This window comes from Pinus tabuliformis, chromosome X (genome assembly GCF_031772625.1).
Source record: "Pinus tabuliformis cultivar Carrire ecotype Pingquan chromosome X, CPIR1, whole genome shotgun sequence".
Taxonomy (NCBI): Eukaryota; Viridiplantae; Streptophyta; class Pinopsida; order Pinales; family Pinaceae; genus Pinus; species Pinus tabuliformis.
In genome coordinates this window covers 1,677,912,320-1,677,984,408 of record NC_142308.1, presented here as the reverse complement: position 1 = coordinate 1,677,984,408, position 72,089 = coordinate 1,677,912,320, and the positions used below count along the sequence as shown (strand labels likewise).

At 37.7% G+C, this 72,089-nt stretch overlaps 2 protein-coding genes across 3 annotated transcripts; both read right to left on the bottom strand.

The window, feature by feature from the left end:
* Positions 1 to 1,611: 1,611 nt before the first annotated feature.
* On the bottom strand, positions 1,612 to 3,543 carry LOC149146457 (scopoletin glucosyltransferase-like). The gene has a single exon (XM_089449031.1). The coding sequence runs from the start codon at positions 3,442 to 3,444 to the stop codon at positions 1,900 to 1,902; it is 1,545 nt and encodes a 514-aa protein (XP_089305157.1). The 5' UTR covers positions 3,445 to 3,543; the 3' UTR covers positions 1,612 to 1,899.
* Positions 3,544 to 32,464: 28,921 nt separating this feature from the next.
* LOC149146456 (large ribosomal subunit protein eL43) lies at positions 32,465 to 40,749 on the bottom strand. 2 transcript variants are annotated; one of them, XM_089446527.1, is made up of 5 exons: positions 40,634 to 40,749; positions 33,571 to 33,610; positions 33,381 to 33,469; positions 32,960 to 33,042; positions 32,465 to 32,815 (listed from the first exon to the last, which is right to left on the bottom strand). In XM_089446527.1, the coding sequence occupies exons 1-5, from the start codon at positions 40,634 to 40,636 to the stop codon at positions 32,752 to 32,754; spliced, it is 279 nt and encodes a 92-aa protein (XP_089302653.1). In that variant the 5' UTR covers positions 40,637 to 40,749; the 3' UTR covers positions 32,465 to 32,751. The 2 variants fall into 2 exon arrangements, with proteins under 2 accessions (XP_089302653.1, XP_089302652.1); XM_089446526.1 differs by lacking the exon at positions 40,634 to 40,749 and having other exon boundaries at positions 33,571 to 33,619.
* Positions 40,750 to 72,089: the final 31,340 nt, after the last annotated feature.

The window sequence follows — 72,089 nt, the reverse complement described above, 5'->3', positions numbered from 1 at the left end:
AACCCCTAATACTTAAACTCAAAAAGAGTGAAGGGATCTCTACTTGAATCATGATGCACAATACTTGCTAAGGTTTTGCAAATGGGGTAGCAAGCTAAGTGGGCTTGATTGTGAGGAAATCTCCACAGTTAAGCGCGCTAGAGCCAGAGGAGATCTGGGATGGGTGACCTCCCGGGAAGTCCTAGTTACCGAGTGCAAGCCCTGGAAGTGACGATTGGTGCTATGTGATTCATTTCACTAGTTGGGTGACCTCCCGGGAAGTCCTAGTTACCGGGGTGCAAGCCCTGGAATTGACGATTGGTGCTATGTGATTCATTTCACTAGTTTCAATCCCACTTCTTCACCCCTGTGAGCATCACCCGATGTAATGAGTGCTAAGTGAACAATTCAAAAATCATGAAGTGACGATTGGTGCTATGTGATTCATTTCACTAGTTTCAATCCCACTTCTTCACCCCTGTGAGCATCAAGCCCTGGAAGTGACAATTGGTGCTAGGTGATTCATTTCACTAGTTGGGTGACCTCCCGGGAAGTCCTAGTTACCGGGTGCAAGCCCTGGAAGTGACAATTGGTGCTATGTGATTCATTTCACTAGTTTCAATCCCACTTCTTCACCCCTGTGAGCATCACCCGATGTAATGAGTGCTAAGTGAACAATTCAAAAATCATGAAGTGACGATTGGTGCTATGTGATTCATTTCACTAGTTTCAATCCCACTTCTTCACCCCTGTGAGCATCACTCGATGCAATGAGTGCTAAGTGAACAATTCAAAAATCATGAGAAATTAGTCAGTGACGACTACCTCTCATGGAAATGGTCATACATTAATCCCAAAACCAATATCTAATATAATGCATTGCGTAAATCCCTAATACTTAAATTATAATATAATATAGCATAAATTACTTTATGATTTAGATCGAAGCAAAAATATAGATTTATTTATAAATAGGATTCACTTGATTTAAACCTACTGAAAAGAATTAAATCCCTGGATCAATACGATATCACAAAAAAAATTAGGATACGTTACATCAATTGATGAGATGGAAAAAAGAAAGATTCATTTCCAAAAAATTAGGATACGTTACATCAATTGATGAGATGGGAAAAAAGAAAGATTCATTTCCTTTGAACCAAGGGTTACAAAGTAAAAAAAAAAATAACTAAATAATAAATACACAACAACAGATTGGAACAAACCAGACATTTCAAAAGGAGGCAAACCAGATACTCCTTTAAAAAACATATTAATTATCTTTTCAATTTCCAGCTGTATTTTATTTCTATAAACTCAAGGGTAGCTTGGTCCGCCTAGTCCAAACGAGGCATTTCAAAAGGAGGCAAACCAGATACTCCTTAAAAAACATATTAATTATCTTTTCAATTTCCAGCTGTATTTTATTTCTATAAACTCAAGGTTTTTAATAAGGTCGATTATTGATGTCTTTTCTGTCCATAAAATTAATAAGGTCGATTATTGATGTCCTTTCTATTCATAAAATTCCAGAATATTAGGAAAAATTCCCTTAAAGATAAATTCAAGTGGTTGAACTCAGTATCAGTCAGCATCAGAAATCAGTGTCAGTTAAAAAATAGTTTGGAAGACTTACTTAAAAAAGCAGCTATGAATTGAAACCATGTTATTATTATGTACTCGGTCACACTTACAAAAAGTAGTTTGTTGGTAAAATAGCCAGATGATGAAATAATTCACATAGAGGTGAAATGTGTATTTATGGCCAATACACCTAAAGGTAGCTATCCAATTACATATTGCAGGCCCACGAAAAATTTAGAGAACGGCGGTAAAAGAGACACATGAATATTTTATTTAGTTCATTACATCTGGCAGATGTTGGAGCTCTCATGTCGCTGTTGCTACATCTCAAACTGTTCACGTTTTCTGCAGTGACATGATTTCAGACACAAAGAGATCGAAGTTCTTGAAGGAAGATCCTCCCTCGGCGACCGCTGATCTGGCAGCCTCCTTCAGTTCTGTCACTCGTTTTTTTAACTCCCTTCCTTTTTGTTCCACCATTAACAATTTAACAATCTTTTCCACGTCGTCTCTAGTAACCAGCCAGTTCTGATCAACTCTCTGGGGCGCCTCCAGAGCGATCTGGATTTCATCCACCACAAACTTTGAGTTAAAGTGCTGCTCCGCGTAGAGAGGCCAAGCGATCATAGGAACGCCCATCGTCGTCGTCTCCAGCACTGCGTTCCATCCACAGTGGGACAGAAAGCCACCGGTGGAAGGATGTGCCAGGATGCTCAACTGCGGCGCCCACCCCAGAATAATAATCCCCTGCTTCTTCTCCATAATACGATCATGGAAACCCTCGGGGAGAAAATCCAGAGCCGAGGAGAATGCTTTCGACCCGGCGTCCGATGGCGTCCGCAGAACCCACAAGAACTTCACCCCGCTCGCCTCCACTCCCATCGCCAGCTCCTCCATCTGTGCGATCGATATGGAGTTCTCGCTGCCGAAAGAAATGTAAAGCACGGACGCCTCCGCCTGCGGGTCTAGCCACTGCAAGCACTTGTCTTCCTCCGTATTGACCCCCATCTCGACCGCGGGGCCGATCCTTCGGGGTCGGACGTCTTCAAAGGCCTCCGGAGGCAGCAGGGGGCCGATTGTTCGCAGAGTACAGTTGACCCTCTGAAAATGTTCCACGAACTCCGCCTCCAGCTCGTAGAAGGTGTTGCTGATCATCCTCCAGCTCTGCTTGTTGCCCGGCCTACGTTGGAGCCAGTACTGGTGCGTGTCGTTGTCGGCCGTTGCCTCAGGAAGTTCCGGCAACATCTGAAGGCGAGTGAGACGAACTTCCTTGGGAAGCCCCGGTACAACATATCGACCGGAATCGGTGCGCGGCAGATTGCGAGGCAGAATCTCCCACACGATCTGGTGGACTGACTCTCCGAACATGCCGCAGGTGTCGAAGCACACTCTCGGGATGTCGAATTTTTTGGCGACAGCGGAGGCCCAGCCGAGGAGCATGTCAGCGATGAGGCAATTGAGGCGCGGAGCGATGAGGGAACCGCTAGTGCTCCTTATTTCTCCTCCCAGAAACCGGTGGAGGAAGCGATGGAAGGGCTCTTGCAGGCGCTCGTTTGCAGCGAGTAAAGGAGGCAGGCGATGCCACTGAACGCTGTTGCTGTTGACCTTGCCCAGCGTCAATTCGTCTTTGGTGACCTCCAATTCCACCAAGTGGATGTCTAGCCCGCTCTCCCGCGCGGCATCGACCTTCTTCTGCAGAGAAGAGATGTGATGGAAAGTGACAACGAAGGTAACAGTAAGGCCCTTGGCAGCGAGTTTCTTGGCGAGCTGCATGAAGGGAATGAGATGGCCGTGACCCAGAGACGGCAGCATCATCACATGATGATTGTGAGCCGTCCTTCCATTCTCCTTCCCCTGCATGCTAGACGCCATAGATTCCATCCAGAAGTCTCTTCTTGCTGAATAATGAAACGAAAATGAGAAAATTGAATCAGAGGAATGCGAAAAAGCAGAGAAGCCTAAAACACCATTTGAGGTGAGTAGTACGGCATAGGTTTATGGAATATGGAATAAATAGCATTGCCCTGCGCCTTGAATATGACGTGGTGTAGCATCTTCACACCCACTAACCAATACCGTGACATAGCATAGACATCAGCATTTGCGTCAGTGTTTTGTGTTGCCCGCCTGGCTCTTGGAATCTTTTTCCGGCCCCAATTCCGTGACATAATTCCATCCATACCAAAAGTTCGATTCAACCAATCGTTCCTCCTCCTGTAAGCTAAAACGTCAAGGACCAGTGTGAACCAACCAATCCTGATTCTGTAAGCACAAAAAGAGGGTCAAGGTGCAGTTTGAACCAAACAATCTTCTTTCTCCAAGGTAAGAAAAGGTCACTGTGCGGTATGGTATAGCCATTTTTATCTCGATTGTGGGAATATTTTGAAATGGGAAAGATGGGAGTGAAACTGTTTTTTCTCACGTAATTTAATTTTGAGTTCAGCATAATATGCGAATAGATTGTGTGTTAAGGTTAAAAAAAAATTTAAGGTTATTTGATAAAGTATGATATAATTAAGTTGATAGGCGTGTTTATTCTGAAATAAAGTTTTTAGAATTTTTATTTAATTATAATAATTATTAGATGTAGATTTATTTTGTAGAATTACTTTAGAATAATAGTTATTTTTTATTTTTTAATTAAATTGATTAATTAAAAAAATTGTTATATAATTGAATTATGATTATTGTGATGGCTTACAATATTGTAATAAAATTTATTTACAAATTAAGAATAGAATCTCTATAATAAAGTGTAAATAAATCTTTGTGATTCAAAATTTTGTTACATATTTTTAAAATATAAATATGTTTATTTGTTTTTTTTGCCTGAGCTATCTCTTCGGGGTAATATGTTTAAGTTATATATTAATTCTTCTTATAATTAATAATAATTGAAATAAAATTATAATTTAGTTAACTTTTATGAAAATCTCCATAATAAAATATAAGTGAATCTCCATGATCAAAAATCTTGTTATACGTTTTTTTATATAAATAGATTTAAGATAAATATTAATTTTGGTTATAATTAATAATAATTGAAATAAAATTATAATTTAGTTAATTTTTATGATTTTTTTTATTGGCAATGTGACATATATTATGAGGTAAGCTTTTTGATGTTTATCATAAACTATAAACTTCCATTAACCATTTAATTTATATGATTACATTGTTATTAAAAAATATTTTATACCAAATTATTTTTATTACCTAACTTCTTTTATAATAATCATTTAATTTATATGCTTATTAAAAAATATTTTGTACTGAACTATTTTTATACCAAATTATTTTTATTACTTAACTTCTTTTATAATAATCATTTAATTTATATGCTTATTAAAAAATATTTTGTATTAAACTATTTTTATTACCTAATTTTTTTATAATAACAGGATTTTTAAATTTTTTCATAAATTTTATTATAATTTCATTATTAAATACTAAAAACTAATTTATTAGAATTATATAAAGCAAACCATCAATAAATTCTAATAATAAAACACGATTCCATTCCATAATCATAAATTCTATCAGTATGTTTGGTAGGAAAGGAAGAGTCTTTTGGTGAAGTGTTAATTTGCCCCACGCGCCCATATATAAAAAGTTGCTGTGCTATTTGCATAGTGTTGCTTTGAACCATATATCAATTTGCGGGCACACACATACAGATCGAAAGTTCGTGTGTCGTATCCATGGGGACGCAATAACCCTAAACCATAATCATTGTAATTAAGAGTCTGAACCAAATTCACCAAACTAAGAGTCTAACCAAATTCACTTAACCATGAATCAGACAGTGACAAAGTGCAAACATGTCTTCTTTGCGGCTCTCCACTATGTTGCCCGTACTGCGATAAAAATATTTCATATAACAGCGATACATCATGGGTTATTAGCTGGGATGTCACTGCTTCCATTAAACACCCAAAATTGAGATTTCCTTTTCATGTAAGAAATCTGTTGATTGAAACTGACAGCTTTACACTGCCCGTATCATGCACTAAAGTTAATCATTGTTTTATTGTTTTTTATTTTGTTGAGTCTTTTATAGATATAATGAAAACCACTTAACCAATTATTATCATGCACTAAAGTTAATCATTGTTTTATTGTTTTTTATTTTGTTGTGTCTTTTATAGATATAATGAAAACCACTTAACCAATTATTATCCTGCACTAAAGTTAATCAGTGTTTGTTGTATCTTTTATAGATATAATGAAAAACTACTTAACCAATTATTAATTTAATATAATGAAAACCCACTTAACCAATTATTAATTTAATATATAGTGCTTTATTAATTTAATATAATGAAAACCCACTTAACCAATTATTAATTTAATATATAGTGCTTAATAATTACCATAACAAATTTCCCTAAATTAACCTCTTGAAAAAAATATTTACTATTTAAATCTCAATACTTCACTCAATGCTTAATAACATTTGTATACATGTTGTGAGGTTTACTTAATCATAAATTTATATAGTTTAATTGAATTTTACAGAATTCTGATAACACTATTTTATAATTGGATATATGATTTTCTAACCCTTCATTGCATATATAAATTGACTCTTATGTTCTGATTTTCATCTAACATATTGGTTAACCCTTATTTAAACTCAACCCATAACTTTAAAAGACAACCCTTATTTAAACTCAACCCATAACTTTAAAAAACAAGAACCTCGTAAGACATAAAACCAAAATATAAATTCACTTCTAAACTAATTAAGAAAAGCAAAATATCTTTATAAAATAAAAGTGTAAGATGATTACAGTATGTGTAACTGCTAGAAGTCATAAAAAAGGCGTGAGTTCACTTATGAACCAATTAATTAGGTGCCTTTGGTACTTGATTGCAGTATACTAGAAGTCACAAACAAGGCGTGAGTTCACTTATGAACCAAATAAGGCAAAGGAAAGCATGGTGCTCTTGGTTAAGTGCCAACTTCAAGGCCAAAGGGAAGAGTATGTCTTTGGGATTGCAGCATACTTAAATTTCAATTTAAAAAGGAAAATTTAAAAAAGGAGTGCGTATGGAATTTTTAATTTGTTTATTGATTTTAAGAGTGCAAAGTATTTGTTTATATATATATATATGTGGAAAAATACGAATAAATGAATAATTTGTTTATTAATTTTAAGAATGCAAAGTAGTTGTTTAATTATTTTTTATATATAAAAGAAATATGAATAAATAAAATTTCTTAATTATGTATTTGTTTGAGATAATTTTGTTTTTAAATTTTGCATTTTACATTATAGTTGTTCAAGGTTAAGAGTTTTGTTTGAGAGTTTTTATTAAATTTAAATGATTTATGGCAAAGGTGTTTATATTTAGTAGAAGATTTGAGGTTACAGAAAAACAATTAAAAAATCTTGAAAAGTGTCAATGAAGATGGATAATAAGAAGTTTAATGATTACAATTTTACCATATGGATATAAATATGTGGATATAAATATGGAAGATTCTTAATTTTTCTGAAACTTTATTAACAAAGGGAGGTAGAAGTTAAAAGCTTTATTAACTATATGGATAGGTTTATATGAAACACATCTACAACCACATTTACCAATGTGGTTGATATACATTTCTAGGCGTATATCTCCACCCACCACATTAATAAGTGTTAGTTGTATTTTGTTAAAGACTAACTATTTCTCATTATTAATAACTATATAAATAATAATAGCCATATTATTTTTTATTTATATAATTATATTTATTATATTAACATTATTTTGTATATTGATACAATATCAGTTATTACATAAAATATTCCTAATATATTAATAATTATATTTAAAACTAAAATATTAATAACATTTAGTTATTATTAATAATATGTATTTATCTCTCACCATTATGTTATCCTCAATAATTATTATATATTTATTAATATAATGGTAAATATATTTTATTATATATTTGTTAATCACATCCATCTTAACACCAGATCTATCAAGCCCCGAGAGGGATCAAATCTCTGGAGGTGCAAACCTATTTTTTTAGTTCAAAACTTGTGGAAAGGTTTACACCTTGAGAGATTTGATGTCTGGTGTTAATATGGATCTAGGCTGGTTTTAATAGTGTGTGGTCATACAAAATTTGTTGAACATCTAATTATTTTGATCATTTTAAATATGCTAAGTATGTCTAAGATTAATTTGGTCAATTTAAGCCCCGAGAGGGATCAAATCTCTAGAGGTGCAAACCTATTTTTTTAGTTCAAAACTTGTGGAAAGGTTTACACCTTGAGAGATTTGATGTCTGGTGTTAATATGGATCTAGGCTGGTTTTAATAGTGTGTGGTCATACAAAATTTGTTGAACATCTAATTATTTTGATCATTTTAAATATGCTAAGTATGTCTAAGATTAATTTGGTCAATTTAATTTAAAATTTTCTTAGTTACCTCAGTTTGTTGAGATGATAGAGACTCTTAGTAACTTGAATGATGAAATACAAATTTTGAGTGCAAAGTGTCAATATAACAATTTTGATTGATAGAAAAAGTGAATAATAAGAATATAGTCAATTACAAACAATCTTCATTGCTATCAGTTTGAAACTATTTTATTCTATTGTTATTAGTTTTTCCATTTTATAGTTGAATTATTGTAACACATAATTCAATTCAGGTCATGAATAATTTTTATGTGCTTACACTGAGAGAGAATGTGTATGTTTTGGGGGTGAGAAGGAGAGACAAGGGTAGATAGAGATATAGATATGGAGAGAGAAATGTTAGAGCGAGAGAGCAGGGGAATAGAGACAAATGGAAGGGAAAGCGGGGGAGGGAAAGAGAGATAGATACTAGATATGGAGAGATATTGTGTATGTTTAGGGGGTGAGATAGAGAGATAGAGAAGGAGAGACAATGGGATATAAAGATATAAATGAAGGAGGTAGATATGTGCTTAGACTGAAATCAATGCATGCTATTAATTTAATTACTTTGAAATTAATGTACATCATACATCTAGTTGTATCAAATCATAAATCAACATCTACACTAAAATCAATGCATCTAGTGCAAACAATCAAATAGGATTAGAAATCAACATCTATACTGAAATCAATGCATCTAGTGCAAACAATCAAATAGGATTAGAAATCAATATCTACACTGAAACCAATGCATCTAATGAAAGAAATCAAATATGAGCGGAATTCAACATCTATGTTGAAATCAATGCATCTAGTCTAAAGTATTAAATAAGATTAGAAATCGACGTCTACACTGAAATCAATGCAGCTAGTGCAAGCGATCAAACAGGATTAGGAATCATTATCTACACTAAAACCAGTGCATCCTGTGTAAGCAATCAAATAGGAGTAGAAATCAACATCGACACTGAAATCAATGCATCTAATGTAAGGTATTAAATAGTACTAAAAAATTGACATCTACGCTGAAATCAATGCATATAGTGCATGTGATCAAATAGGATTAGAAATCAACAACTACATTGAAATCAATACATCTATTTTAGTGAAAATCCAAAATATTCATGACTTTTTATATCTAACTTCTATGTGTGTATTTGTCTATGTGCATCTCTTTCTTCTTCCCTCTCTCTCCACCTTCCATTTTGTGTCTATCTCCCTCCCTCACTCCTCTCTCTTCCCCTCCCTCTCTTCCCCATCTCTCTCTATCTACCTCTCCCTCCCTTTCTCTATCTTTCTCTTTTTTTTCTCCCCCTGCCACCTATATCTATACCTCCCTCCATCTCTCTTTATTTGTCACGCTATCTCATTCCCCTAAACACATGTCACTCTCTCTCTCTCTCTCTCTCTCTCTCTCTCTCTCTCTCTCCATCGATATCTTTATCTCCTGTCTATCTCTCTTCCTCCCTCCATCTCTTTGCCTCTCTCTTCTACCCTCTCCCCCGCCCCATCTATATCTCTATCTCCCCTTATCTCTCCTTCTCACCCCCAAAACACACACACACACTCTCCATATTTCTCTCTCTCTCTCTCTCACTCTTCTCTCTCCCTCACTGACTCTCCATCTCTCCCTTGCCACTCCCTCACCACCTTTATCTCTCTATGTCTTTATTCCCCTTCCAACTCCATATCTATCTCTCCCTCTCTCTCTCCTCTCTCTCAAGTCCTCTCTCTTTTTCCTTCCTCTCTCTCCACTTCTCCCCCACCTCCCTCCATTTCTCCCCCCATCATACACACTCTCTCTCTCTCCACCCTTCAACTCTGTCACTATCTCCCTCCCTCTCTCCTTCTCTCTCTCCCCCCTCCATATCTATGTCTCCTTGTCTCTCGCTTCGCCTTATTTCTCTATCTTTATCCTCTCATTTTCTCTCTCTTCCCTCATATCCTCTCTCCCTCATTCCATCTTCATCTCCCCCTTGTCACTCCCTCTCTTTCTTCACCTCTATCTCTCAATGCCCTTGTTCTTCACTCCTTCTCTTTCCCCCTCGAAATCCTTCTCTCTCCCTCCCTCTCTCCCCCTCCTCTCTCTCTTCATTTCTCTCTCTCGGTGTCTCTCCCACCTCTATGTCTCTCTCCCCCACTCTATTCCCCCTTCCATCTCACTCTCTTTCTTCAATATGATCTCATTGTATTGTATTTAAGAAAGTATCTAAAAAACCAAACAAACAAAAAACATAATTGGTTGTAACATATTAAACCTATATTTTGGATCAATCATGTTAAAGAAAATACAATAATAAAAAACTTAAAAGAATCATTCATTATCTTTCTTCTATCATTGTTAATCACTTTGATTTCTCACTTCGCTTGGATCCTTGGTTAAGATGCATCTATCATGGTTTTTTGTAATACTATTTATATTATATAAATTTCACATATGTATATAAAAGTATTCTCATTTTTTAATTTATTAAAACCTCTATTTAATCTCTATGGGAATATCGTTAGTAGTCGTGAGGATGGAGCATTTAGATATACCTCAAAAGTAATTATAATATTTTTCCTCTTAGATTTAAGTAAAAAATGTTATCAAATTAAATTAAAATAAAGTATTTGTAAAATATTTTGATTTTGAAATAAGTTATGGTTTTTGGGCATGTGGTATTGATAAGCCATGGTATTGGGCCATGGTATTGTAAAAGAATAATTAAAAGCTTAGATCGTAACATAATAATCAAAAGTCTAGATGGCCCATGGTATTGATAAACCATGGTAGTAGCCCATGGTATTATAATTTTCTTCCCTCCTCTCCCTCTCTATCTTTCCATCGTGAGTATTGGCCCATGGTATTGTAAAAAAACCTACCTAGAAGTTAGTAATATCCATGGTAACTATTCATGAATAAAAATATTGTCATATTGTAAATATTAAGTTTTTATCCACTTATTTATTAAATTTATAGATGAAACACATCTATATTAATTATTACAAATATATTGATTATAATTGAGCGAACATTGCAAATGTTTACTTACATTATATTTTTTATATTACATCTATACGTGTTACATAAAATATAATAGTACAATATTATATGTTACCCAATATTTATAACCACACCCACCTAATAAATAGTGGCCAGGGTTGGGAGGAAATACCAATTAAAATGTAATATTATTTAATTTTACCTAATATTTCACTTCACACCCCATTTTAAATATTACATTCTACTCAATATTTCCCCTCCCTGCTACTAATTTTATACTTGAGTTTGTTTACTTTTAAATTACAAATATAAAAAAAAAAAATTACAATAAGAAATATTGGGTAAAATATAATATTATAGTATTATATTGGAGTAGGCAAAATTATTAGATAAAATGTAGTAATTACATTTTTCCTAATATTTCCCCACCTCAGTGCCAACATATCCATAAAAAAGTTTTAACTTTACATAAAAAATTTACCTTTATAGGCTACATGGATTCAACGCCATCATTTTCTACAACTAATTATGTATCTAAATATAACATCAAACTAATATGAATCTAGGCTAGTTTAATCCCACCTTAAATAGATTATATTCGAAAAGAATTTCATGAGTCAATACCATGGATTTTTCAAACCATGGGTCAATACCATGAGTCATTCACATATCTCTACCATATTTTAATTCTATTTTGACCTAGTCAAAATGTTAACATTATATTACTTTATGTTACACATTTCTAGCATACTATTAAAATAAAAGTGAAAATTTAAGTATTTAAAAATGTTTTTAAAAGTAACATTATGCACGACATCTCTTGCATATACATATATTAGCCGAACATATATATATATATATATATATATATATATATATATTTCATATACATATAATGGTCAATATATTTCATATATTTACTTAGAGTATATTAATAATATCAACTATATATAGACTATATATTAAACTAAAATATATTATATTATTGCTTAAATATATATATATATATATATATATATATCTATTCTAACTTATAAATGAAATCTGAATTAGTTTTAATCAAAAAAAAATTAAAACCCTGAGTTTAAATTGTTTAATATGCATGAGTGCCCAAGGGGTTTTTTAGGGTGTTGAATCCATTTATGCATTCAAAAATGTATTTTAAACAACAAAAAATCTTGAAATTGTATTGTCAGATTTTGGTGAATTCAAGTGAAAAGTCAATAAGTTAGACTATATATAGATAGATATATATATATAGTTTAATAATATAATATAAACCTTAGGGTTTAAACCATGATATATTAAACTCTAGCGTTTATTAATCCCTTGTGTTTTGAATATTGATTCCAAGGTCTTGGGACCAATATTTAATACACAAGGGATTAATAAACCAAAGGGATTAAATTATAAAAAGAATTATTAATATTATGAACCGAAGCGACTAATAAACCCAATTTAATATTATAACTCAAGGGATAAATATTATAAACCTAAAACATCAACAAACTCAATGAATCAATATTAAAAACTCATCAGATTAATAAACCGTGACCATTAACATTTTAAACCCATGGGATTATTAATATTATAAAGCCAACTAATTTTTTATTTTTTTAACAAAGTCGGTTGCTGTATTAGTGGTTGAAAAAAGGAGAGGAGTCAGAGCTCCTGAAATACATTAGATATCGATGGCAACTTGGATTAGGAGAGTTACAAAATAAAGATCTCTCCCTGAAATACATTAGATATCGATGGCAGCTTGGATTAGGAGAGTTACAAAATAGAGATCTCTCCTTGATCATTTTTCTGCTTGTTCTAATTCTAAAATTACCTGAGCTACTGTAAATTCTTACATATTGAGACAACCAAAATTGACATTTGCATAACATTTTAATCTATTTCAATATGACTAATTTGCCTTGCGGTGGATTCCTCCGGATTTGGATCCACTTCATCCTGTTTGGCACTTGAGGAACTGGGGGCTGCTTTATTTCGCTTGTCCATCATATACTGCAGGATTGAAATCGATTCTTCCGCATGGCTGCATCGATTTGATAAGTGACTAAATTGATCATGAAGAGAGGCAACCCTATGCAGGAAAAGATCTATTTCAGCCCGGTATTTCTCGTTTAGGATGCGGTTCTGATCTTCAAGCCTTGTCTCCAAGATCCTTTGCTGATTCTCCAGGATGCACTGCTGGGCCCTAACTTCCTCTAATTCGGCTTGCAAGTCTGCACAATGCAAACAGTCTTCGTTGTGTGCCATAGTTGTTGTTGAGGGTGATTGGGATGAGAAGCAGATGCAAACGAAAGAAGGGATAAAGCTCACAGCGCAGGGGACAGAGAGGATGGAGGTAGCAAAACACTCAGCGGAATTTATGAGGGTCTGAAACCGCCTGTAGGCGCAAAAGGCATTCAAATGGGAAGATAAAAGGAGACCTGGCTAGAGGTTCGAAACTATGCTTAGAGGGCAGAGATTATTTCTGGAACAGAGGCAATACTGTCCGCAGGGAACCACTTGAGAACAAGTGCGCTTGGGAGCCAAGCATCGGAGGGAGATAGCACTGGAGAATGAAGGAAGGGGGAATAATATAGGTGGGAGTTGAAGGGAGATGAGGCGGGAGAGGGGTCGTCCAGTCACGGGATGAGGGATGGTGACCTACTGGCGAACATTATAAAGCCAACTAATTAGTAAACCCAAGGGATAAATATTAAAAACCCAACAATTTAATAAACCCTGGGAATTAATATTTTAAATTCAAGGGAATAATAAACTCGAGGGATTAATTATAAACCCAAATAATTATTAATATTATAAACCCAATGAGACTAATAAACCCAAGGGTTTAATATTATAAATCCAACGAATCAGTAAACCCAAGGAATAAATAGTATAAACATAAGCGATTAACAAACATAAGATATCAATATTAAAGACACAAGGGATTTATAAACCCACAAATTAATAACTTAAACCCAAGGGATTGATATTTTAAACCTTAGGATTGATAAACCCACATGATTATTAATATTTTAAACCCAAGGGGTTACTAAACCCCAAGAACCATTACTATTATAAACCCAACCACATTAATGATGATGATGATGATGATGATGATGATTAACGTGACCCACTAATACCAATGTGGTCTATCGGACCTCAAGAAAAGGCAGTCTAATTGTCGTTCTTCAAAACCTTGTTTCTGTGATCAGACAGCGAGGAAAGAAGCATTCCAAGATCGCTATAGTTGGGCTAGATTAATAAGTCAAGAAGATTGGAGGTGTGGTTGATGATAGAGAATTGAGGGCAGATGTGGGCAAGAGTCGGGCAATCTAAAAGGAAGTGATTTTCATCTTCCACCTTCTTAGTATCACAAATCTAACAAATTCTATCATCCCAGGGAGTCTTGGGGGTAGACCACTGTCTGGTCTCACTCCGAAGCTCATGAGAGTTAGTTCTAATCCTAGCGATGTTCATTTTCTTCTTAGTGCTAGTCAATATAGAGAGATAATTCTGGTTATCGAGGGTGGGGTTGATCACCTCCTTATAGTACCTTAGCTTCTTTTTACCCTCCATCTCTTTAGCATCCCACTTCTTATCCTTAAAATTGGAGGTAATAGTATCTTTGATATTGTCGTTGCTTCCCATGATGATCCCCAAAAGTTGAGCCAAGACTAAGCATCCTTAAAATAAAAAGCTCACAACCATTAATAATATAAATATAATATTAATCATAAAATTAATACTATTATTAATAAATCTATAATAATAATAATAATATAACATTAAAAATAACTATTATAATAAACATGTTATTATTATCGTAATTAATAATAATTATTGATTTATATTAATAATTAATTATAATGTAATAAATTATTATTATAATCATTTTAAAATAATTACTTTTATTATTGATTATTTATTATTATTAATATTATTTATTATTTTTAATAATTAGTTTTATTATATTATTGTTGATTCTTTATTATTGTAGCTATTATTATGAATATTATTTATTATTAATAATAATTAGTTTTATTATATTATTATTATTTGGATTGGCGGTGCACTATTAAGGCACTCCTTGCTATAGGTGACACTGTTAAGGCACTCCTTGCTATAGGTGACACTGTTAAGGCACTCCTTGCTATAGGTGACTGGTTCAAATCCCTCGTGGGTTCTTAACTACCAAAAAAAAAATATATATATAATAATAATAATATTAAAAATAACAATTATAATAAACATGTTATTATTATTATTATAATTGATAATAATTATTAATTTATATTAATAATTAATTATAATGTTAATAAATTATTATTATAATCATTTTAAAATAATTACTTTTATTACCGATTATTTATCATTATTAATCATTAGTATTATTATATTATTATTGATTCTTTATTATTATAGTTATTATTATTAATGCTATTTATTATTAATAATAATTAGCGATGATGATGATGATGATGGTGGTGGTGGTGGTTAATGTCCACTGAGACCAAACTTTGGTCTATCGGACTTAAAGAAACAAATTATTTAGTTTGATTTAAGATTTTATTCCTATGCTCAAAAAGCTTGGAGAGAAGCCTCCCAAGCTCACTATAATTTTGACATCATAAAAGGCTAGGAAGGTTAGTATTGCGACAAAGATTATGAAACCTAATGTGGTGTACGCGGGGCACTCTAAGAGGAAGTGGTTTTCATCCTCAATGTTCATATTCTCACAGTGATGGCAGATCCTTTCCATCCATGGTGTTTTAGGAACTGCCCAACGACCTGTTTCACTATGGAGCTCATGAGAATTTGTTCTAATCTTTGCTATATTAATTTTCTTCTTTGAGCTAGCTAAAACAAAGAGATAATTTTGATCTTCTAGGGTGGGGTTGATGACCTTCTTATGATAACTTAATTTTCTTTTAGTTGCTAAATCTTTCTCACACCACCATTTTTCTTTGAACTTAGAAGTAACAATATTTTTAATGTTATTAATGTTTTGCAATGCATCACTCTCGTTAATCTCCGAATGGTTTAACCAGGCTCTCGTGTCTTTATACCACCCCCGTTTGAGCCTTAGGTGGTTTTGGATGGAATTTAAAGCTAGCTTAGGAAGTCTATGATCTCCTATGTTATTGAGCTTGTGCTTGTACAACAGAAGCCTAGTCATAGCTAGGCTCTTGATAGGGGAAAGACCTACTTCTATAAGGAGAATAGGGTAGGGTGTATTGCTTTTAATTTTCAGGTTATACGTTATAAAGCGCTTCTGGATTTGCTCAATCTTTCTCCAGGATTCTCTAGAGATGCTGCAACCCCAAACCTCACATCCATATAAGATAACAGGAGTGACTAAAGTTTCAAAGAGGAACTTTTTATCCCACATTATGAGGTTTGTCATTTTACAATTATTTTCAAGACCAAAGTAAGCTTTCCACCCCCCATTAATCCTTTTCTCAATGCTATAGTTCTAGTTAAGCTTGTGATGAATATCAATTCCTAGGTACTTGTAAGAATACACTTCCTCCAAGTTATTATTGTCATACATAAAATTAGCGTAGGTGTCCTTCTTGGATTTGATAATCATAACTTTTGTTTTGTCAATGTTAACAGTCATACCCATGGTAGAGCAGAAATCCTTAAGAAGCCTAAGTTGCTTATCAAGATCAGATGGACACCTTGCGAGGAGAACAATATCGTCAGCATAGAGAAGAAGGATGACGACTATCCCAGCTAAGATCGTGCCAACACATCTTTCTTCCTCTAAATAACCTTCGAGCTTGTCAATGTAAATGCCAAATAGGGTAGGGGAGAGGGGGCAACCTTGTTTAAGTCTGATATTACACTTAATATCTTTCGACCACCCCTCATTGCTCTTTAGCTTGGAAATTACATTCTCATATAACCTAATAGCGACAGCTCTCAACTCGAAACAAACCTTTAGCTCTTCTAATCTATTCCAAAGGTTGCTTCTAGGAACTGTATTGAAAGCCTTTCTAAAGTCCACAAAGCAACAAAAGAGATTGGATTTATCATTACGGCATTCCTCCACAATGATCCTAAGCGTAACGAGGTGCTTTGTTGTTGAGTGATGCCTTCTAAAACCCGCTTGGCCTTTAGCCCGCTTACCTTCACTTTCAAGCCATATGCTTAACTTATTTTCCAAAATACTACCATATATCTTAGCTAAGAGAAGGCTGATCATAATTGTCCGATAATTAGATGGGTTATTTGTATCCCCATTTTTAAAAATAGGGATAATGAGACTCTCAGTCCATAGCTTAGGGAACCCTTGCTTGACTGCTTGATTGAAAAGCTTGTGGATGTGGGGGATGAGGATAGGGCCTCCAATTTTTAAGATTTTCGCCTGGTAACCTTCAATGTCCTTAGCTTTCCCATTAGCCAAGCGTTTAACCCCAAAATCAATGTCTTCTAGAGAGAAAACTTCTTTCGTTGTGGGCAGGGTTTCAAAGTTATCCATGAAATTTGGAGATTCGTAGAGCTTTTTAAGATAGGAATTCCAATCGTGTAAAGCAATTTTATTATTATCTTTAGTTTTCCTAGTCAGAATCCACCTCCAAAATTTCTTAGGAGCTACCTTAGAGAGGTGTAAGAAATTCTCGTCTTTTACCCTGTGGACCCCAAGGATATGAAAGGTGTTTATGTCATCCCATGCTCTTGTGGAACATCATACATTGGTGAAACAGGTCATTCTATTAATCAAAGGATTAAAGAATACGCTGTCAATATTAAGCATGGGAGGACCTGCTCTTCGCCCTTAGCAGAGCATGCTGAGAAGACCAAGCATCATATATGCATTGAAGAGGCTAGGGTCATTGCAAATATTTCTCACTTTCATCACCGGAAATTTAGGGAAGCCATTGAAATTGAGAGGAGGCCCCATCGTCTTAAAAGGGACGACGGTTGGAAAACCCGCAGCTACTGGATTCCAACCCTTTCCTCTTAGTCCCTTCCATGTTTTATCTCTTTTTCCTCTTTTCAGTTTTTCTCCCCCTAAGGTTTGTTTATTTGTCCTTTTTTTTTAACTACAATCGATGAAAAAAAAAAAAAAAAAAAAACATTTAAATTATATATATATCTATATATATATATATATATAATTTAATTAAGTAAATTACTTTTATAACCCAGATAACCACATCGATGTAATAATAAAACAATAAATAATTAAAATCAAAATACATTCAAATTTAATTTATAATTATTCATTTTTTAATGATTAAAATATTAAAATTTAATTTAATTAAACAAAGATAATTAACCCTTTTTTTATAACTAAATAATATATTTATATATTTAATATTATTTCTATTACTAAATAATATATTTATATATTTAATATTATTTCTATTACTTTTTATTTTATTTGACTTAAATAATTTAATATTATTTCTATTACATTTAATTTATTTGATTTAATTATTGTTTTATTTGAATAATAGTGTTTGACATATTATTTTTATATATTGGGGTCATGTTGGTTATTTATAATTATATACTATATTTGATTTATTAATTTATTATTAATTAATAATAAATAATAATAATTTGTCCCATTTTCCTATCCAGTCAAAAATAGTCTTTTTCCCTATAGCTCTTACAAGGTCCCGACTCCCTATTTAACTTGCCGACAGCTCTTACAAGGTCCCAACTCCTTATTTAACTTGCCACTATGATCTGATTTTTCATCTTGTCCTAATGATGAACCACATCAGTTGGTTCGAAACGAGTCGGCATAAATCTACCAATGTGATTTCTTCCAAAAATGTTTTCAAATAATCAAAATATGGATCACATAAGCTTGAATTTGTCAATCCTACTTCTATCACTTCTGATGACTGATTATGGTATTTGGTGTCTTGTTAGTTCTTTTTGGGTTTTTGTGTGTAAGGCCAATAAGGTTGTGGACTCCTCAGTTGGGTATTTTTTTTGTCTGTAGCATGGTAATAGCATTGGTCAACAAACCCAGTCAAGGTGAGACCACATACATTTTGACATCTCTATACATAGCTTTTGAGTAATGAACAGACTTTGACTTACAAAAAAAATACTCTAATAATATATAAGCTTTAAGTATTATTATTAAGCTTTAACATATTTACAAACATTTTATTGTACCTAACTTTAATGATTATACTTAATAATATTAACATTAATAGTAAGATTATTATTAATAGCTGATTAAAATTATTAATACACAGTAAGCAAGAATTTATAATAATAATAATACTTTGTAAAGAAGGATGAAATTTAGCTCTAATTAATATTAATAATAATAATATAAACTTAATATTATATTAATATTAATATTACAATAATTGTACCCGGATGCGGGTGATTTCAGAGTTCATTAATGGAGATATTAATGAGCGCCGGCGCTCGGCCATGCCAGTTGCTGGCCAACACTAATCTCCAAGACCTCACCTGGCGCATGATGGTTCACCTCAGGTGCGAGCTGATCAGTCTGCAGGTTGATATTAATGCTCACATCCGCCGAGACAACGTAGGAGCTGGCTTTATCATGGAGGTTTCGGCTTTCAATTCCATTGCCTATGACCCGTCTCATATTCGTTGCTTGCCTCCTGCTGGATTCCCCTGCAGGATTTCGTTCTCAGAGGTTCAATGCCGATTCCTAGCTGTTCTTCATTCTGGTTCTGGGAGGTCTGGCTCCCACTCTTTGTCCTGCTCTCTGAGCATTCCTCAGATTCCTGTTGTGCAGTTCAGCCCCCGGCATTCTCCTAGAAGTTTCTGCGCTTCTGTGCTCTCCCCTTGTCGCCTAACCATGGTCAGGCATAGAATGAGAAGTCGTCATGGCGGAAACAGGGGTGGTCATGCGCGGCCTCGATCAGCTCATTCTATGGATCAGCCTTCGCCCCATGTCTCTTCGCCTTCGTCCCCATCGCCTTCTCCCCCGTCCAGCCCTGCTAGAAATCCCTTCCCGCATAATGCTTTTCAATCTACCCACTTCAAATTTCAGAGTAGCTTAAATAAGCCCATTATTACTGCTAATATTACCATAATTTTCGCCGAGGAAGAAGCTCTGGTTCGGCCTCCGGAGAGTAATGTAGCAGAGCATACTCAGGGCGCTCTCAGAGGTGCGACTAGCCTTGGTTCTGGACAGACTTCTGCAGATGAAGGTAAGGTGGAGGGGCATGGCGTTTCGTTTGGGAAGGAGGTTAATCCTAGCGCTTTGCAGCCACCAGGTGGCAACCCTCATACAGTCAATGTTTCGATGGCTTTCGCTGCCAGCTCCAGTGGCACCCATACTGAGTCGGTTCCTCCAGATGGCAGCGGAGTGGGAGATGTGGAACGTGATGGTGTTTTCTGGCATGACAATGCATGCCCTGTCATCGAGGAGCCGTTGGACCAGGACATCCCTATGTGATGCCACTTGGTCTCCTTCCTGTCTACTCAGCATTCTCCTTTTGGTCATGGGTAAGGTTCAGTCTCTTCTGTTTTTTGGATGCTCAGGCTTTGTATCGGCGGTCAGGAAAACTGGTTCCATGTCTTTGTGACTCGGAAGTTTAAGATTCCGATTCTGCTCCAATATCTCATGATCTCCCGGCTGGTCTGTACAGTTTTGCTAACTATAGGCTTGGTTTTTGTAATGTTTCAAAGAGTTTATCCTACTCCTGCTCCATGGCTTACCAGTATATGTCAGGCTTCTATGGCTGGTTTAAGCATCACTGTAATGGTCTTTTCCCAAGTTTGGGATGGCCCAGTTCTCCTGAAAGCATTCATGTGCTCATGTCTGAGGCCTCTGCCTCTTTATAACTTTATTTTCATCTTCTCTTAATAGATTTAGTCTAGTCTTAGAAAAAATAAAAAATAAATAAATATTACAATAATTGTAACATTTATACTAATATTATTAATAATAGCTCTCGAATAAATTGTATTTTTTAATAATCAATTTTCACTCTATTAATACCCCTAATAATATTAGTTAGTATAATATTTATATAAATATTAAAATATATATATATATATATATATATATATATATATATATATATATATATATATATATATATATATATATATATATATATATATCTTACATTTGATTTAATAATATTTATTAATATTTTTATGTTTTTTGGTTCTTCAATTTTTTGGTTCGTAGGTAATTTTCCCTTGTTGTTGCCCGAAGTTTCCTAAGCCAACCTCTCTCCATCCCTTCTCATCTGCAACATCTCTTTTATGTGTAATTAGCCCTCAGACACATTGAATCCCTCAGACTTTTTGTCTCGATGATGGATCACATTCATATTTGAAATGTCATCACTTGTCTTTCAATACTATGGAAAATATGATTTCTTGATCCAACAACACACACCATAGAAATCCTAAAACTCTAAAAAGCAATATTTTTCAAGGGTGCAACATATGAACCCCTAGTGGGGCCCTTGTTGGCCTCCCATGCCCCCCAAACCAAGGCAGTGATCACCCCCTAAGACTCCCTTTGTATTACAATGAGACTAAGTATACCTACAAAGAGTACAACACATGTCCAAAAGTTTCCCACTTGTATTATTTGTAAAAATGGGGTTTAATGCAAGGAATTTATATAATCAATTACTAAGGCTAACTATGATGATCAATTCTCTACACCAAGAGACCTTCTTAGATTTTATCAATGAGTTTGCAACATTATTCAATGTGTCAACCTTCTGTAGAAACAATTTCTTATGCTCAAACATGTCTCTGAACAAGATGGTATTGTACATCAATATGCTTTGTCTTGTTAAAAAAAAAAAAAAAAAAATCTAGAAATGATGCACTTGAGCCACAGCGTATCGTCACTTCTTTATTAATAAAACAAATACTAAAACATAATCTTCGCAACCATACAACTTTTGTATTCCATGAGTGGTTTCCATGTACTTTAGTTTTGTAATTAACCATGTAACTACAAAGATGATAATGTTGGGATTGCGACCCCCTATAGGTGCCCTTCACCACAAACTCAAAGATAGAGTCAAAGCTCCAACAAACAATGTTGTTATAATCCTTGCTTTAAATTCAAGGCCCTTTCACTCCTTAGGTGCACAACAAATTAACGTGCTCAACAAGGGCACTAAGGGCCATAATTTCACCTTTAATTCTTCTTCAATTAATTATATCCACAAACACAGATATAAATCTATTTACAAGCTTGAATTTAAAAAGACCTTATTCAAAGGCCTAGCTAATAAACTCGAGCATCTAACACAGGTTTAAAAACACAAATCACAACCATAAAACATAAAAGTCTAAATTCAAATCCTGGGCTCAACAAACCTTGTATCAATTCTCAAGAAATTTATATAATTCACATTAACAAAGCTAGTGTTGGATTCTTCTTCTCAAGTTACAATTGGGTGTGCATACCCTTCAATTTTTCTTTAAAATCTTAACCATGTGTTGACACAGCTAATTTTCGCTATGCCAGCAAAGGGGAACAAACCAATCGCAGACCCCAATTAGATCCGCTTTCGTTTGGAGTGGCTAGTTCCAACGGGTTTTAAAGGATCCTGTAAACTGTTATAGGTGTTGAAAGATTGCTTCTTGGAGGAAGACTTCAATTAAATCAACAAAAGAAACAACTAACCTATATACACTAAGATCTACCTATACTGATTCTACCTACTTGTGTTAATCTTAACTATTCTAACCTATCCTGTAGGAGCATAATCAAAAGAGATTAAACATCATATATGGATTCCAGGTCCAAATGAATCAATTACTGGGTTCACCAATGAACAAGGTTGTATTTGAGCTTAATTGCAATCTAATTACTCATAAAGGGAATACACATTCCTTTTCCTACAAATCAAACTTGCAATTAATGTTTAATATGGATTCGAATAAGAGACTGCTCATGAGTTAACCATGATAACGAATTATATTCGGATAACCAAGACTAGTCATAAACTGTATGTCATTACTGTGCATAAAAACAAAACATATATCTCCTCATGCCCTCGACAATACTCTCATTCTTAACATAAAAACTGAAACTGTGAAAGGCCTCTTCTTGACTGAAATAGTCTTCTTTATTAGCACAATAAAATCGACCCCTGTTCTGCCAAAAAAAGGTCCTTTTCCTCTATCCAGAGGTGATACTTATGGAGAAAGAGAACTGACCGTCGGTTTCTCCCGACCTTCGACCTTCCCTCTTCCTTTCCATATTCAAATTAAAATATACAAAATGTAACGATTAATGAAACAGTGAACAAATTGAAGCCATTGCTACTGGAGTGTTCTATTTCCTGAAGAAAAATGAATGGATGTTGGTAGAAAGAGGAATGACTGCTTGCCATCCCTTTGCACACATATTGACTAAATGTTATTGCTTTTTATTCCCTAAAGGCAAATGTAGACAGTGCGCTCATTTTTCAACATCTGGCTTGATTTAAGGTGTATCCGGAGGTAATAATAACTTGATGGATCTGCGCTATCAGGAGTACCTTTACTTAGTATAGAGAGTGCCTCCATTATACAATGTGGTAGTTCCATATCCCTTTCTTGCGAAGTATGTCTTTGCAACACTGCCATCAATGATGCAAAGGTGTCATCTATAGTCCCCAAAGAAACACAATAACCCTTATACCAACATCTGTTCTACTTCTTGTCTTCTCGGAATTTTAGGACGTCCTACCCCATTCTGTCCCAAAACCACGACACATGGCAACAAAATCCAGCTGGTAGAGGTATCATGTGGACTAGGTGTATTGTTCATGCTATGATCATTTAAAGGCTGCTTTTCTTTCTTGAATTTCATTACCACCTTCCGATCCCTTTGCATCTTGAAGAATTCTTTAGAGTTTAGCTATATGTTGTCAATGTGTATTTACCTCTCTATGACTGTGATTGCATTTTTCAAATCAACCGAGCATTCAGGCCAGCGATCAACAATGACTTCGTACTCATTCAGAGTTTCAATGTGTTCATATGTTTCTTCAACAGATTGCGAGGTAGAGTGTTGTGCGGTTGTTTCCGTCCATCGAGCCTTATCAAACTTACACAGATCCAACAGACGAAGGCGTTTTTCTAGGATCCACAGAACACTATACATATGAAACAAATCTTTGAGCCCGTACCTCCTTTTCTTGGACAGGTATTTCAGGATGTAAGATCCTTTTGCAAGTCAGTAGTTGCAATTGAAAGCTCTGTTACAAGAGTGGAAGGGCTAGAGGGAGGATAAGCAACAAGAAATCACCGTAGTCTGTTGCGTAGCTCCCCACTATGTATGCCTTCCCTGTTGCTTGTCATAAATTCCTCTGTTTTGGCTAGGTCTCACTTGCATCTTTTCCCCGCAACCATTCCTGATGCTTATGCATCAGCTCGTTGACCTCGCTTTTCTTCTCTTGGTCCTCGCCTACAGAAATAATTAACATTAGCTATGATTATGAGAGATATGATAGAAACGCCCAAAAACAAACCTTGCCTTCATTAAAACTTTCATAAAGAGACAGACTCTGTAACTGGGAGCTCTGTGAGTCCTTTGGGCTCTAAGTCTCAAGAGGGCACGGTGATCTTTATTTGGTCATGGCACAATGATGGCTCTAAACTTGCTAGGCGATGGGGAACTGATGATTAAAGCAAAACGGATAGCCATGTGATGAAATGGTTAAAGTCTTTCGACACGGTGGGGATGCATCTCTTTGGAATTTTGTTTTCACTTATTCACATTCGGTACTGTGAATTGAGAGCCCTCAAGGAATTTCCCCGAAATCTAGAGTTCAGGCATCAGGGGAAGCGATCACACGACGATCTCGGACTCCTACTATCTTAGGCAAGGTTTCAACGTGGACACGATTCAACCTTCAGGAACCTTTAGGCTGATTCCATGAATTATAGTATCAAGCATTCCGTGACACTCTTCAGGCATGCACAGTCACAGTTTCCATTTTAATCTCAAAACGCATTGCAACCATAATTATTAAACCATTGAACCATTCAGCTTTGAAGACATAATTCCATCTGACAACTCCAGTTATCATTCGGAGAAACGAAAGATCAAACTTCTTAGTGGACCCATTCAAATTTGCTCCCAGAGCAGGTTTTAATAGGGTGGTGGTTGTGGCCACAACACCATGTTAGCCTTAATCTTAGCCAAACATTTACATTGATAATTTAATAATATTTACGAATAAAGATTGTACATGTAGCTACTACTTCTTTCTCTATTGCTTCTTCTTGTGTAGCTCTTCTTTCATGCTTCTTCTTCCTCCCTTTTCCTCTGTTATTTTTTCTTTTTTCTCCGTATTTTTTCTTTATATTCCCTACTTGTTTTTTTTGTCTCTCCTACAAATGTTCTTCTCTTTTCTCTTCTTTGTTCTACATGTTCTCCCTTCAACCATCCATTTATCTTCTTCATGGCTTGAACACCAAAATAAAGCAACTATTTTTTACGTTCTTCCCCTCCTCCTCCTCAATTCTTCTCTTCCCTTCTTCATGGGCTACTTCAAAGACATAAAGACAAATTCATCCCTCCTACTCTTTCCTTCCCTCTCAAAACTTCTACTTTCCATTCTCCCATTAATTATGTTGAGCGAATGCTTCATCCAATAGTCCTTTATCTCCTTGCAAAAAATTAATATCTTCACTAAAATATGGGAGGTCTTACTAGCTATAGGAGGGTGCCATAAGTTTTTCTCCATACCCATCATCTTAATTTTAACTAAAAGATTCAATAAATCCCTAGCCATAATGCATAAATAGGTTAAGCAACGCCATGTGAAGATGTACAAAAAAAATCCCATTAAATTTATTGTGCTTAATATAAATTAATTAAGGATCAAACATATGCCATCCAACTGATTGAGGAGAGAAATTCAATGAAGTGGATGAAATAAGAGGTCCCAATAGTCCTACCTCCCCATGCTTCCAATGGATCAATAATTTACGAGGGTTGTCAATTTAATCAATGGCCATGATTCATTATGGAGTCCTTTATTTCCCATGCTACCAAAGACTTGCCAACTCCACAAAGAGTAAAGGCCATTGATTAAATCAATAGATAAGAGAAATTGTAAAGGCCTAACCATCTTTAGTCCCATTGCTCTAACCTACATCACATTACACAATCAACGTCTTGGCATCAAGCTCTCCAAGTAAGTCAAGAGCATGTGCTTGTGTTGAGAACCAATTTGGTAATGAAAATTTCAAAAATCACTCGATGATGCACATTCATTTCATAAGAAAGTGAGCAAATCAAACCTCTTATTTTCCTCTTTCTACTCCACACTCTAATCTTGCAAACATTATTTTGTTCTTCGACTTCATCTTCACCCTCTTCACCATTCTCAACATCTAGGCTCCTTAGGCATTTTGCTATCATTAGCAACTAAAAATTTCTTCTCCCTCAATTTGTCATCATTTAAATGGACATTGCCTTTAACTCCATATGCTACTATCTCAATCTTCATCAATTGTAATTATTGTAATGTGGGAATATCGTGATCCCACTCTTCATCCTTAGTAATTTCTTTGTTGTCACATATATGTTTAATGGTCTCCTACCACATCATCCTAATAACGATATGGGTACCTTGGCCATGATGTTTATAGGAAGAAAACCCATATAAAGAAGTATCTTCATACAAAATATCATCATTACCCCACTTAAAAAATTAGAGTGATCAACACCTTCCTAATAAGGGCTATCAAAATATACAATGAGGAACACCTTAAGCAAGAGAAGGATTACCTAACTGAGGTCTTCAAAAGCATAGAATATATAAATAAGGACATTAGGAGTGCAATAAGAAGATCCATGGAAATGGCAAGAGAGAGCCTCGATCCCTAAACAATCTTAAATCCAACAAGATATCTCACCTACCTTTCATTCAAGAGGTCACCAATAAGGTTTCCATGGTCTTAAGAAGGAAAGAGACTACAACATCTTTTAAACCATTGAAAACCATTAAGTAGAAAATAAGAGCCGTAAAGCACTTTTGACCATCTTTGATGAAAAAGGGGTCAATTAAGTTAGGTTAAGTGCTCATGAAATAAATATTACATTGGAGAAATTGGGAATTCATTTTCTGCAATGATTAAACAACAAGGAAACAACATATCTCACTTCCCTTACATTCAAGAAGTCACTAACATGATTTCCAAGTTCTTAAGAAGGAAAGAGATTGCAAACTCTTCCAAACCATTGAAAACCATTAGGTAGAAAATAATACCCATTAAAGACACTTTTGACCATCTTTAATGCAAAATGGTCAATTAGATTATTTATTCATGCAATAAATGTTACATGAGGAAACTAGACATTCATTTCATGTAGGGATTAAACAACATGGAGTTGATATAAAAAATGAATGTCGTACACCTCAGCATTATAAGAGCATTCTCTTGTAACCAAGCACCATGTATGCTTAGAGGATATCAAAATCTTAGCAAAAGAGTATTAATATTTTGAACATTGATTTGAAAAAGCAAGGAAAGATTAAACACTCTAAACTTCAACAAAAACAAAAATGTGAAGATTAATAAAAACTAACTCTATTAACATCATGTATGATGTTAATGATGGGTGTGGCTTCTACAAATGCTTTAGAGGCAAGTGGGGTTCCATACCTTATTCGGATTATTCTCCAACCCTCTTGGTCTCAAATACAAATTCTAGATATTACCACAACCTTTCTCCTTCAAAAGTGATTTGTATGACACCACTATATGTTGCCACCATCCTTGACACTACTACACATTACCAAGTTTTGCAAGCAACATGGTGTCATCATCATTAGACGTAATGGCCCCCCTTTCACATTCACTCTCACTAAATATGGAACCACATTTGACAAAATAGCATCTAACAATGAAGATGAGGACCACGAATATCATAGACCTCACATCAACCAAATTTTCCACGTACTACAATCAATCCAAGTATACAATGGAGCTTCTCCATTCTTTATACAGCGGGACATAGGTAATAATATACACACATGAGGGTTGAAAGAGTCCATGAATTCATAACATTTGTATAACACTAAAATTGTAGATTTATTATGTTGCCCTTTTAAGGAGCTCACTAAAAACCTCACCATTCCAAAGCTCACTTCCCAATAGCAAATAGAACTCTTATATAGAACCCACTCACTAGACCCAAATGGATCCAACTAGAATGAAGAAGTCAAGAGTTGGACAAAATAAATTTTCCACAAAGGAAGTTTCTACCCAATCCACTTTCATCCTAAACAACAATGCATCCTAAGATATTTGGAGCTTTGCTAGTCAAAATTATTCTCAACACTCATAATCAAATTGCAAGAACCCAATATCACAAGCTCAAGTGCTTTTTAATATCCCATAGTTGGATCAATCAAATTCCATTCAAAACATGTTGCCCTTTTAAGGAGCTCACTAAAAATCTCGCCATTCCAAAGCTCACTTCCCAATAGCAAATATATATGTTCTATAGAACCCACTCACTAACCCAAATAGATACAACTAGAGTGAAGAATTCAGAGTTTGATCAGAATAAATTTTCCACAAAACAAAGTTTCAACCCAATACCACTTGTCATCCTAAGCAACAACATATCACCCTAAATATTTGAAGTTTTACTAGTCAAAATTATTCTTAACACTCACAATCAAATTGCAAGAGCCCAATATCACAAGATCAATTGCTTTTTGATATCCCATACTTAGACCAATCAAATTCCATTCAAATCGTTTTGCCCTTTCAAGGAGCTCACTAAAAATCTCACCATTCCAAAGCTCACTTCCCAATAGCAAATAAACCTCTTCTATAGAACCCACTCACTCACCCAAATGGATCCAACTAGAGTGAAGAATTCAAGAGTTGGATTAAAATAAATTTTCCACAAAGGAAGCTTCTACCCAATACCACTCTTCATCCTAACAATGTATCACCCAAAATATTTGAAGCTTTGCTAATAAAAATTATTTTGAACACTCAATCAAATGGCAAGGGTTCAATATCACAAGTTCAATTGCTTTTTGATATCCCATAGTTGGACCAATCAAATTCCATTCCCATCTACTAGATTCAAGGCTACCCACCATCCTTTATCTCTATAGGTTGGCGATTTCTAGTCACTTAAACAACACATTACTCTTCAATCTAGATATACCAAACCCCATCATGTCATTTGTTCATGTATTCTAATTAAAATGATATCAAAAGATCCTATATTTCATGATATTATTTAAAAGGATATCAAAAGATCTTATATTTCATGATATTATTTAAAAGGATATCAAAAGATCCTATATTTCATGATATTCTGATTTGCCCTCCTTTATGTTGCAAGTATTTTGTTGAACAATGATTGTGAATGTGACTAATGACATTTGTAAGTTTAACTTAATGATATTTTGATTTGCCCTCCTTGCAATGCAAGTATTTCGTTGAACTGTAATTGTGAATGTGGCCAATGACATTTGCAAAAATTTAATTTAATGATTATCAATTGCTATTATTTCTCTAAGCAATTATTTAGAAATTGCACAGTAGGTAAATTAATGTGAGTGGGTATATAGCCAACAATGCAATATGACATCAAATCATAACTTTATAAACTTTATAATGTTAAATGCCATGTGATCCCAAAGAAATCTCAACTGACCTCTTTTTCACACTTGCTCAAATCTAACAAAAATAGCATTTGATGTCATAAACCAACTTTGTCATATTAAAATCATGAAATAATGTCATGCCCTCAACATGTATTTTGAAAACATGGATAGGTTTTTTAACAAGAGCTCAATGAAATCACACTTTTCAAAAACATACTTTTCATTCTATAACATGGCAAAACTATATCATCAATATTCACGCTTTTGATGTACTATGTATAAGATTCAAAGCTGGCAAAAAAAATTGTTTGAGACTAGAGCTTCTAAAAGTCTTTAACAAACACTAGTCAAAGCTTTCCCTACATCTAACATGTCCGATTGGACATTAGCCAAAGCTTTCCCTAGGTATAAGGGATCCACTTGGACACTGGCCAAAGCCTTCCTTAGGTATCACATATCCAATATGTTGTTAGCCAAAGCTTTCACTAGGCATAACATATCCACTTGGACACTAGCCAAAGCTTTCCCTAGTTATAACATTTCCAATTGGACACTAGCCAAAAGCTTTCCCTGGGTATAGCACATCCAATTGGATGGTAGACAAAGCTTTTCCTAAGTATCATACTCAATTGAACACTACCTATTCCAAAAAGTCCATAGGCAACATTCTTCAACCAACGGTTTCTACATTATATTCATGTCCATGTGAATACATTGTGTACCTTTATTGAAAATATTAAGGTGCACATTGTGGAAAATACATAAATTGAAATATACATCTCAAGAAATATATTATACTAAATGTACAGATTCAATTGTAGTATAAAAATTAATAATCTAATTTTAAAGTCACAATCTAACTAGACATCAAATTGATAGATGAGACACTAGCATTTGGGAGACGGAGGAAACCCCTCCACAACTTGAATAAGAGAGAACAAGTAAACATATGAAGGAATGTGATGTCAATTGAGTTTAGCTTCACAACTTGAATAAGAGAGCACAAGTAAACATATGAAGGAATGTGACGTCAATTGAGTTTGGCTTGGGTGGTTGTGTTGAATAGTTATCCTCCCCACCTAAGTTCAAGTCTCGTAAATTGACATGTTTATAATCTAGAATAGAGGAACTATGTTGCACTTTTAAGTGAGTCCATACCAAGGGCTAACTTAGTACCAACAACGTCTCTTGCACCTTTGGGCTAAGAGGAAGGTCAACTTTCTTCCATGAGCGTTCAAAGCTGAGAGGAAGACAAACTTTCTTCCCTGAGCATTCAAGCTAGGAGCAAGACAGACTTTCTTCCCCGAGCGATACCCAATGCCCAAAACTTAGTCAATTGGGATTATCTTGAGTAGTTGAGCAAAAAGGATATTATCTTCTCCAACCAAGTTCAAATCCTTGTTAGTGACATGATGAACTATAATCCGTTGATAATTATTGTTGTAATGGCTTTGTGCCTAAGAAATTGTTGTATTCGCCTAGCGCCTTGTGGGTCAGAAAGTCAACATTCTTGTGGACAGACCTGGTACCCGCAACCTCACTTTGACACTTGGGTTGGAAGTGACTAATTTATTTCTTAAAAAAATAATTATATATAGAGAGAGAGAAAAAGCAAACATATATATAGAAATGAAGAAAAGAAATGGCTCTCCACTTGTTTAGCTAGCAATAACATATCAAGCAAAAAAGGCCACCGTGCTACACTTGTTGAGTCACCCTCAAATCAATAATAAGCGATATCTCCAAAACCATGGGCCAACAAACACATTCATAGTTTTCAATGACTTTCTGACCCACGTGATATCAGGGAATCCTAAGTGTTACTATTCTGTCATGAATGTGAATGTGATTGTTATCCAAAAAAAGGCCACCATGCTACACTTGCTGAGTCACCCTCAAATCAATAATAAGCGATATCTCCAAAACCATGGGCCAACAAACACATTCATAGTTTTCAATGACTTTCTGACCCACGTGATATCAGGGAATCCAAGTGTTACTATTCTGTCATGAATGTGAATGTGATTGTTATCTTATTTGAAAGGTTGAAATAAATTCTCTCAAAAGCGTATAGAATATATATCCAAGTTAAAGAAAATGGAAATTTTGCCTACCTCAACAGGTATCATAACACCCGGATAGGACATACAAGTCTAAATCTTCTAAGTCTCAATGGCACTTCAACATGTCAATAACATAATTGCAACAATGCTTAATGAGCCTTGTCTAAGGGCTACAGAGATGTACAGGATTTCATCCATGCAAAAATAAACATCCGGATCAATCCAGCACCATAAACTCTGCTAAATAGTTCATCAAGTTATTTCAAAGATTACAATATGGTCTTATATTAGCTCACATATGCCTTGAATATTTAAAGGCCATACTGCCTTCGCACAGGAGACCAGAAAGATCCGTACCCTAAAAGAAAAAGAAAAAAGACAACAAACTAAAACAGCAGCTTTAACTCTACTCTAGACACCATTCTTAGTAATAGTAACATGATATATAATGAATATACACGAAAAAAAAGGCTTCAGATATTGTCTATCACATGTCAAACTGGCTGAACAAACACATGAACGGAACACATCCGATGAAGAAAAGGCACGAAAGCAAAAACTTCAGGCAGATACCAAAGACACTTTCCAAAATAATCAAGCTAACAGCTAATTTTTCAAACCTTACTGAAGAAACCTGCATTGAGATGAATAAACAATCCGGAAACTAGCTTGAGTTTTCACTGTCATATTTCAAAATTTCACAATTTCATTTTCAGCCAAACTTTTTTAGATGAAAACAACACATATTCAACACTCTCAAGATCTGATTATTACTTTTCAAAAGAAACAGACTAATTTATGGATGTAAAAGATTATTATAGATTAGCTTGAAAGTCCCCCCACATCGCAATCACAATCAACTCTTAAACTATTTGGTTAATAATTTTAAATTCCTGTTCAACTCACAAATGTTCACAATCAGATGCTGAAAAATAATTGCAAAAGATCATCCTTCTGTCTGCTCCCTCAACCTCTGATTATTACTTATCAAAAGAAAACAGACAAATTTATGGGTGTAAAAGATTACAGATTAGCTTGAAAGTACCACACATCTCAATGATAAAATCAACTCTTTAAAAAGATTTGGTTAATATTTTTTACTTCATGTTTCAGATCACAAATGTTCAAAATCAGACGCTGTAAAACAACTACAAAAGATCATCCTTCTGTCTGCTCCCTCAACCTCCGAATAGTACTGCGCACTGTTACAGCACTTGGAGTACTGAAATAAGAAAACGGTACATGAGTAACATTAAGAAAACCCACAAGGCATATTTTGAAGATCATAATCATAATGGCTAGTGCACATAAATGTGAGATGCTAACTGATACAGTTAATGAAGCCTGATACAAAATGTTTACTTACTTCAATGTATAGGCACCACCTGCCTTCACTTTCCCACAATCCTTGCATCCCCAAATGCCAACTGCTTTTCTCTTCACTGCAAACTGTACAATATAATTATATAAAGCATCCATATCATTTACACAAGGTTCAAACAAACTAAAATTACCCAATGAAGGTGAGAACAAAGTATGATAAACTACAAAATTATTTATATGCTTTGGCTGTAAAGAGATTTTATTATTGCCAAGGTTAATTCCATTTTGGCATTTACAATTTGAAAACTCTCTTTGTACACATTCCCAAGTCATTATAGCTTTAAGCATCCAATATCAAAAGGGAAATGTTGAACAAACATACTAAGATAAAAATCACAAGACGAATCATAAATGAGTGGTACCTTAACACATAATTCACCAAAATACTCGGAATTAGAACTAACCTTGCCACAGAATTCACAGAAAAACTTGGAATGCTGGCTCACTTCCATTTTTTTGATCTGTTTTCTTAAACTGGCACCATACCTGGTACCTACAATAAGAATGCAACAGAAATGCACATGTCATGGATGATGACCTTCCATTTATACATTAACATACCATCCCAAAAATGCAATGGGTGAATGTAGTTACCATATTTGCCAACAATACCAGCCTTCTTAGTACGTTTTGTCTGCAGCATTACCAAGAAATGATCAGAAAGTATTCACAATAATATTCATACAAAACAAATAAACAGGAAGGCATCCAATGGAAAACTAAACTAGCAACCCATCCCTGGAAAAGGCCAATAAATAAATAAGCTGGTTTGGCACTGAAACCCTCACATTTTCCTGGGTACAGACTATCAAACAAATCCCCACTCCTCCCCCATGGAGACCATGAAACCAGTCCCACACAAGCTGATCAAATCAGTTCTATAAAAACCCAGCTAGGTTTAACAGTTCAAAGTTCAAACCTGACTTCTAACTCATTTCACATATGAGGCAGCAGATTTTACTGTCAGTGACATGGACAATACCAATGCATCCTCTGTGTGATTGCTGAGCCAAAAAAATTGAGGTACGAATTAATGTGATTGGAGAAAACCAATGAAGCAAGGTAATGGACAGGAGGGCTCTATCGGCACTAATTCCTAGGTTGATATATTTATTATGGTCTTATAATATTTTGTCATAAGATATCAGATTTGACTCTTGACATAGGATGGATTGAACTTTGCACATTTTGGTTCCGTAACTTCATTCAGTTCTCAATGGTGATTTGATATATGTTGTTCTGATTAAATTGTGTACTTGAATATGTTAATTTTGCATTATATTCAGTGTTATGATGTTGATGTCCTATCTAAATTAAATGTAAAAAAACATAATTTTTCATTAAAATATATAATTCATGTTTTTTATAGTGTGTCAAGTGATTGTGGATCAACTGGCAAGTCTTTCACAAGTCCTGTGTCAAGTCCAACTGGTGCACCAAAACAGGTCCCAAGCCAAAATTAAGTCTGGTCACTTTGGCCCCCAATTTTTCCTATGGGGTCAAGCAGCAGCACCATCAATGAAACATGAAATCCCTAAACGCATTTTGCATGAGGCTGAAATTACTACTTGGCATTACCCAGGTTCCGAACCTAACTGTTCATAAGTCACGTGTGGCCATTTGCACTTTTTCAATTATCCAAGTTCACTTCAAGCAAGGGCCAGTTGGCTTCCATTGCCTCTCTGTGTTTGACACAAAACTGGGGTATCAATTTTGTTAAAATTGGTAACTAGGGCCAAACTCCATATGGGTCATCTTATTTATGGCAGCTGATATTTTTCTTGGATCCCTCTCATCGAGAGGTGTAGGATTGATCTAAAGATCATCTGATTCCGATAAGTATTCATGGAGTTATGAATTTATTTGTGTTATAAGACAATTCGTCAAAGTCAGCCAGCAACCAAATAAACCCCACATGTGCTCAACGTTTTAATATAAAATGAGATGACTTGAGAGTCATTTCTCACACACACTTCTATTTTGATTTCTCTCCACTTATCTTGGATTTTAGTGAAAGAGAAATCTAGGAGTGGAAGCCCTAGACGTTGGAGGAAATAAGACTAAGGGAGCTGCCCTAAAAGAGATGCCCTAGCCCTAGACGCTGTCAAAGAAGAAGGCAAAAACGTTGTCAAGGAAGCATGCCCTAGCTGCAGTCTTGGAGGAATCTTATCACAGCATGCCCTAGCCACAGTCTTAGAGGAATCTCATCACAGCATGCCCTAGCCGCAGTCTTGGAGGAATCTTATCACAGCAAAGAGAGGCCCTAACGCTGTCCAAAAGGCAGCCCTAAACGCTGTCTAAAGGGCAGCCCTAAACGCTGTCCAAAGGCAGCCCTAACACAGTCTAAAGGGAGCCCTAATGCTAACCTACAGTGCCCTCGATGCAGTCCTAATACGGCTGAAAAGGTGGGCTGTAGGTGACCCTCAAAACAGGAACAGCATGAGAGTTTGAGGACTCAAACATGCCCAGGACAGCAATGCTAATAAATGGGACAGCTGAGCTACATGGTGCTGCTAAGACACATGGGACAGCAGCAGGTATCGCAAGGCTAAGGGGACAGCAGCAAGGTATAGCATAACTGTTAGGAACAGCAGCTACACCTATATATCTAGGCAGCAGTGGCAAGGGACAGCTGAATAGTAAATGGGACAGCAAAGGAATGCTAAGGCAAGCATGGTCCTGCAAGCACATGAGACATGCTGTGTGTCAACATGGTTCAACATACCACTTCCGACAGTTGTGTGGGAACATGATCAGCTTCAGAACAATGACGGGACAGCAATGACATTGATGGGACAGCAGCATGTTGGTACAGAACTATGATGGGACAGCAACGACATTGTGCAGCAGTGGCACAATGGGATAGCAGCAACAGCAAGGTGCAGCAAGTACATGGTGCAGCTAGGTGCAGCAATAGTACTTGGGACAGCAATGATGCTTGGTGCAGCAAGTACAAGGTACAGTCATGATTGGTGAAGCATGATGAGATGCAACATAGTGATGATGGGTGCAGCATGGTGTAGCACGGTGAGGTGCAGCATGATAATGAGATTTAGCACAATGATAGGTGAAAGAGTCACCTTGGAGAATCAATTGAAGCAGCATGTCTCCAACTGATCTCACATATCATCTTCTTAGAGATGATCTATGCTCTTATCTAGATAAGTCAAAATGTTGACTTCTGTTGTAGATGTACTCTCTCTCTCTCTCTCTCTCTCTCTCTCCGCTGAACTATTGAAGAACATATAAGAAGAATTGATCAAGAGTTTCCCCACATTGGGGTTTGTCCTGGCTAGCGCCACATCTTGCATCCTCTAGTCTTGGCTTGTCTTCTGTGATTTATGTTTATGTTCTATCTGCAGTTTACTTTAATGCTGATGTGATTGCTAATCTGGAAAAGACATTGAGCTAACTATGAAAATTGAATTAAATTGCTCTAAGCATAGAACATACCTAAAATTAACAAATTTCATCGAAGGCAAAACAATGAAAAGCTACCTCAAAGAGATAAGTAATACCGGGATACTCATTGCAAAATCTTTAAAGAATTTTAATTTTTTTCCATCAACATTGGTGTAATCTCTTCCACAAATTCTAAGAGGCAGCCACTGCAGTAACTAAAGACACCAATAAAGACAACGAATAGAGACCTCACGTAGGCTTTATAAGTATTGGACCACAACTCCTATGGGATTGATTAAGCTTAAATTTGATGAAGCCTCAAAAGGTAACCCAACTAAGGGAGGGGGGCGGTGGGGTAGTAAGGAATTGATGAATAAAAACTTCATAACCTTGCTAGCTCAGAATATTGGATGTACAACCAACAGTTAGGGGAAGGCTTCTTGTCTCTTTGAAACCATCAGACTAGCAAAAATGGCAAAACACAAGAAGGTGATAATGGAGGGAGACTCAAAGTAATTAATAGATATAATGAAAAGGGAAACGGTGATAAAGGTCAGATAGTATAGGCAAAGGAAACAGTTAAAACTTCAATTAGATAAGAGGGGAGCTAATCAGGTGGCAGACTCGTTTGCAAAAATGGCCTCTAAAGACAGGGAATTGAACTCATGTTCAGAACATTGGTCCCTAGAAAGTATGAAGCAAGCAGAGGATTGGAAGGCAAAATCAATTTTAAAATAGTCTCTGTTAAGGAACTTATTAAGAACACCTTAGGGGGAGGTTAGCTAGAATGGAATTGACATTATAATCATCATTATAATTTTCATATATCATTCCTGCACAGCCACCCAAGAATAAATGTCAATCAAATCTTTACTCAGTCCAGGTTTTAATGTGGCTGAAAGACCAACCCTTCCCTTGTGCTGATTTCAGTGGGGACATATCATTCTCAGGCTAGCAATGGAAGGCACTCCCGTCTACACCTCAACCATGTTGGGAGTTTGAGCAACAGCTGTGAATGCTGGGAGAAGAGAGAAAATGTGGGAAGGGGTAGAGGACCAATGGCAATGAGCACACAGGGTAAAGGTAAAGGTAGAGGTTGAAGAGACAATCCCTACTTTGCAAGCAACTCACCATGCTGGGATTACAGCCCAATTATCCAGAAGTGTCAGCAGCCAGGAAAATCCCAGACTTCTTGTGGCAGATGGGAGGAGAGCAAGCTTAGGCCCAAGTTACACATATGATCCGGATATGCCAGCCACAGAAGTAGAAGAATCATACCAGACTTTTGTGGCAGGTCGAAGGAGAGCAAAGGTTAGATCCCATGCAAAGGTGACAGGACCCTTGATGGTCAAGACAGAGGATGAGCACTTTCATTTTGCCACTTTTATTAAGTAAGAAATAGACCATTCTTTGGCAAGGGTAGGGAAAGCATTCAAACAAATGGAGGTAAACTGAGAGGTAGCTGTACACAGTCTGGCAGAGGACCAAGAGAACCAACGTAAGTTGATTGAGTCCTTTCAAGATGATTTCAGGCATATGAAGGATAGCAAAGATGCAAGTATGAGTGAGATTGCAGAAGAGAAACAGGCACAAACCAAAAATACTTCTACAGATAATGGACCAAAAAATAATAAACTCAGTAATATCCCTTACCAGAGTTGTCATCTATAAGCTCAAAAAGGCAGATATCCTTGGACATGGGCAAGCTACTAGGAAATAGGCCAGACTACATCAAGCAGTACAGCTAAGCCAGGGAAGCCAATCTTGGCCCAAGCAACAGTTGATGATCCATCCGTACCAAAGTAGAAATGATGATGTTTTCAGTTTTGTATGCTAATCTGAAAGTTTTATATTCAGTAAATTTAAGAAACTTCAGTCGTTTCTTGTTAATTATTGAACAAATTTCGTCAAAGGGCTTACTGTTAAGATGTTGCACAATCCATGTCGCTCAAAAAGGCAATAGACCAGACTACATCAAGGAAGCACAGCACAGCCAGGGAAGTCAATCCCAGCCCAAGCAACAGTTAAAGATCCATCAATACCAAAGTAGTAAAGATAATGTTGCTTTCAGCTTTGTAAGCTAATCTGGAGGTTTTTGATCAGTAAATTTAAGAAATTTCAGTTGTTTCTGGTTAATCATTGCACAAATTGGCAATGGGCTAACTGTTAAGATATTGCATAATCCATGCAGCCCCTCCATATGGGCATTTAGAATCAACAGCAATTTCTGAAGTCAGGAAACGACTATAACTGCTAAGGACAGATTATAAATGCTAACATTTAATGATCTTGGCTGTAGTCAGGAGGACACAGGCCTAAGCAGAGCAGGTGGATATTGCTGGTGGTGCCAGAGTGCAAGGCTCTAATCTGTAATGATTTTGTCTCGGTCACTCTTTAGTGAATACATTGTATTTCTTCTTGTCCTTCTGGCCGCAAAAAATACTGGAACAAATGAGTTAAGAAGACGCCTCCAATTAAGGAAGAAACTGTATCTCCTGATGTAAAACTCACTTGGATGGAAGCAAGTCTCAAAGCCCTACAGCAGGGGACATGTGACTTGGTTTGAAAGACTCCTTCCAAACAAGTGTGGCTAAGCCTGTTTACAGTGGGGGCAAAGCTCAAAATTCAGCAATTTGCGGGGAAAGTATAGGAAGAAAAACTGAATAATGGGTTAAAGGCAGCTTGAGGTTTATTTCAGCCAAAGAATATAATGATGTGCAAAAAATTACCTTTGTGTGCCTTAAACTGTCTGTAGCATGCTCCCCTGTGGTGGGAGACCTACTGCCAACATTCGCAACAGCAAAGGAATGCAGCTGTAGAGTAACTTCAAACTTCAAAGATATGGTTTGCGAGAAATTTTACCCAGATGCGTATGTCAGAGGACAGCAAATTCAATGGCAGTATCTCAGGCAACGTCATGAACAGTCTACAAGATTACAAAGCCTAATTCCGAAAATTAGCTATCTTACTGAACATTTCAGAAGATGAACTTAGTGTGCTTATTAAACACATTGGAGGCCCTCACAGCTATATCCAACACAACTGGGATTACTTTATATACGAACATTAGACAAGGCTAAGCCCTGTATATTGAGATGAAAGGGAAGAACATGCAAGTATTCAGGGAGCAAAAGCATACTTTACATACAGCCCGGGCAAAGCAACGTGCAGATGGAGAGATGGCTCCTAAACAATGCAGTCATTGCCACAAGATTGGCCACACCAATGAAGACTGTTGGCCACTGCATCCAAAGCTCCTTCCAAAGAACCGTGATGGCAAGAAATTCATGATGGTTGTGGTAAGCGAGAAGGATTGATGGTCCAGGAGAGAAGGATGCCAAAAAAAACAAACTGCTGCCAGATGCCTAACGCTTCAATAAGAAAAAGTTGGGAACAGCCCGCTAGTGTAATCCGCGTCGAATTGCTGAGGAAGGCCATCAATACTTCCTTGTGTTCTTTTCCTTGTTACCGTGATGTTTGATTTGACATTCATTACCAATGTAGCGTAGTCCACTGAATAATCTGTTCGAAATCAATGGTCTCCTGTGTTATAGGACAACTTATTTATGCTGCTAAAACATACTATGTGTATATATCCTGTTTTGAGCATTTAACTCTATTTAGTAAGGAGGGTGAACAGTTGTCATGCATCTATTGAAATCTGATTTGTAGTTTTTGTTTCATTACTGTAAAATCATCTTATCAAGAGCTGCCCACGCAGATCATTGAATTTCAGCGTGTTTCTAGTTTTCCATAGAGGTAAAACAGTAATGACAGAAGAGGCAGTACTCTAGCGCCTCCAGTTTTGTGTATTTAGCTTGGTAAAATTAACATTGTTTTTTCTCATTGAAACATAGTAAATAAGGATGGCCGTATGTAGTTTAAGATAATGCTCACAATCGCCAGGACTTCCCATTTCGCCGTACCTTCTAAAACATCAACATAGAAACAACTAGCACACTACTACTGGCAGCAACTGTCTTGAAGCCCTAAAATCACAACAAATTATAAAGTATTTCTGGGGACAACAACGGCATAGCAAACAAGCATCGACTAAGCCTGAGAATCGCGTGTTCGAATTGCGTGCAGTTATTTTCACCGGCACATAGTGGCTCGGGCAAAACCTAATATATCAGTAATGTAATACTCTGAGTATATGAAAGGAGATAACACAAAATTTTCATTAAAGTTCAGAGAATCGAAAGATCAATCACACGGACAAAGAGACATAAACAAATAAAATGAGAAGCAGTACCATCGCTACGATGCAGACGCGGAGCCGTTAATAGTCCCGTCGTTCTCCTCTGTGCTTTCGCTACTCGCCGCTCAATAAAAGACTAACAGGAGCCGGTAAGGCTTTTATACGAATAAAAATGTGTATTTTAAGGTTTTGGCAAGGGTTTACAGAACGAAATCATGCTCTTTAAATTGAGTTAATTACATTAACTAATTGAGGGTTTACAAATATTTTACTTTACTGATAAAAATTAAATGCGGTTATTATACATCAAAAATAATACACTTTATATTTATATATATAATAAAAATTAAATTAAATTTATTTTAACTATGGATCTATTAAATGTTTAAAAGATAAATCTTGGAACTTGCAAAAAATTTTTTTGTGTGTGAAACTTGAGAAAAGGTTTGCACTTGTAGAGATTTAATATCTCTCTAGAAGATCAAATTTGTGACGATATAAACTTATAGATCTGAAATTATATGGAAGATTGATCTAGGTTAATAATGGTTTAAAATAAGTGATAATTGTGCCCAAAGAGTATGGAAGAGATGTTGTAAGTTTATGTTATGTGGTGTTATGTAATGTAAATATTTGACTCTGCCAAACTACATATAAATAAAATAAAATAAAATAAAAAAAATTAATAATTGTAACTTTATTTTAAACTACTACCAGTTTGGATCTATCTTAACTTCGGATCTATAAGTGTCGAGAGGGATCAAATTTCTCAAGATGTTGTTGACGATGATCAACACTAATTAAGCCTACAAACCATTGTGCATTACAATAATTAAGCCCTCCTATAATCATTTCTTAGAGACCTAATAGGTGGGATCCCTCTCGAGAATTCATGGCCATAAACTATTAAACTTTTGTGAAGAGGATTCGGTTCACAATCATTGTATAAAGATAGTTGTTCTAAGGTTGCTTGTCATAGGTTTAAAAAAAACATCAATATTTGATCATTTGTGCAATGTGGAAAATGGCCAAGTGCAAGGTGGGATGATGTAATGTTATAACCTAAGTTTTGCTCCATATGTTGTGGTTGGATGTTATTTTGTACACTATAGCTTGTTTATATATGTATCATCGCCATGGATAGACATTTTATGGTGCAGACTATTGATTACATGTGATTATTAGTTGTGGTTTTATGGTATATTTTTATGTTCAGCATATATGTTACGTGGGATCATTGAACTGATTTGATTCTTGACTAACCTTGAACATTATAGCAAGCGTATTCATTGCATTTAAGTGTTATGTTGTAGGGTTATGATTCCTCGACAATTGAGTTTGATATTTTATGGATTAATATATGTTTGATGAGCATTGTCGACATAATTACATGACCTGAAACATATCACCAAGCTTCCACTGGAAACTTTATATTGTTATATGTGATTAGACCTACGCAATGAATTTAATACAACGTGATCTTCGACCTATCTGTCATGAATTTTGAGCCTTCACGTGGTTCATTAAGAATTGTGTTAATATGATCAGTTGGCAATTAACTTGGCATTATTCTACCTATTTGATTGGTTGGTTCACTGCTTTGAACTGATCTGACTCATGTCTATTATTAAATAGTTGCATGGTGTTCATCCCCCTCATCTTTTCTCTTCTCGAACACACACAGTTGGCATGCATAAACGTGATATTAGCAATATTACTCAATTAATGAATATGCATGTTTCATATGCCTACATTTACTCCACCACCTTGAGTTGAGCATTTTGATTCTTATCAATTCACGAAACCCTCCAATGTTGTCATTCTCGTCATTTTGTAATTAATCCTTGTTTCTTTGCAAGTGAATTCTAGTGGTCAATAAGGGTTTACTATTTTTGGAGCTTGGTAATGCAGTGATCCAGGTGGATATTGGTGGCCACCTGCCAAGTCCACCTGGACCCCCACCATTGTCTTTCTCAACATTTTCAGTTTCCTTAATTGTAGCACAACTTACTATTTTTAGCAGTTTTTTGGGTCCTGAACTTCCGGAGCCGTTTTGAGGCCCTAAACGACGTTTTTTGGGGAATCCGGGGCCAACTTGCCCGTTCCAACAATGATAGTGCTTGGATAGATCTTTCTAATGAGCTATTGTACGCGTCAAACGGAGATTATATGCCAAAGTTACGACCCCGGGAAGTTGATGTACCAACTTACCCCCAAACGGGGCCCACAGTTTGGCGTTTCACCTCCTAGGGTTAGGTTTTGGAATGTTAAGGGTTTTCCATTGTTTCTCAACAATAAATAGGCCTCCGAGCCTCATTGTAACACAGTTCAGAGGCATGTAGCCATCACATCTCTTCTCAGAGATAAGCTGCCATCGCCCTAGCTGGTTTATTTCCATTTCTGGTTGTAAGCATATTCAGTATTCTCCATTAATGAAATGAAGTATTATTTCCACTGCATCTTTGTGTATATGGTTATCTCTGTAATTTGTTGCGTTCTTGTTTAAATCCGGATCAGTGGTATCAGAGCGGTTTGCTTTTTCTCTGTTTTTCTTTGCATGTCCCCAACAAGGTCGGGATATAAGGAGTTAGGGCTTGAACTGGTTGAACCTTTGCATGACCAGCCTCGCAAATCCCGACGGCCTCCCATGGCGGACGAGAAGAAAGACGAGGGGGCAGGAGATCCCATCAAAATCTTGCTCGAAGAAGCCCTCGAGCAACAACGGAACGCGATGATGGACAGCTTTGCCCAGATCCTTCAGCGGCTACCCAGAAGCAACGCATCGGCTTCCAGCAGCTACTCTCGAAACGCCACACCCTTTAAGGTACAAGTTAATTTTGAAATCCCCATATTCGAGGGTCAAATAGACGCAGATGCCGTAGATAAATGGTTAAATCTGCTAGAGGGTTATTTTTCTGTTCATGAATTTTCGAGTCGGGAAAAGATTGTTTTTGCTCTCCTCAAAGCAGCCCCCCACGTCAAGGACTGGTGGGAAACCTACTGCGAGCAGAAGGATGAAAGTACTGGCTCACTATTTTCAGTCGCACCCACCTGGGATTCGTTCCGGGATGCCATCAAGGAGCAGTACTACCCTGTCGGGAGCTATGAGGATGAATACATAAAGTGGACCACGCTGCGGCAGGGAAGGGACCAAGATGTGCTGGAGTTCACCAATCTTTTCCATACCCTTCGCACAAAGTTGGGTATCAAGGATTCGGAGCAACATTTGATACTCAAATACCGTGGCTGCCTGCACAAGTACATCCAGGAAGAAATACAATTCCTAAACATCCCCTCGCTCGGCGCAGCATACCGGTATGCCGTCAAGGTCGAGCAGAAGTTTAAACAAAAGAAGCGAGACTTTGGATCTGCGAATCCAAAGCAGGGGAAAGGTGCCCCTAAACCACAGAACAAAGGACAAAGCCAAGGCGGGACAGCCCAAGACAACCAGCCGAAGCTGCAAGCAAAGAACAGCGCCGCGAAGCTGAGAAAGGACACTGGAAAATGGTGCGAGTTCCATAAGAGCTCCACTCACAACACAAGTGAGTGTCGGGCCAAGCAGTCACTGGTGGCTGAGCTAAAGGTTTCAGAATCAGATGCATGTTCCGACTCTGAGTCAGAACCCGATAAGGGGTATGAAAAAGGGAAGCAGATCATTGATGCGGACCCCAGCGCCACTGTTGCTACCGCAAAGATCCAGAAAAATGAACTCGAAGACCCAGAGGAGGAGGAGCGTCTCTTCCACTCCCAGATGTGGGTAAAGGGCTCCCCGATACAGTTCATTGTTGATAGCGGGAGTCAAAAGAACCTCATTTCGGCAGAGGTCGTGAAGCGGTTGGGCTTACCGACCACAGCACATCCACAACCATACACCATTGGGTGGCTTCACCAAGGACGAGATCTTCGCGTGAGCCAGCAGTGTCGCCTTCCATACAACATCAAGCCCTTCACGGATGAGGTATTGTGTGACATTACTCCCCTTGAAGTTTGTGATGTATTACTAGGACAACCATACTTGTGGAAGCGACATGCTGTGTATGAATCAAGGCCCCGTGCTATTATTATTACATTGGGAAATAAGTTGTTCAGGATACCAGAGGTAGCACCACCTGCCGCCCTCTCTTTGATTACTGCAAAACAATGCAGTAAGATCATTTCCAAAACCAGGAAATTTGTTTTCCTGATGATACGCCCTCAAGGAAAGAAGAAGACAGTGGCCGCGGCCTCCAAAAGGGGCCCCTCTGCACGACAACTACAGATGGACAAGATTGTGGAGGAGTACGAGGACATCTTCACCTCCCTGGCAGGGGTTCCTCTGCACTGTCAAGTCAAGCACTCCATCGATCTGACCCCAGGTGCGCCGCTACCCAATCGACCAATTTATTGGCGCTCCGTTCTGGAGAACGATGAAATCAAGAGGCAGATTCAGGAGCTCCTGCAGAAAGGTCACATCCGTCCGAGTTCATCGCCCTGTGGGAGCCCGATCGTGTTGGTACAGAAGAAGGATGGGACATGGAGACTCTGTATTGACTATCGGGCGCTGAACAAGATCACTGTCCGCAATAGGTACCCGATCCCGCAGATTGATGACCTCCTAGACCAACTAAAGGGGGCGAAATATTTCAGCAAGATCGACCTGAAGTCGGGATATCACCAGGTACCAATCGAACCCTCCGATGTGTGGAAGACTGCCTTCAAATCCAAGGAGGGTCTCTTCGAATGGTTGGTCATGCCTTTCGGATTGACGAATGCTCCTGCAACCTTTATGAGGCTAATGGATGACATCTTGCGGCCATTCACCAACTCCTTTGTAGTAGTATACTTGGATGACATTCTGATCTTCAGCCAAAGTTGGGAAGAGCACCTCCACCACATCCGACAGGTTCTCCAAACACTGCGGCAACACAAGCTATGTGCCAATTTGGAGAAATGCACTTTTGGCATGACCCAGGTTCAGTATCTGGGATACATCATTGATGAACAGGGGGTGCATGTCGATCCAGCCAAGATCCAAGTCATTCGGGATTGGCCCTCTCCAACCACTCTAACAGAGCTCCGCAGCTTTCTAGGTCTTGCCAACTTCTACCGCAGGTTTGTGTTGGGGTTTTCTCATATTTCTTGGCCCTTGAGTCAAGTCACCAAGGGCGGGGCGAAAGCAAAATTATTTTGGTCTGAATCTCAACAGAAGGCATTCAGGGAGTTGAAGGATCGCCTCTGCACGGCACCAGTGCTCGCGTTACCAGATTTACAACAACCATTTGAGGTTGAGACAGATGCCTCTGACTATGCTATTGGGGCAGTCCTTACTCAACATGGACATCCAGTGGCATATCACAGTGAAACACTTTCAGACACGGTCCGGAAGTACCCCACTTATGATAAAGAGATGTATTCCATTGTACAGGCCTGCCGACAATGGAAGCATTACATTTTGGGGAAGGAAACGGTCATCCACACAGACCACCGACCTCTGCAGTTCATACAGACCCAAGGAAAATTGCAGAATGATCGCCATCAGAAGTGGTCTACATACCTGCAACAGTTTCACTTGAATATCAAGTATAAAAAGGGCAGCACCAATAATGTTGCAGATTGCCTCAATCGACCACCGATCATGGCGCTAACCACCGTGCTCAACTCTTGTGGGCACGAGACTTCTGATTGGCCACTTCTCTACAAAAGCGACCCAGAATTCGGCCACACATACCAGACACTCTTGGAGGGTCGGCAAGTTGCAGATTTTCACCTCCAGGATGCCCTATTATGCCACCTCGGTCACCTTTGTGTTCCTTCAAGCGAGCGTGCCAAGATGATTTGGGAAGCACACTACAGTCGGGCTGCTGGGCATTTCAGGGTCGAGAAAACAGTGACAGTACTGCAAAATTATTTCTATTGGCCGAATCTTCGACAGGATGTTGGGAAGTACATCCGATCATGTACTGCCTGTGCCATCACCAAACCGGCCATTAAGAAGCACGGCCTCTATACCCCGTTGCCTACCCCTAGTCGACCTTGGGAATCCATCTCCATGGATTACATGTCAGGCCTTCCTTCCACTAAGCATGGAAATGACTGTGTTTTTGTGGTCGTCGACAGGTTCTCGAAGATGGCCATTATGGTGGCCTGCAAGAAGAATATCACAGCAGAAGCCACTGCTAAACTCTTCTTTGAACGAGTGTGGGTGCACTTTGGGATCCCATAGTCTATCATCTCAGATCGGGACAGTCGGTTTCTCAGCACATTTTGGTCCAGTCTATGGTCAATGTTGGACACCAAACTCACGAAGTCCACAGCCTTCCATCCTCAAACTGATGGCCAGACAGAGGTTGTCAATAGGATGATTGTGCACATTCTGCGCATGTATAACTCAAAGCATCCACGCACATGGGACGAGAGCTTCCCCTATGTTCAGCACAGCTACAATCGAGCTCTTCACAGCTCCACTGGCCATAGCCCTTTTCAGGTGGGTTTGGGATTCCAGCCACTATGCCCCATTGATGTGGCCATGCCACTTGCAGCTACTCACATGAATTCAGCTCATGTCCAGTCCGAAACAGATAAGGCCACCAGCTTCATTGAGCGCATCCAACATATTCGCCAGCAGGTCCATGACATTCTTGAGAAATCAAATGCCAAGTACAAGCAGCGACATGATCAACATCGGGTGCCACACAAGTTTCAGGTGGGCGACAAAGTCTGGTTGCATTTGCAAAAGGAACGCCTTACTGGAGCCTATCGGAAATTGAGACCACTCCGATATGGTCCTTACACCATTACTAAGGCTATGGGAGAATGCATTTGAGCTCAGCATTCCCCCATTCCTTGGCTTGCACCCAGTGTTCAATGTGGACCGCCTTCGGCCATACTTTCCACCATTGCTAGACACATCCGACATTGCAGAACAGCTCAAACCCACATAATTAAATCCAGATTGCATGGAACAAGCTGCAACTGATCAGATCATGGACACACAGATCAAGAACACTCGCCAACAGAATATCCAACTGTATCGAGTTGTCAAAGCAGGCCAACTCCTTCAGCAGGGCAAGTGGTTCACCAGGGAACAAGTTCAGCAGAAGTTTCCTCATCTCATGGAGGAGCTCAACGCAATGGGGACCATTGCTTCCTAAGGGGGGAGGAATGATCCAGGTGGATATTGGTGGCCACCTGCCAAGTCCACCTGGACCCCCACCATTGTCTTTCTCAGCATTTTCAGTTTCCTTAATTGTAGCACAACTTACTATTTTTAGCAGTTTTTCGGGTCCTGAACTTCCGGAGCCGTTTTGAGGCCCTAAACGACGTTTTTTGGGAATGGACCCATGTTGCTCATTCCAACAATGATAGTGCTCGGATAGATCTTTCTAATGAGCTATTGTACGCGTCAAACGGAGATTATATGCCAAAGTTACGACCCCGGGAAGTTGATGTACCAACTTACCCCCAAACGGGGCCCACAGTTTGGCGTTTCATCTCCTAGGGTTAGGTTTTGGAATGTTAAGGGTTTTCCATTGTTTCTCAACAATAAATAGGCCTCTGAGCCTCATTGTAACACAGTTCAGAGGCATGTAGCCATCACATCTCTTCTCAGAGATAAGCTGCCATCGCCCTAGCTGGTTTATTTCCATTTCTGGTTGTAAGCATATTCAGTATTCTCCATTAATGAAATGAAGTATTATTTCCGCTGCATCTTTGTGTATATGGTTATCTCTATAATTTGTTGCGTTCCTGTTTAAATCCGGATCATGCAGCTTGGAGGTGGTCTGTGCATATTCAATTCCTTGTTGTAGCTCTTTTATTCACCAGGTATGTACAAAACACTTGTCATTTGTTTTCTTTGTTGACTGCACTAGGTTTTTCCCATTTTTACCCTGTCCCTTTAGTGTCTTCATGCAAATGTATATGTGTAGTTTCTCTCTCGATTGGTGATTAAATTCATCCCTTGAAAAAACAATGTTTAGTTTGGTTTTAGTGAGGAATTTCACCTAACCATTAACCATGTTTTCCCTATGCATTATGACTTAAAGCCCTGAAGGATTCAAGGGCCTTCAACTTATATTGTCTGGCATTAATTTACAAGCTTAGTTATGATGGCCATGGTCGTTAATTAGCCATTCCCTCATTAATTAGTTGATAACAAATCTATTATCCATTTGGAGTCGTTGGCTTGGCTCTTGGGATTATTCAAGTTATGTTTAAAATGCCATATAGTTTATGCTTACAACCAAATGACCCTCTTATCATTACCTTTAATTAAAACCTAATGCATATTTAAGCTTGCATACCAAGCGCATGAGGGAGCTCTTAAGGCCTTAGGGATTTGAGAAAAAAACCCATGTGAATGCCATGCACAGGGACTTTACTACCAAACTCGATAGTGCTCGTATAAATGGTATCTTTCTTGTTCAATTTTTTTGTTTAAATGGTCAAGGGTTTATGTTTCTTTCTCAATATTCGGTCCATTTGTAATCACATATTCATTTACCACTACAATTATATTTGTTTTAATTCCTACCTATGATGTATCTATTATGAAAATTTGATAAAGATATTCGGCCCTCTTCGTTGGTCCATACCACTTGGTCATTTATATTACTCGTTAGTACATGTTATTACACCATGCACATCCATTGAATATGTTTAGGCCTCGTGCAGGCTCTTTGTTTTGAATTAAAGTGTCGAAGCATTTTCATTGATTTGGTTTTGCACAAATATATATGATATATATATATATATATATATATATATATATATATATATATATATAATTGCCTCTCCTTTCCCTGTTTCAGTTATTGTTTCCTTGGTTTTTCTTAAAACAAACCCAGTGTCTTGTTCACAAGTTAATGAATGATGCATTATTATTATTTATTACATGTGTGTAATGAGCGTTCAACAAACATGTTGTAGAATGAGTTTCTTTAATTGAAACAGATGAAGAGGCAGGGGCAGAGGAGGAACTAACATAAATCAACATTTAAGGGTGAGAGGGGGACCAAGAATTATATGCATTTCAATGCCAATTCTCAGATGCCAAGAGAATTGTTATGCTCGGAAGTGATGAATTTATTGGGGTTACCTCAAAGCTAGTCTGAGGCACAACCTCAATCACAACAACCCTTGTTTCAATAGCCTCCTCCTGCAGGAATCCTTGTCCTTACGTATACATCTTCCCCCCTAGTCAATTTAAATAATGATGGTTGGGAACAAGTTAGTCATGCATGACCTTTGTGCTCAAGGCAAGGTTGGCTTGACATCTTTCCTCCCAATCACCCCCCCCCCCCCCGAAGCTCATGTGTCCCATCTACAATTTGTTGCTTCGTGTGTAGTACGCACTCCTCCTACAACACCTCAACCATCCACTCCTTCTCGGCATGCCTCCTTTGCACATCAATCCTCCCAACAACATAGAACAATGTCTAACTTTGTTGGCCAACAATCTAGGTTCCCTGTCATCCCCTTACTTGTTGCTAGTGAGCATGAACAAAATACTCAATTTTCTTCTTCCATTTTTTCTCATGGATCATCACATACAGTGTCATCATGCCTACAACAAGAGGAGCAATAGGCAGAGTCAACTCCTTCTCATAGGTAGGGGATGATCCATGTGGCTCTAGAAAGACTCATAAATCAAAGGTGGCTTTGGAAAAGCTCAAGATGCATCGAAAAAATGATTAGATCAAATACCTCTTCACAAGCTTTCCAACGGCGCAGACGAAACCTCAATTCAATTTCCTATGCAAAAATTATGGCCAGTCAAAGTTTTGGTCAACTAGGCCCCACTTACTAAATTTAGCAGGTCACTAACTAAATTTGGACGCTCACCAAATCTGGAGGTCCCACTAAATTTGGAGGTTGTTAACTAAGGGACAAATTTTCACTTAACAGTGACAGTTTTTGGTATTCAGAAATGGCGAAATTGTCGCCTCTTTAATTTTTCCAATTGCCCTAAAAATTTGTTGATGGTTTTGGACACACACACACACACACATATATATATACGCGGAATTGTTACCACGGAAGCCACAGGGTTTGACCCCAAGCGAGACATGAAACAGTCACCCATTGTAGCCAACGGCTCAAGAGGTCTTACATTGTAAATTTTGTTCGCCAAAACATATTTAAACTCAGACTTTTACCATTCGCAAGGCAGAGAACGAAGGTTGAGCGAAGGAACCCAGCCCATAGTGGAACCATGCTTGGAAAGCAGAACGAGGAGGGTGAACCATGATTCAAAGAATGTTGGAGGAATCTTTAAGATTCCCTTAGCGTTGATTTTTTACAGTGGTAGAATCATGCCAAGTTTATACTCAAATGAACCAAAATTCGTTAGGAATCTAATAGCGTGGTCGGTTTTCTGATCTGAGAATGAATTTTTCAGAAGAAGAATGTTGAGGGCGGAACCATGAAGTTGGAACCTTGATGCCATCTCGTCTTTGTTAAAAAAAATATTGGAAACTACCAAAACCACTTGAGGCCTCTTTGAAAAGAGGAGAGATCTATGAAAGCGAGGGGGAGAAAGTTGTGAAGAGAGGTATTCTACAACAATATTAGGTTGTTCTGTACTCCTCTAATTTTATTTTCTATAAATTGGAAAGCTGATCTTAATGGTGACAACAATTCTATCTCTAAATAAGAGGGCAATTAAGATGACTTCCTTCAATTATTCAAGGATTTGTGAAGGTATCCTGTGTTCTTTCTGATCATTTACTTGTTGTTCGAAAGGTCTAATTTTCATTTTATCAATGCTAACAATGATCTTTATGCAGAAAGAACATTGCCCATTTACACAAGTTGCTTGAAGGATCGATATGCTGGCATTTCCATTGGATTTCCTTAACTATTGTATATGAGTTTGTACATTGCAGTGGTTTAAGTCTTAGAATTGGTCAATGGTCTTCGCAGAGACTTATTGTTGATATTTGGCTATTATTTTAATAAAATCAACTTGTTCTTCTATACAATTTATATCTTTATATGCCTCTTGTATTTTGTTACATTTATTCACTATTTTTTTCACGACTTATGCTCTACAGGGTTTCAAGCTTTCAACCTAGAATCCTGACTAGTTTGTTGTTAATTTAAATTTGATTTTCTACCTTTTTTTAATTTCTATTCACCACTTGTTTCGTTGTGAATATCCCTCTTTTTTTCTTTTTCTTTTTTAGATGTATATATCAAATTTTATGTTTTCTTTGGTTATATATTTTTGAAATATAAATATATTAAAAAAACACCAAAACATTTTCACTTTACTTTGTATATTTTGAGCAATATGTCTCATTATCTTGTTGTGTTAACTAGATTTGAGGAGTTGACTAGTCTAGTTTGCCTAACTTAAGTAAAATTATCAACAGATGTAAACATCTTTTTTTAGTTCAAAACTTGAGGAAAGGTTTGCCCCCTTAGAGATTCGATCCCTCTTGGGGCTTGATAGATCCAGAGTTAAGATGGATCTAGGATGGTTTAATTATTATTAATAATAATAGTAATTATTAAATTTCTTTGTTTATTTTAGCTTTGTAGTTCGCTTGGGATAGGTGAAGGAAGCATTTGTTAAATCCCTAAGTTCTACGGCCTTGTGCTGCGTGCTAGCCTCTGCATCTGAGCACAGAGATTCGATTTATCTATATCTCACAATGGACCAAGCATTCATAACTCTCCTAGTGGTTGCATCCCTTTGATCGCAAACTTCGATGTCTAATTTCATTGGCATATTATCTCTTTGACATGGGTAAGTTTTAGGTTTTTCTGGTATTTTTCTTTTGGTCAGGTGACCCATCATGGCCAATACTCCCATGACTCGTATATTTCTTAGGATATTGAAGCCTTTAACAATCTAGTTGCAAATGTCCCCAAATTTAAAAAGGCACATCCTTCAAAATTTGTTAAGAAGATCAATGGCATTCCTAAAATCGTGATTTCTACTCCACAAGCTTGATCTAGGGCGCTTCAACTGGGGAATCAGGTTTGGTTAGCCAGTTTACTTATTTGTGTCCTTCTCCTCAATCAATCAGATCATGGATTGAGACTTATGGGAAACCTAAAATGAAAGGAGAAGTGGTTTCCTCCTTTGTGGGAAATGGTTTCATCACCTTTTATTTTGAGCTCAAGGAGGACATGGATCTTATATTCATAAGTGGACCATATTTCATGGGGCCATAAGGGTTGTATTTGGATAGATGGAACCCTAACTTTAACCCAAACTATGATATCCCTATGGTGGTTATAGTCTAGGTAAAGTTACCATACTTGCCTCTCCACTGTTGGAATGCAATCACTTTCAGGTTCATTAGTAACTCTCTTGGAAAATACATCGACTGTGATGAACCCATCGAAGGATTGTTTGCCTGTGCTAGGATTTGTGTGGAATTGGATCTGGAAAAAGACTACTAGTAGCTATAAATTTATGTATGGATGATTGGACACACATTTAGGAAGTAGACTATGATCAACTCCCCTTCAAGGGTCGGATTTGTCACGAATATGGACATTTTTCTAGAAATTGCACTAAATCCCCAATCAACCAAGAAAATTAGGGAGATCAAGGGGAGCAATGACAACAATCCAAGAGGAGAAAGGTCCCTAACAAAAAACAACCCCCTCACACAAGGGAAGTCGCCTCAACAGACTAAAGGTATGACAAATCTTAATGAGACCAGTAACAATAAGGAAGGTATTAGCCAATCTAGTAGTCATCAAGGCTAAAAGAATACATATGAAGTGCTAATAGATCTTAATGAAGAGGAACAAATATCTCAAAAATATGCAAAGCCAAACCTTCAAAAGCAATTTTCTCAAATACCTAATCGAGTTCCAAAAGAAGAAAACAGAAACCCTGAAACCTCTCAGAATGTCTCAGTAGATCTATTAGAGGAAGAGGAAGACACTTACCTCTCATCAAATGAAGCCACGGGTCCCTCTATAATGGCCAATTTAGCAAACGAAAAATCAGAAACTGAAAAAACCAAATATTTGGAAAGGAAAATGAGATGCAGAGGAAGGAAAACCAATAGGGAAATCCGCACAACACAAGCCGAGAAAGATAAAGAGTTGTGGTTGTTAGTGTCCATTAGTTCTAGTAATCAAATGTACTCTTTCCATGTGGTTGATAGAATCTTTGGTCAAATTATTATGTTTTCAAATAAAATATGATACCTCTTGATTGTCAAATAGTCATTGGTTTTTGTCTAGGTCATTACTACTCCCTCCACTTGCTCAAGGTCATCATCACTCATCATGGTCATGTCATCATTTAGGTGTCCTAGGTCATCAAAAGAGCTAATGTGCCATCATATAGGTCATGGTCTAGGATTTACATTTGATTGTCATCATAATGTCAGTCATCAAAAGCAAAAAGAGAGCCATGTCCATCATTTGGTTCACCATCATGGGAGTTAGCAACTTAGGGACAAAAGGAATCAAGGTATCATTTCCTTGTGAAGAAATTATGATGCAATACAATCACCTCATCGTATCATTTCTCAAAAGTACATGTGATGTCACACCACCACCAAAGGAAAAAATTGAGTTTCAAGCTACTAAAATACCATTCAAGCATTCAACAACTTCATTTCATCCTCCAAGGTCTCTTCTCCACCATTTTGCTTCATCTCAATCATCAGAGCATCGATTTTTATCATCAAAACACCTTGCCCATCAACTCGTTGTGCTTCTAGACATTCACTACATTTTTGAGTTTGACAGTCAAAGCAAGCAAGCAATAGGTTATTTCTCATTCAAGAAGTTTTCAACACTCCTAAACAAGTAAGTGAAGCATTCATTAGCCCTCTCACAAAATGATTTCCTTCAAACAATGATGAAATCCCTCTCTTAGGGTTGTATGCTGCGGTTTTAAGATTTCATGGTTTTTGCTTTCTTCCAAGGAGAAAATACCTATGTTTTTTGCCTAAACACCCTTGTATACACTTGATAGACCCTCCCCAACCATTTCCCATACCTGTTTTCCCTATCTCACCACTTTTCCCCAAAACCCAAGCCCACGTTGCGTTTATGTTGTGTTTCTGGGTTTTCCCTGTGTTTTCCACTTTTTCCCTTCCTTCCCTCTCCCATTCTAAGAAATTTCACTACCCCTATGTCCCTAACATCTACCCCTACCACCTAAATTTTCCCTAGAATTTTCCCTAACTCTTATCCCCTCCATTTCCCTCCCTAAACTAGTTGCTCTGTTTCCCCTGTTTTGCATCCCTAGATCCCTATCCTTTCTCCTCTCAAACTAGGATTTTTAGTCAAGCAAAGCCAACAACATGGCCAGTGAAAAGAAAAAATACAACAAGGGGGGACAGGTCTCAAGATATAAGCCAACTCTTATGCAAGAGATCAATGCTTCAGAGTTCATCAAGAGGTCATTTGAACAACCAGGATGCCTATGGTTTTGTGACAAAGTACAAGAGGTGGGCTACCATTATGAGCTGACTAGTCTTTTTGCCACCAATTTCAAGAGGAACAAGACCACCGTAGCAAGGATGGACTTCCTAGTCTCAACAAAGGTTATAGTTTAGCCACTAGTATCCCTAATCAAGGAGAAATTTGGTTTAAGGGGATGGATTTGGACATTGAAAACTGCAAAGTGTTCCTGAAACCACAATATAAGGAAACCCCATCCCATTTCTTTCCTTGCAAGCAATTATTGGATAAATATACTCCTTTGATAAAGATGATTATGAAATATTTCACTTGTGAAGGCAGGTTCATTAAGTTATATCAGTATCACATCAGGTTGTTGATGCATTTCACATCCATCAAACAACTAAACCTACCCAATTACTTGTTTAGAAGCCTGGTTAAGATGACTGAAAAGGTGCAGAATAAAGGGAAGGATCATCAAGCAAGCTTATTCCATCATGCTTTGATCAAAATCATAGTTCTCCACTAGCTCACACAGGTCAATATGTCATGTGAATCATTCTTGGAGGTAGTTGCTCTCTTGTCTATCTCTCATCAATCCAAAAGCCGCAATACTCCTACATCATCTGGGCCACAAAGACCTGAGCCATCTAGCATACCATCAGTGACAAAAATATAGCCTAGAGCAGAAGTTTCACAAACATACAAGAAGGGTAAAAGGCTAGTTTTTTCCCCTGAGATAGAAAGTGATATGCCTACTCCTAGATCTATGACTAGAGCTCAAGCAAAAAGAGTGCCTAAGGAGGTTATTATTGAAGAAGTTCAAGCTGAAGCCAAGAGAGAGCAGTCACTTAGGGACAGAGGAGATTCATGATTACAGCATCATGAAGAGGTACCTTCGGAGGTAGGTATGACTGCTTATGGAGACAAGACATCAGAAGACATCATTAAAGAGTAGCAGACACAAATCAAAGAGTTACAAGATGACCTTTCTAAAGCCAATGTCATGGTGGCTTTCTTGAAACAAGAGAATAGGCAAATGAAGCTAAGCCTAATGAAGCAAGGCAAATCACATGAAGATCCTCCATCATCCAGCAAGGCAGTTAAGGAAAAAGGTAAGGCAGTCATTGATGTAGAACAACAGGATGAAGACATACAGGTACAGCCAAGGAGACCTACAACCAAAGCCATGGCTAAGAAGAGACAACAAGCAGAAAATCCCTCTCCTCCTCAAACCCTAAAAATCTTTGATGACTCCATAGCAGCTGAAATTGAAGAGAACAAAGAGTATTGGCTTCAAAAGGTGAATGAGCATTTAGAGAAGCTTTTGAAGAAGGCAAATAGAGACACTACCCAACAAAGGCATATGTCAAGGCATTATTACATAAGAAACATGGTGTGCAAGATTAGGGTTAAGAACATGAAGAAGAAGCTCAAGAAGAGGTACAATTTAGACCTTCTAGTTGATGCCTCCTTAGTGGCATAAAATTGGCTCAGAAAACAAGAAAAGGCATCAAAATTTTGAGTTTTTGAGTATTTTTGCACACAGTCAAAAGGGTCACTCTCAAAAACACACCATGCCCACGCTGTGCTTTTTCCCAAGACCTCCAAATAACAAACGACAAACATGTACATGTGTCTTATGGTTAGTATATTTCAAAAATCTACTTTTGGTATCTTGTCAGCTCATGGATTTGTAAGAAAAGGTCAAAAGCCACTAAAATTTCACCTTTCTACCACTATTTTTGGTCACACGCTGCGCTTCTGGAGTAGTTGTGGTAAATTGAGTTTTAAGTGGTCTTGGAGAAGTGTTTTTGTTGATTTCAAGCTTCAGTGATATATATGACATCCCCGGCTACTAGTGTCAGTCTTCAGTTCAACTAAAGATGCATCAAAGTCATTCAATTAGCCATCAAACTTTCATTGTGCTTTTGTGCATGCACGTTGCGCTTTTGCTATGCACGCTACGTTTCTGATCTGGAAATCACCCTATGAGTGATCTCAGTTAAGATTTATTAATTGAAGGTATTATAGACTCATGTGCTGGTGTGTGTCCATGTTATTTTAGGCAACGGATCGATCAGATTGCAAAATACACAGACACTGAGAAAAATGGAAAACAACAGAGGAACACAGTGAGCAAAACAAGAACACAACAAATTAATAAGGAGTTCACCCTATCCTCTAGGGCTACATCTCCGATCCAGCTCTCAGTGGTAGCCTTCTTTTATTGTGTCTTCAAAGCAGAGAATTACAATGAGGAGCTCAATCTGAGTCTCCTGAAACAGAATTACTTGGCAGGGTGGTTCTTAGATTCCCCAAGCCACTAGAGTGCATAGACTCTTTTCCTTACCAACTCTTTGACCTCTCTGGTCTTAAGGGGAGGAGCCCAATGTGGTGCTCAGTTCCCAACAGATCCTCTCAAGGATTGCTCGATGCTGCCTTATGCTGCAGGTCAGCTCGGCTCTCTGTCTTTCTGCTTCTTGCTTTACTGTCTTCTTCACTTTTGCTTTCTCTGTCTTTGTTTCCTTCTTTTTCTATCTGTCCCCCATTCTGTTCTCTCTATTCATGGCTTTAAAGCCAATCGGCAAATCATGAGTATCGCCCAAGCCTTCCCTAGATTTTCTATTGAGGAAGATAATGAAGACTTATTGTAGCTTGTATCTTTTGTGGAGCTGGAGGTTGTCTTACACTGGTTCAAAAAGGATAAAAGTCGAGGACCCGACGGGTGGCTTGTAGAATTCTATCTCAAGTTTTATGAACTTCTTCGCTCTAATATGTTGAAAGTAGTGGAGGAATGTCAGACTTCTAGGTACATGTATAGAGAATTTAACTCTACCTTCATGGAACTTATACCTAAATCAGAGGACTCGACTACATTTGATGACTACAAACTTATCTTGCTATGTAATATCATATACAAGATCATAGCAAAAAGCATAGCAAACAAAATCAAGCTAATTCTATCTCACCACTTTTCACAGGAACAATTTGCCTTCTTGGAGGACCGTTAGATACATGAAGCCATTGGAGTAGCTCAGGAGGGGCTACATAGTTTAAAGACAAAAAAATTGAAGGGCGTGATTCTTAAAATAGACTTTTCAAAAGCATTTAACAGAGCTAGATGACTCTACATCAGATTGATGCTTACCCATTTAGGCTTCAACGTCTCCTTTATTAACTAGATTATGTGTTGCATCACATATGCATCATTTGTGGTTCTGATCAATGGTGCTGCTACTAATTTTTTCCACGTCGAGAGGGGACTTCGTCAAGGTTTCCCAGTATCCCCTCTATTATTCCTATTGATAACAGAGGGGCTAAGCAAACTATTATCCAAAGCAAAAGAAAGAGGATCACTCAAGGGTGCACTTGTTGTAGGGGAAATCCTCCTCCCACACCTATTTTTCGTTGATGATGTATTGATATTCCTTGATGGATCACATAGTGACTCAACAAAATTCAAATCTATTATGGACTTATTCTGCAAGGCACAAGTATAATGCCAAATAGTCTGAAATCTAATCTCACAGTCACTGATGTTCAAAGGATGAAATAAAATTTGATTACAGTCTTTTTCCTTTCCAAAGTAAGCCCCTTGATGAAGGGATCAAAAATTTGGGGTTCAAGTTGAAACCTAATGACTATAGAAAAAGTGATTGGATGTGGCTCATGGCAATCACAAAGAAGAGAATAAAATCCTAGAGCCACAAGTGGTTGTCAAGAGTTAGAAGATTGGTGTTAATAAAATCGGTTATAGAAGCCATACCAGTCTTCTGGATGTCTTTATCTTGGATACCTAAAGGCATATTGAATATCATTTAGAGGTACTGTTGTGGTTTCCTTTGACGTGGCGCGAAGGATGGTGATCCAGGTGGCTCCATAAATAGAAGTGGCTTTGAAAAAACACAAAAATTGAAGTCATTGGATTGCAGTGAAACCAAGACCAAAATCGTAGTGCTCGTCATCCTGATTCCAACACTGTGAACGACACTCAAATCTGAGTTTGTATGATCAAGATATAGCCGGTCAAAGTTATGGTCAAACTAGGCCAAGTGGCAGTCACTAACGAGGCAACAATTTGGAAAAAGGATGACGGACGTAATCCCACAGTTGAAACAGGTGAATTTGTTGCCTCTTTAATTTTTCCAGTGACCCTTAAAAGCTGCCATCGAAATTTTGTCTATTATTAATATAAAAAACAAAAAAAAATCATTAGGGTCGCAGGTCGTCACCCCCCAACTGTCCAATGACAATGTTTTATTATAATCGAAACATAATACAAATATGGGTTGAGTCACCAAGAGACCCAGGCTCGCCCAACTGAATGGAACGAAGGCACGTGAATAGGTCGGTGGGATTCAAACCTGCCCGACCCGGGTGGGTCAGCGCGCCAATAGGCGGCCCCAAACTTAACAACACTAACCGTGAAACATAACCACCGAACTATATATGTTGTTGATTCAAACAAAAACATGCCATATGAGGTGTGGGGGGTTTTGAACCCAGTCTGCCCCCGTCCTAATTGCCTCTGCCACCAACGAGCAACTGGCTCGTACGTTGGTAGCTTCATCAACCACTTCTATATGAACCCCAATATTTGCTCATCCGAGGGGAGGCATGGCAGGACCGAGGAGTAGCGGAACATTTTACAGGCGGAAACAAGAGTGCACAAGTCATAATCGTGCCAAGGCGGGCACAAAATTCAAGAAAGATTCCTAAGAAATATTGGGAGAATCTTTTTGCAAGGAATCTTGAGGGAATCTAATATTCCTTGGAGCTCCAGAAGTCACCTGCTCAGAATATGAACAAGTTTATAGTCGTTTGACATGATTTCGCGCCACGAATCCAATGGTGATTTCTGTTTTTGCATCTGAGCTTTGAATTTTTCATCCATGATTGAAGTTGGAGGTATAAGGGTCATTTATGTAAAGTTGATTGTAATTAATTTTTGATGCCATTTATGAAAGAGGCCTCCCCACTTTGAGCAAGGACATGAGACGTAGCCCACACTCAGTGAACTTTGTAATCAAATTGTTTTGTTCCTTTGATCTCATGGTTGCTTTATGATTTCCACTTCTTTTTCATGTGTTTAAGTTACTTGGTTACATGCTCTTTTATATGCAATTATGTATGCATCCATGAAGTAAAAAGATATGGATCAAGTTTGATATCAGAGCAGGTCTTCTTGATGTGAGTTGCATGAATGAATGCTAACTAGGAACAAGCTCCAAAGAGGAGAAGGAAAACTCAAATCCTTTGATCCCAAAGCAGGGCGTGCACCACAAAGACAGAACATGGCAAATGAGGAAGCTCAAATTGAGGAAGAGTGAAATTATCACAAGATATTCTTCACCATGGCAGAGAAAGTTGACAAGTTGTTTGCAGAATGTGAGAAGACAATCAAGCCTGAGAAGAAAGAACCAGATGAGCCTCCTAAACCGCCCTCTCTATCCTCTAGTGACAATTCTTCTTCTTCTCCTTCTCATCACTCTAACAATCATCATAGGAATACATCTAAGAAACCATTTTTTAAGCTATATGTAAAGTTTGATTTGCCCACATATAATGGAGAATGTAATGTAGAGAAACTAAAATATTGGATTAAACATATCGAGGTTAATTGTCGGATTCAGAAGATCGAGGAAGATGAGGCCAAGATCCAATTAACATCTCTTCGGCTAAGTGGCACTGCTCTCATCTGGTGGGAGAGCAAGTTGCAGAAAGGCAGCAAAAACTTAGGTAATCTCCTTTCTTCTTGGTCCAATTTTGTTTATGCATTAAAAGATCAGTTTTATCCTTTGGGTTATCGACAAAAGGCTTAAATGGAATGGCAATATTTGAGACAAGGAAAGGGTCAAAATGTACAAAGCTTCATAGAAGAGTTTATAAAACAAGCTTTAAGCATGGGTATTTCACTTGATTCACCGTAAACTGTAACAAAGTATATTGGTGCTTTACATAGTTACATCAGGCATTCTTTGTTGTTATTTGAGCCCACTACTATTGATGCGATTGGTGTAAAGGCCATTCACCTTGAAAGCAGGGGCAAGAATGACAAAGAAAATCAACAAAAGAAATCACCTTTCAAACCTCATAATGGCAAGTTCAAAGGAAAAGGCAAGGGAAAGGACAAGAACGCAGCTACGACCAAGAAGGACGAAGGAGCAAATCCATCTTGTGCAATAACCCTGTGAAAATTCCATGTACTAAAAGTTAATAAAGGAAAAATAATAATCACGGTTGATGGGACACTTATTCCAAGTTGAACGTTGGGAAAAATCCTAGTGATGAGGATCACTTGTGATTGTTTAATGGCTAAGGAAATTGGCAATGGCAATGGCTAAGGCTTTGGAAAGGCAAAATGACATTTTTGCCATGTTTATTTATGAAAATAATGGAAATTAGGAGAAAAGGGAGGTGAAAGGTCAGAATTTGCATGCGAGGAGGAAAATGAAGGAAAATAATGGAAAATAGAGAAAATAGAGGCATCGTTCATAAAAAGGCTTCCAAGGATCAGTTGGTAACCTTTTGTCAGTTCAGTGTTGGAGCTCTCTCATTATTCTCTCTCATAATCTTGGATACTTAAGAGTTTTCTTGGATCACTCTTGGAGGGTGTGGCATACTTGGATTTTGGAGCAAGAAGGCAAAGGAAGAGTAGGAAAATGCAAGAGGACATCAGGATAATCAACTTCATCAAATTTTGCTTGTAGGTACCGAGTTGCATGTATGCTTTCCTCACTAGTTTTGGCATGCATGGCATATGCATGTGGCTTGTTGGTTATGATCTGTCATTGGCATGGAGGATGACCAAGATTGATAGTGGATTGCCTATCCTTGCCATTTCTTGGATAGCCATGGAGATTGTGGATTTATTTTCATTGTTTTCTTTTGGTTGGTTCTCATGTTTCCTTAGCTTGGGTTGATTTACTAGTCTTAGAGCTTTGGTTGGACAAACGCTCTGGAGCCCTGTAACAACTTGGGTTGAGTTACTAGTCATGTAGCCTTGGTTGGACAAACACTCTGGAGCCCTATAACAACTTGCATTGAGTTACTAGTCATGTAGCCTTGGTTGGACAAACACTCTGAAGCCCTTGGTGGATTGAGTTACTAGTCCTGGAGCCTTGGTTGGACAAACGCTCTGGAGCCCGATAAAAGTTGTGGGTTGAGTTACTAGTCTTGAAGCCTTGGTTGGACAAACACTCTAGAGCCCTGGAAGGCTTGGATAGAGACCAATTTGATGATGGTTTTGTGATGTCTGACCGTGAGATGGAATCAATGTTTGATGGGTTGAGGTGGATGGCCGTTGGAAGCCTTTAATGGTTTTGGATTGATGTGTTTTATAAGATCCCACATTCATGCTTGGAATATGGCACAGGGGAGAATGGTTGAAGAGAGATTTTTCTCAGCCATTCTACGGTCGGGTGGAATGTGGAAGTCCCATCTCAGGTTTGGATTTTGCATCATCAATAAGAGGTTATTTCTCCTTGTATTTTTATTAGTATGAAAGTGGTTTATATGTGGATCATATGGCTATGATTTCATGAGTAATTATGTTGATATTATGATGGCAGTTGATATATTGAGGCATTAATGCTACTTAGTGATTCTCAGCTAAGTATGAGACCCTTATCCCCATATATGTTATTTACACATGTAGATTACATATTCGTGATATGTTTGACAAAATGCCTTTCATGGCTAGTAGGAGTCTAGTGAAGGTCTCATTCAAGTGCTTGCATTTATACTGTCATTTCCTTGTTATTTTACTATTCTGAAGCTATGATTCAATTCTAGGCAGTGACCTGGGCTCTAGGCCTAAAAACGTGGCTCAAATCTCGGGAACACTAGCACATCACTGACAAAAAGAGTCCCTAGATGCTGGCTTGTCGGCCTACGAGAGCATATAGAGGTCCCTGGACACTGAAATGCCCATAGCATGAGAGCGTCCAGAGCTCTAGTTGTCCAAAAGTTCAGTGGGACCCAAGGGAAAGCTATATGAAGTGTTGGATTGGTTCCTTAGGGTCCTAAGGCTGATGTTGAAGGTCTGTATGGTGTGTTTATTTCAGTTCCACTTCCTTAACGTGACTTAGGAGGTTGAATCATATCATAGTGGACTCTTGTCACATGTTTACCCCGACTAGTCAGTTGCTTGGGTAGATGTGGGAGGAGGGTGTTACATCTTGCACACATTGCAAGAAGGAAGGTCATGATTGAACATTGTTGGAAGTTGCATCCGAAGTTGAAACCAAAGAGATTTGGTGGGAAGAACAAGCAAAAGACGGTGGCAACTGTACAATAGGACCTTGGATCCGATTCTGGTGACGAGACACAGATCACAACAATGGGAATACAAGGTACTCTTTCTCTTCATGCTAATGAAAATTTTGAATTGCATGCAAGTACAAGTTCTTCAAATGAGTCTATTTTTAATGAATGAAAGAGGACTAAATTGTTCCACATTAGAGTCATAATGAAACATACTAAAGTGGAAACCTTGTTTGATTCGAGCTCACAAGAAAATTTGATTTCAAAATCCTTGGTTAAGAAATTAGGATTAGAAACCAAGCCTCATATGAAACCTTACCCTCTTGGTTGGGTGTGTGATAAAGCCAAATTACATGTAACCAAATAGTGTAGAGCTAGATTTGTGATTGCATCCAAACTAGTACATGAGATTGATCTTAACGTTGTAACCTTGGATATCTGTGGTATTGTATTGGGGAGTCCATATTTGTATGATATGTAAGCAATTTTATTTTGCCATGTAAACAAGTATCTTCTCACGAAAGATGAAGTGGAATACATTGTCAGAGTTCATCATGCCAAAATCACTGCCAGTCTTGTAAGTGCAGGTTAGATGAAGAGATTGATCAATTCCAGCAAAGGGTGAATGCTCACAGTTGTGAGAGAAAAAGATGTAGAGGCATACGAAGCTTTCGAAGGCTGTGATCCCACTCATAAAAACAAATTTTTTGAAAGTGTTTCTAACTATAATGGGTTTTTTTCAAGAACCAAGAGGGTTGCCTCCAAAGCGTGAGATCCAACATGAGATTCACTTGCAGCAGGATGCTACCTTACCCAACATTGGTATGTACAAGTTATCAACCATTAAGATGGAGGACATAAAGAAGAAGTTGCAGGAAATGTTGAACCAAGGGTTCATAAGGCCAAGTTCTTCTCCATGTGGCTCACCCATCATGTTTGTGCCAAAGAAGGATGGCACATGTGGGATGTACATAAACTAAATGGCACTTAACAAAATAATAGTGAATAATCGACACCCTCTCCCTCGCATTGATGATTTATTAGATCAATTGAAAATTGTTGTCTATTTCACAAAATTGGACTTGTGCAGTGGTTAACATCAGGTCAGGATTGCAAAATAGGATATATGGAAGACTGCATTCAAGACAAAACAGGAGTTATTTGAATGGTTGGTGATGTCATTCAATTATTGCAATGCTTTGGCTACATTCACGAGGGTGATGAATGATATTTTCAGACCTTTTCTTGATGATTTTGTACTTTGTATCTTGATGACATTCTTGTTTCCAGTACGTCATGGGACGATCATGGGAGCCATGTTAAAGAGGTGCTTGATGTTTTGCAAAAATAAAAATTGTATGTCAAAATGTCTAAGTGTGAATTTGGTAAGACCTATTTGGTTTACTTGGGTCACATTGTCAAAGGTGGACAATTAAAAATAGATCCTTCTAAAATTGATGTGATTGTAAAGTGGCCTAAACCCACCAATGTTACAAAGGTTCGTAGCTTTTTGGGTGTAGTACAATATTGGAGAAGGTTCATTGACAAGTTCTCTGTCATTGCATCATCCTTACATGCATTGAAAAGTGTGAAGCAAACCTTTCAGTGGGGAGGAAAGCCACAGAAAGCCTTTGATACACTAAAAGAGATGATCAGTACCACACCAATTTTGGCCTTACTTGACCTCCAATAGCCTTTTGATATCGAGACCAATGCCAGTGGGTACACCATGGGAGAAGTGTTGATGTAGTAGAGGAAACTTGTATGTTACCATTCAAAGACATTCTCCCAAGCTTTTGTGAACTATTCCACATATGACAAGGAGTTGTATGCCTTGGTTCAAAGCGTGAAGAAGTCGAAGCACTATTTGATTGGCAAGGATGGGTTTTCTACAACAATTTCATCTTGTCATTAGATATAATAAATGCATACACAATAAGGTTGCGGATATGTTATCCAGACCAATCATAAATGCATCTACTATACTTAAGCATAACCCAGTATTGCATGAAATCTACATTGAACAATATGCTCAAGATGTAGATTTTAAGGATGTATATTCAACTTTAAGTCATGGCAAACAAGTAGAAGAATTGGATTATCATGTTAAGGACCAACTCTTGTATCATTTGGGAAAGTTATGCATTCCTCAAACTGAAAGAGTTAACATAATCTGAGAAGCACATACTTCTCTAATAGCAGGTCATTTTGGGGTAGGTAAAATAGTTGCACAGTTGCAAAGATTCTGCTATTGGCCAAGAATGCATGAAACAGATTCTAGATATATTAAAGGGTGTACCGTGTGTGCTAAAAGCAAGCCTAGCAATAGAAAACTAGGCTTGTACACTCCATTTCTAGTTCCTCCTCATCCTTGGGAAAGTGTTTTCATGGACTTTGTTCGAGGATTACCAAAATATAGAAAAGGTCGTGACTATTTATATGTTATTGTGGACAGGTTCAACAAAATGTGTATTTTAATACCTTGTAACAAGCAGATTACCATTGAACAAACAACAAAGTTGTTCTTTCAGCATGTTGTTATAGAGATATTTGGGCACTGCAGCCCCAAACTCATATGTCCATAAACTAAGGTCTCCTTAAGTCCCTAAAAGTGTTGTTTCACACCCTAAAGGATCATGGTCAACTGATTACATCATTTCCCAGAAGTTCCACCTGAAAAATTACTCAGAACTGGCCAAAACTGGACCATACAGACTGCTCCATGGGCAAGGTGCAATGCATACTAACTGCCTAACTGGCTAGGTGCGATGCATACTCAAATGGCCTTCTGTGGGGTACGATGAGCGAGAATAGACAAATGGCAGAGACAAATTGCAAGGTGGATGATCATGGAATCTTCCAGAAACTTCTCCTGTGACACTTGCCTCTCTGAATTCGCCCAAGGATGAGTAAGAGATCATGAAATATCCAAGTGGAACCAAGAACTATGAGTGAAATGACACTAATCAAAAACCCAAAGCTGACTCACACCCTTTCAAGTCATTTATAAATGGATCCCTCATCTGAGAGATCTAGAGGCTGGAATTTTGTATTTTGTAAGGAAGTGTTGTTGATTTGGTGAGAAGAGACATTGCATTGTTGGGTGATTTGCTTGTTCATGAGGTGAAGAGGGCTTCTACAACTGGGAGGATGATGCTGGATCAGATAGCTGGGTTGTAATCCTCTCTTGCATTACTATTAATAAAGTTCTTTGAGTTTTCCTCCATATGATCTTGTATTTGTGAATCTTATTGTTTATGAATGCAATTGTATGGTCAATGTGTTTCTGATCCTGCATTGTTTATGATGCTATAGATAGAGATGCTTTGATAGTTTGTTGTTACTTTGACTCTACAGGTACTCTTTGAAGCGAGACAAGTAGGAGAGGAGTGGCAAATCCTATCAAGCAAAGGAGAAATCAATCTAGGATCAAAGCGCAAGATCCGGGTTAGTCCTCTTTTCTTCTCTTCCATCCATCACACTTAAAGGAAATCTTGAAAAAGCTTTCATTGTTTGTTTCTAAGATAGCTACCCGTCTTAGTGGGACTAGTAGTTCGAATCGACACTTGTTTTCCTTGTAACAAAATGGCGACTCCACTGGGGAACGAATAGTTTGTTTTGTTTTTTTATTGTTTGCTTTATAAACTACAGATGGAGCCTGAAGTTAGCCAGCTAGCCTTCAAAACGCCTTTGCTATGCAATTGCGAAGTAGATAAACGCTGCTTCAGTCAATCTCCGAGTTGGTTTATGAACTAAAAATCTGACTTACAAAGCATCCTAAGTGCCCTTGTGGTAGCTCAGAACCTCATCATATCTTACCCTTATGCTTTGTGTTTATTGTCCATCATTACTCAGCCTAAATCACTGAACTTAGCTACAAGTTTTGAGCAAAAACCAAGCTCAGTTTCTCTCCCTGGCCCATCGCACTATCTGTAACTGTGCAACCTGGATGCATTGCACCTCCTGTGTGTTGCAAGTGAGATGCATCCCTATTTCCCTGTGTTACAGGTGCGATGATTGAGTGAACTATTTTTCTTCTCTGAAACTTGGTTTTTCCTCCTTGTTTTCAGCTTTATTCAGTAGTTTTGCTGTTCATGATCAGTGCCTTCTTACTGAAACCATCATCCTTCACATTATTTCAGCCTCCATCAGTTAGGAATTGTAAACGTTTTTGTGTATTTGTCAATCATTTGCAGTCTTCCTTTGTCGAAATTAGCCTAATCGAATTGTCGTCTTTAATGCAAGTGTCGTAATTGTCATTCTGAATCAAAAGAAGAGTGTCGTAAAGTCTTCCTCTTCTAGATAGTTGATTGTACTTTTGTCATTTGTACTTGATTTTGACATTATTAGTATTGCAAGTGTCAAAAACAATTTTAGATTCGAAATTGAAAAGTGTCGTCTTAGTCTTCCTTTTTGAAAAGAAAAATTGTTAGTATTGTCACTTTGAAAGAAAATAGTTCAGATCTGTACTTAACTTCCTTTTTGTCATTCACACATTAAGAATGCGGAAAACAAATACATGCATGTGCATCTGCATTTTGATTGCTTACAAAATTTGGTTTAGGAAAGTGCATTTAGTGTGTGCTCTATGCTCTCTGCTGAAAGAAAAAATCATCATATTCTTTCCTTTGTAGCTAGGATTTTCATTGCTAAAAGAACATAAACGACTATTTATCATTTTAGATTGCATACTTAGGAATTTCACATCTACATCACGCGGTGAACCTTGAAAAGACAAACTTCTAAACAAGATCAACCATAAAATAAACCTCAATGAACATAAAAACTCTTTGGAACCTAACGCAACACATCTAGAAGTCTAGGCTAGAGACGTGTTCTGGCGTCATAAAACCCGGTAACTATCATTTTCATCGTAGGTTGGGTGATTCCTCCTCTTTGATACGACAAGTGCCAGTACGGACTTGTGCTCCCCGTACCATCGAGTATATATTGGGAGACCACAATAGGCTGATATCCTTTATCCTTAGGAAGTCGTGTCTACCGCCCTATCGATCGTAATGCATTGAACACAACATTTGGGAAGATTGACTGCCGTACATAAGTCCTTGGTAATTTCTCTATCATTTATCACCAAGGTGTATTTTGCAGTTTTACAATCGATTTGGTAAACCCTCTGTCTAGACTTCCAAAGCAGTCACTTTCGTTCCTTTTCGACTCCTTAAAAGAAAAGGTCCATCTGAGCACTTGTCACTTCAGGCTCATTAAAAATCGAAGGCGACTAGAATCACCTTTAGCTTTTTCTCAACTCTTAAAAGTTGAAAAAGCAATTTGCATCCAAGCGTCTTAAAATTTATTTTAAACGGAATAACATCCGTGTTCCTACATTGATCTGAGGTTGAGATAATGGAGTCTACCAATCAAGGAATCCCCCTTGGAGGGAATCTTAGTCCTTTCTCCTCTTGGGGAGATATTGGTTCTCCATATATGGCTACATTGTCCCTTCCAGGAATCACAATCGACCTGCTAGTATGGCTTTTCTCGACCTCTGTCATTCAAAACACCATAATTCCTCAACAATCTAATCAGCAACCAGACGATACTGAAGTTACCCCTTCACCTTCTACTTCGTTTGTTTTGTTGGGTGTGGAGCCTGATTATCTTCTATATTCAAATGTATCGCCACATTGGACCCCAGTTCGAAATGGGGGCGGCAATGCCACTTGTAAAATATTCGCTGCAGGGGGGGGGGTCCAGGGGGGGGGGGGGGCGGCAGCGCCCCCGAAGCTAAAAAAAGATGTAAAATTGCCTTGTAAAAGTGTAGTAATTTCTAGTCAATCTGGGTCGTTCATTAGGCAGATGATCTAACGGTAGAACTTATGTTTAGTTTAGGGTTTTTTTCCCTAGAAGGCAACCCCTCTCTTTGTATGAGGGCATTGTATTTGAGGTTGTGAGATAGATGTGTATTCTCTAAGCGAGAAATAGAGAGGTGAGACTGTGAGAGAAAACAGAGGATATTACAGCAGATTTGCTGTAGGTTGTGTCTCTTCTTTTTGTTGGATAATAGAAAGGAAGGACTAGCTGTTCGGGGTGGACGTAGCCCAAACTGGGTGAACCACGTATATCTGTGTCTCTCTTGTTTTATGTGTTTTCTGTGTTTATATTTCTGCAATATTTTATGTGTTCCATTGCTCCGTAATATATAATTTTCTAACATGTTTCTCCTTCCCCTTCTTCCTCTTCGCTTGGTGAAACTAGTGACACTAAAATCCAAGTAACTGAGAAGAAAAAGAAAGGGAAGGAGAAGAAGAAGAAGCCAACTAAATAAGGGAACACCAATTGCATCATCTGGTGAAAATCTGAAAACTAAAGTTTTCAAACCAAAAACTCCATGCGCAATTTGCAAGGAGAACCATTATCATCGAGATTGTCCTTGCATCCCGCGGATCTTGAGAGAATGGTCTCCCCAGTTGCACCATTCGGTGTCATCAACCCCTGATAGTCAGGTTGATAGTACACCATCAACTAGTGAAAACGAAGTCAACAAACAAAAAGGAAAAGTCAGAATTCCATGTAGGTTATGTGAAGGTGATCATACTCTCCACCGTTGTCCTTTCTTGGATGAAGCCAAAAGCATCTTGGATAACCGTCCTACTGCACCGCAGCAGCTTCCACCTGGATACAAGAAACTCTTACCAAGTCCTTCGCTAGTTGAAAACCCGATTGACATAACTCAATTGTCGATCGAATCGCCTATCATTGAAAGTGAACCTTCTGAGTCCGTTCCGGATCAAAGTCAGCTGGTCGAGATGGCAGTCGACCCAGTCTTGCCTTCAAAAAATCCACCTTCAGATGATATAGTTCCCGAAGAGGATGAGAACGACACCGTTTAAATTCTTTTTGTCGATATAGAGTCTAATGAACTTGGGGGCAATCCTCCCATTCCTTCACAACAGGAAGAAATCCCCCCAGTTCATGAAACTTATCTGGACATTTATCCGGTACCTCCTCCGAGCAGTCTAGTCGTTTTCTTTGACTGGAATCAACTAGCGAAACCTCGCCTTCCATCTAATGTACCATTCTGAATCATAGTACAGGTTTACAAAATGATCGTGTCTGGTACAATCATAGATGAAGGGGCTTCGATGAGTATCTTTTCCTCAACTGCTTGGGAAGCGCTTGGTTCGCCATCGCTTTTGCCTGAAAAACAAAAGTTGTCGGGCTTCAACAAAGGAACTAGTCGACCACTAGGGATCCTTCCAAAATTGCCTATAACTGTGAGAAAGAAAACCGATCATTTGAATGTGATGGTAGTCCAAGGTCCACTAGATTACAATCTACTCCTTGGATGTGATTATATATATAGCATGGAAGCCATTGTCTCCACATTCTTTCGAGTGATGTGTTTTCCACATGAAGGAAGATTGGTACAGCTTGTCGACTAGCTCTCATTTCCTGGTTCAAACACAGCTATAAATCAACCATCATCCCTAAATGGTCTCTTCGCATCAACAATGTCTCTTCCATCTTCATCCCGTCCACCCAATTACCACGAGTAGTTCAGTGAGTGTGATGAAGATTAGGGGGCATGCACCCTAGTCTGCTTCGGCAGGCGAACCCAGAGGAAAAGAGAGATTTTCTTGAAAGGTCATAATACTTGGACTAGATAACATTCCCGTATAGGTTATGTGATCAGTCTGACGCGATTATTTCCTTTGTACAATTTGAAAGCTTACAGCATTCATCTTCATATGTTATGTGATTAGGGCTCACAACAATCACCTTTGTCTATTTCGATGGACATCGCAAAGGAAGAGTTTTTGTCTCCCAACAAAAATGATCCTGCCTAATGGCAAGGACTTCCATTTGATAACCTGGAAACTCTCCTTTTACTGAAAGACCCGGGGGCATGAAAGTGAAAAATGACCCTTGATTTTCTTAGTTTGTAGGTTCTTAACCCTTTAACCTTGTAGCTCGGTCGTTTCTAGCTTACATAAAAAGGTCATGAGCACATGTTATAGTAGTGATCAAGCTCATTAAAAAATAAATCTACCAAGAGACATTATCAAAAGACTGGTAAGAGCAATGTTCCCATAAGGTTCAAGCTCATTAAAAAATCAACCTACACTAAGCACATGTTGGCCCAAGGTTCAAGCTCATTAAAAAATAAACTCACTTTTGGTAAATAACCTTTGTGATCGCTTTGCTATCTGCATTTTTTGAACTTTGGTTGTGTTCCTTCCATCACCTCCATTTCATTTGGCCAACCATACGCTTCCACTTGATTGTTTACCCTTTTGAGGAACATCTGCGACGAGTGATTCTGATTGCCACCCTCTTCACACTGCCATGTTTTGAGAAGTTCCAAACTTACCTGGAACCAGCTGCTACCCAGAAATATCACTTGTTCCTAAAAAATGAGCCTCTTTTAAACTCTTTTTAGACTCGTTAAATATAAAAATATTGTCGAGCTATTGGCCTTCACAGCTTGTTAAAGTAAGGGGAACGCCATCCCTCTCATATATTTTAATCTTTTTGGACTTGAGGGATCATTAAACAAAAAGATCGAGCGCTTGTCTTTGTCGGCTCGTTAAAACTATCGAAAAGCCATCCCTTTCGTATTATTTTACACTTTTTTGGACTTAAGGGATTATGCCACGAAAAAGGACTGTTGGAGTCTCCTTTTCGTCCGTTTTCAGACTCTCTAAACAAGAAAAGGACCGAGTTATCTTTGTCATTAAACTCGTTAAAACAATAGCGAAAAACTTGTCCACCCAGACAACAACAAGTCTCACTAACGCTAGGCTCGCTAAACACAAAGCGACAGGTTTGCTTGAAGGGAAAATTATAGACCAAGCATATGTTATCCTCCTCAAGATTGTCAAAAATAAAGAGGTACTGGTCAGCAATGACTGGGGAA

Excerpts from the sequence above, each read along its gene's own strand:
- LOC149146457 (XM_089449031.1), bottom strand. The coding sequence starts at position 3,444 with ATGGAATCTATGGCGTCTAGCATGCAGGGGAAGGAGAATGGAAGGACG.
- LOC149146456 (XM_089446526.1), bottom strand. The coding sequence starts at position 33,619 with ATGCTGCAGACAAAACGTACTAAGAAGGCTGGTATTGTTGGCAAATAT. Across the intron at positions 33,043-33,380 it reads TCTGTGAATTCTGTGGCAAG|TTTGCAGTGAAGAGAAAAGC; the intron begins GTTAGTTCTAAT and ends TATATTGTACAG. Across the intron at positions 32,816-32,959 it reads GGTGGTGCCTATACATTGAA|TACTCCAAGTGCTGTAACAG; the intron begins GTAAGTAAACAT and ends TTCTTATTTCAG.